Here is a 72,089-nt window from a genome sequence, read left to right on the forward strand (position 1 = left end):
TTGAGTCGAGCACTCGAGTTCATTGCATAAAAGGCATTCCTCTATCTAATATTAAAGGAATAAAAGTTTCTTGGTCCATCATCGCCTCATAAGTTAGAGTAGCGTGTTTCAAATATGGGTGTAGTCTGATTCTAAGAATTGCAATATGAAGGGGCCCGTTTGTAGCAACACTGTAGCAAAAATCCGGTTTTCTCTCTCCTGCTTTTTTGTCTCACTGTAGCACGTGTACTGTAGCAAGCGGGGGGAGCCAGAAAAACCGGCTTCTCCGGCTTCAATGAACAGTGCCGATGTCAGTGAGAGGGGAGGGGAGGAGAGAGAAAACCGGCTTTTTACTACAGTGTTGCTACAGTGTTTTCGCCAGATAAGCCGGAGCCCGTATAAGCTTGTGCCAAACGGGCCCGAAGTGTCCTGCCATTTTCTCCCTCGCTCGTATGAGTTAGACCACAAATGTTCTGGTACGGTGTGGAGTCTGACCACAAAACAAACCGGGACACTTCATGTGTCATTGATAAATCTCTAAGGACGTGATTGGTTCCCATCCCAGCAAGACTGACCTATAGTAGCGGTGCATGTTGTCTTTTGCCAGGCTTTTCAGCCGCAACTACATGTTGTTTGGTTTCCGTTTGTATGAAGCTTGGCCTCGGAAATAACTCTTGTTTGGTTGCATGTGTCGTGCAACTTTCACTTTTTCAAACACTTGTTCGCGTGTTTGCCCACGGACCAAGCTTCGTAGGAACGAGAAATTTTTTGTATCCCATGAGCTTGGCTCGGAGGAAGGTTTTGCATCGCTCGGGACAGGCTGAACCAGTATTCCAGGCAACCAATTCAGTTGTGAGTTGCATCTAGACGCCTTGGATGGGTAAAATCCAGGAAACTAATAACTAAGCCTCTTGTACCCATACGAGTTACAGAGTTAGAGCATCATTTGTTCAGGTATAGTATGGAGTTTGATTGTAAGACAAATTAAAACACATGACGTGATGATTAAATGAATCTCCGAGCCGCAAGTTATCCAAGTAACCATATAATAATTGTACGTTCCATTACAACACATCGACATATTTGCTAGTTTATATAAAAGGCGTACTATGCCAAAATAAATAATTGTATCACCAAATTTTTGATAAATTTACAAAAGAACAAGACGGTCATGAATACATTGAAACAAAATTATGCTCATCATTAAATCAACTGGCTCAACATAACAAGAAAACAAACGCCCTGTTCGCTTGGGCTTGTTTTTCGGTCATGGCTTTTCAGCCAAACAAGTCCAAGCGAATATGGCGTAAAACTTTTACTAGTACTTTAAATTTTCAAGCGTCTATACTGCTGTCAGCCATTGGCCTGCTGTAAACCGTGCGCCATAATGTAACGGCTCGTTCACAAGAAAAGGAAATGTGTACCCATTGCATCACTCACTTGAGCATCCATGCACCACATGATGGATAGGCCGCCCGGCAAAACAGCTCTATATAAACCCCGTAACCTTTCTCCGTGCCATCACCTCATCATAACTCCCTCCCCGGAAGGAACCTTTGCTATCCAAGGCCAAAGAGAAAGCCAGAGCTAGCCGGCGACCGGCATCTCGTCCGATCCCCTTGTCGGCACGACACGAGTCCACGACGCACCAAGTAGCAGCCGGCGCCGGGAAGGAGAAGGAAGTTAGTATGGGGAACAGCCTCCGGTGCTGCCTGGCGTGCATGCTCCCCTGCGGCGCGCTGGACGTGGTCCGCGTGGTGCACCTCAGCGGGCACGTCGACGAGTTCAGCTGCCCGCTCGCCGCGGCCGACGTCCTCGCCGCGCACCCGAACCACGCGCTCACCGACGCGTGGTCCGCCGGCGCGTCCCGGAAGATCGTCATCCTGTCGCCCGACTCCGAGCTCAAGCGCGGGCGCATCTACTTCCTCATCCCCTCCCCCGCGTGCTCCGCGCCCGCCGCCGCCGAGATGAAGAAGAAGCGCAGCAAGAGCCGCGCCAGCAACAACAAGAAGAAGGCGCACGGCCACCGGAAGTGCGGCGGTGCCTCTGTGGCGGCGTCGCTGAGCACGGCGGAGCAGGACAACTACCTGCGGGAACTCCTGTCGGAGAAGCGGGAGGTGAGCCTGAGCCACCACCGGCGGCGGCGGAGTGGCGCCCGCCCCGGCGTGTGGCGGCCGCGGCTGGAGAGCATAGCGGAGGAGCCGTCGTCAGAGTAGCTCTGATCCACGAGTTCTCGCCATTTCTTTGTCCTTTCTCGATCTTCCCATGTGAATACCAAGAATCAGCGGCCGGTGAGGAAGCGTTTTGGGTTCTCTGTTCTCTCTCGCGGCGCGTTCGATCGATGGTCTCCCTGTGTGTGTGTGTAAGCATCTTCAGGGCAGGGCTGCTTCAGCGCTCTTTGCCTCGGAAGTCGAGTGGAAACTGGAGGGAGAACAAAACACAGAGCGATTGTAAGATCCAAGCCAATCTGTACAGACAGAATTAGTTTGAGTTCATCTGGCTTTTGTTTATCTTCAAGTTGCTTGGCATTGTTGGGTTGTTGTGCGCTTCTGCTCTGAATTCTTGTTTTTCGCTGGGATTGTGGGAGGCCAGGAGTGCCGCACTACTGCTCACCGCCGTGACGCCGTGGATGGTGACTTCCGGTCAAACCTAAGGGCTAAGGCCCCCATGCCATGCTGTCCTGATGCACTCGCCTGGCGAAAGCCTCATCAAACCGTGCATCTGCTTCTGGCCTTCTGCACTGCACTGTTACCGGCGGCGACGTGTTGACGGCAGCACCGCAGCAGCGATGGATCCGAAATCTGCGACCGGTTTGTCCAGCAGCTGCCCGACCAGCTTTATGCCCGGCCAGCTGTGAAGAATCATCACTCGCCTTCAGTATTTCTTCTGACTTCATGAGCACGTGTTAACCCAGGATGGTCGCAAGTAAATTTTGACTCTCTTGTAGAACGAAGATGCATGAACCGAACACTTTATCTGTTTACGATCTGAGCACTTACAACAATTTTCTTTTGAAAAAAAAACAATTGTAGCCAAACTGTTATGCCATGGCCTTGCTTTTAGAGGCAAGCGTCCTCACGAGATGCGTTAAACCATATTCCAGAAGAGAAATGCTAATGGTCAACGATTTATCACTCAACCGTTTTTTTTTTTCGCCATCGGAAGGCGTCTGATCCGGCTTGCCCTCGTGTCCATAGTTGAGTTGCTGCCCTCCTGTCCGTAGTTGAGTTGCTACCAGCGCATATGTTGCCTTCAATCTCGGTTGTAAACTGGTTTTTAGTCCGAGAGCTAACCGGGACTACGGATCTATGACTAAAGGCTGTGATCTTTAATCTCGAATCATGGAACCTAGACTAAAGCCTATATTTAGAACTAGAAAATAGTTTAAATCTTGGAAAACCTCTCTTGTGGCGCGTGAGATTCAAACACAAGACCTCTTTCCTCACACGTAACCAACTCAACTGCACACCACATATGATAGAGTCCTAGGCACTCTCCTTTTGAATTAACCCGTGTGGGACCTTTAGTCCTAGGTGGAAGACCTTTAGTCAGGGTTAGTAATACCAACCGAGACTAAAAAGTGTTACCAAACAGAACTAAAGGTTTGAGGACTTTTAGTCTAAGTTGATAACACCAACCGACACTAAAAAGTCACCATTTAATCCTAGTTGATGTTATCAATTGGGATAAAAGAATCTTCAGTGTCTGTAAAATTTAGACCCAAAACTAATGCTCATATTAATACTAAACCTCAGTATAACCGAGACTAAAGCTGAGAGCCGACAGTCGTTTATCTGGTCCTCAACAGTTGGCGATTTTGCTAGCTAGATGTCGACGTGGAGGTGAGAGAATGCAGAAGACCAACTCACTAGTGAGCTACGAAGCGCTAGGCTCGCACACGTCTCGAGGTATATTAACCGTGCTTTCTTTCTTTTTTTATTCTTCTCTCGTCCACGTATGCTGGCGACTTGACAACACCGTTGCCGCCCGTCTGTGTGTTCGCTTGCTGTCCTTGTGGCAGCGCTGCTGACACGGGCGACAGAGTGGGCGGGCTAGCTGTTTGGCCCCCCGTCTCGTCTCAAGCGTACACGGTGCGTGGGTGCCGAATTTTTTATAATTTGACCCCCTTTTTTAAGTTTCTCGTAAATAGACCTCTGACAAAAAGAATTCAGGAAATAAACCCTTAACTCGGCGCCATTGATGCTGGTGCCGAGCTTGGCGCCACCGTCTCTGGCGCCGAGCTCCTGGGCACGGTCGGTGATCTGTCAGGAGGCTCGGCGTCAGAGTAACTGGCGCCGAGTTAGGCGCCGTAGATCTTGGCGCCGAGCTCGGAAATATCTACCGAGCCCGTGCCGGTCCTCTCTCTTCTTCCTCTCGCGCCCTAGCCCTGACGACGCCACCGCCCTTGCCGCGCCACCGCCGCGCCCGCTCCGCGCCTCGCCGCGCCGCGCCGAACCAGCGCCGAGCGCGCGCCGCCGCTACGCGCCGCGCCCGCGCCTCGTTGCGCCGACCCCGCGCCGCGTCCCTCGCCGCTCCGAGGCCGCGTCTGCTCCCGCGCCCGCTAATGAGGTCGTGCCTCCGCGGCCCTCCACCGCCGTCCTCGCCTTGCCCTCCACCGTTGGCCCTAGGCCGCGCCCGTCGAGCTGTACTCACCGCACGTAGCCCCGGGCATCCCGCGCTCGCCGCGCGCCACCGCTGTCGTCTGCCGCGCCACCGCCGGCCTAGATCTTCGGCCTGACCCACGCCCATCATCCGCCGGCCCGGACAGGTAAAAATTATGAATATGCAATGTACCTACTTAGTTGGTATTTGTTATTTATTAGTTAATGTGATGACTCAGGTAGTTGATTTAGTTAGTGATCTAGTGAGATATATATGTAGATAGATAGAAACATAGACACATAGGCACATAGATATAGTTAAATAGCTACTTAGATATATAGTTACATTTTTAGTTATCTACATATGATCTAGCTATTTAGTGAGTACATTGTAAATATATTCATAGTTATTATCTTGATTACTTAGTTTGTAGTTATATAGTACTTGTTAGGTATTATCTATCGTCTAATTTGGACTAAAGGACATATGTTTTGTTACTTGTTTGAAATAGATGGACAACCTAGTGATCATATATCATGGAGGCACCGTTGAAAGCGATCGCTATGGATATATTGAGTTTCTTGACATGCAAAGCGTGCCTGTGCTATTCAATGATAGGCCTTATTTAGTGACACGGTTGCAAGGGCTCGGGAGGAGCTGCATTGCCTTCGAGATGATGGCATTGCAGTTGATGGTGTACTGCACCTAGGTTGTCCTCCAAACATCTTCAGGCGAATGATCTCAATTGGTTGTGCGGATCAGTGGGAGAACTATGCAAGATCGGCTATGAAGAGTCAGCTGTAATGTTTGGACGTGGTTGTGCGTCGGGTGTTAGTTGATCCCATCCCTCATGGGTTTACCCCAACAATGGATCATCAGGCATACATCGACCCTCCCATTCTGGAACCTTACCTGCATGTGTAGATTGCACCTACGGTTCCCGATGCTTAATCTGCCCCTAATGCGGTATTTGGAGATGGTTGTCAGACTCATTTTTCCGTGGCAGATCCTCCTTATGAGATCCCTTTGACACAGAATCATCCGAGTAAGTGTCTTAACCGCATGGTTTTTGGGAGCTTACCCCGTTCCTTACATCTATTTCTTTTATTCTTTTCTCATTTATGTAATGATGTTGTAGGAGACATTCCTGAGAAGGTGGATGTTCCCCCTGTTGCTGCGCAAGTGCAGTTTGGAGATGGATTCCGTGGGTCAAATAGTGTTGAAATTATGCATGATTCGGAGACATATGAGATGGCTAGGGCTCTTGATTCTGATGATGATCGCCCTGTTGGAGAGCTGACGAAGAGTGACGTTTAGATGATGAGGCGTATCTTTCTCGGCCGCCGTGATCCTAGAGTTCACGAGTTCAGCGATCTTGCTCATTCTGACTAGGCGTTTGTAGAAGGACGTGATGATGAGCTCCTAGAAGCTCCTGAGGCCGGTCCTAACACGGTAATTGAGAATGGGAGGGTGTTCAATGACCTCCCTACTTTGAAGAGGTGGTTGCAGGCTTTTGGAGTGATACGAAAGAGGCCTTACATGGTATTGCATTCATATATGGAGCGTCGTTACACAGTTGTGTGTGAAAAGGAACGCTGCCCCTGGAGGGTTTGTGCAAGCAAGCAACAGGTAACCGAAAAATGGAAGATCACAAAAGTTGTCAGGCCACACAATTGTGCTGACCATGAGCTGACACTGAGGCATCGACAGTTGACATCTACCCTCATTGCCAAGTGGTTGATGGGAATTTTGCAGGGAGAACCCAACATGAAGGTGAGGACAATTATCAGGACCGTTGAAGTGTTGTATGGAGGATATGTGATAACTTATGATAAAGCATGAAGTGCTAAGCAGCGAGCGTGGAAGATGATATATGGGGACTGGGAGGATGGGTATGAGCAGCTGCCAGTTCTTTTCAATGCAATCAAAGCGGTGAATCCAGGCATGCATTATGAGTACATCCTAAAACCTAATGCATGAAAGGATGGGAGACATATATTCTTCCGTGCCTTCTGGTGCTTCCCTCAGTGTGTCGAGGCCTTTAGGCACTGTTGTCCCGTCTTCTCCATTGATGGTATGTTCTTGATTGGCAAATACCAGGACACACTTCTTATAGCCATATCCTGTGACGCGAACAACAAGTTGGTTTCTTTGGCATTTGCCTTGGTTGAGAAGGAGAACAATGATAGTTGGGGATGGTTCTTGAGGCTAGTCCAGATACACATGGTTGGTCTTGGCAGGGAGGTTGGCATCATATCTAATAGGCATCAGGGCATACTTAATGCCGCGCGAGAGCAGATAGAGGGGTATGCACCATTGCACCATCGTTGGTGTACTCGGCACCTTGTTGAGAATCTACTCTAGAAGGATGGTGTTAAGGGTAACTTTGATCTGTTCCAGGAGGCTACTCGATAGCTTGAGGACAAGTACTTTAAGGAAAAGTTGGAGCAGGTCAGAACCGCATCAAATGTAGAAGGTAGACAATGACTCACAGGTTTGATGAGGGATTTGGAGAAATGGACGAGAGCTCACGACGCCGGTGGCTGGAGATATGAGTTTTAGTGCAGCAACATGGTAGAGTCATTCAATAAGTTGCTATTGGGGATACATGGTATGCCCGTGAATGCAATCGTTCAATTCACCTTCTATAAGCTTGTTGCCTGGTTCAACGATAGACATGCCTATGCATTGCAGTTGCAGAGTGATGGAGAGATATGGGCTCTGAAACCAAAGGCACACCTAGAGAAGGCAAGAGAAAGGGCTAGCACACATGAGGTTGCATGCTTTGACCACGCCACAGGGACTTATCAGGTCAAGCATAGGGGCAGTACAACGTCCGACGGCGAGGTCCGAGAGTCAAGGATACATGTGGTTGTCCTCCAAGATTTCAAGTGCACTTGTGGTAAACCAAGGCAATACCACTTTGTATGTTCTCATTTGGTGGCAGCAGCTAGGCATCGCAACTATAATATCGAGAGGAGGATACCACATGAGTTAAGTGTCGACACGCTTGTGAACACATGGAGCCCCCGCTTCGTGCCTTTCTGGGACCCTGGAGAGTGGCCTCCATATGATGGGACCGAAGTACATTGCGGATCCAGCTTACCGTTGGAACAAGCGTGGATCAAGGCAGAGGACGAGGCACATGATGGTTATGGATCAGATACCCAGAAGAACTAGGCGTGGGAGAGGAACTCCATTTGTTACTGATCCCGAGCAGTACGAGTGCGACAAGTGCGGTAGACTTGGCCACAACTCATGAAGTTGCCATTGGCAGATTAGTGAGGTAGGACTATTGGTTTATATTATTATTTTATATTTGTCTTATTCATATATTTAATTATGCATGTCTCAATTTATGCTTGTATTTGTGTCAATTACTTATACATTTCTAAGTTCATGTTTCATTGTATATTGGAATTCTAATTCATTAACTTTTTTGTAGGATGGAGCAATTCCACCTGCTCGACCCGACGTACGAGGCGACCCACCGAGGACGTCTCGTTGCGCTAGGGCAGGTAATAATCTATAAGTTTTATTCGTACATATGTTCGTGAAGTAACAGGTGACTATGTTTTATTCGATGCAGGACCTTCCACACCTTCGTTCTAAGACCAACAGTGGGTTCTTGGACATTCGGTACGACGACAGGTACACTCCTTTCCTATAAAGAGCTGGCCTAGATGTCATCTCTTTTTAGGTTCATTGTGGGTTGCCCAAGTTCAACTCAGCGGTGATAACTGTGTTGGTAGACAGGTATTAAAGTGAATCATTGCCTCCATTCATGGCCATTTGTTCATGCGATTGACTTTTTGACAAGTAATCTTGCTTTGTCTTAAATATAGGTGGCAGCTGGAGACTCACAGCTTCCACCTACCTTTCGAGGAGATGACAGTCTCGCTCTAGGACTGTCAGAAGATGCTAGGCCTAAGGATTCATGGGAACCCAGTCACCGGGCAGTGCAGGTCAGAGGGCTGGAGAGCACGAGTGGAGGCCTTCCTTAGGCGTGAGCTTGGCGAGCAAGGGGCTCGCACTTCTGGAGTTCCCATCTCCTGGCTACGTGCAGAGTTCACACAGTGCCTCGAGGAGGTAGATGAGGAGACGGTTGGGTACTACTGCCGGGCGTGGATCCTACACCTTTTTGCCTGTGTTCTCTTTCCCAATGCCATGGGTGACAGTGCGTCCTGGATGTGGATCCACTGCCTTAGTGACTAGGACCAGGCGGGTCAGTACAGCTAGGGCTCTACAGTCTTGTGTTTTCTATATCGGTAGCTGTGTGAGGGGTGTCGTCGGTCTACGTCCAACCTATCACTTGGTGGATGCGTGTACCTGTTATAGCTGTGGATGTGGACTCGTCTTCTAGTTGGTCATCCAGAGGTTCTGGCTCGTCGTGAGTGGTTCCAAGGTCAGCCTCCAAGTCGCCAGCCGACATGGGCGTACCTTTGGGACCAGGTCAGGGTTTCGCACACGAGGATAGACCGGGCGTACATTGAGTACACGAACGAGCTAGATACGCTGACGGCGTCTAGTGTAAGTAAATTTTATTTTCCATGCTGCTTTGAAAATGATTAGTATACCATCTAACATCTTATTTGGACATGTTGCAGGTGGAGTGGGAGCTGTATGGTGGAGAGGACACACTTCCTTTTCAGCTGAGCAACGTCTGTGGGGTCGATGATGACTTCTATAGGATGAGGTGCCCTCTAATCTGCTTCTATGTTGTTGAGTACCACCTGCCAGATAGGGTTGCACGCTAATTTAGAGTGAGACAGCTTTGGCCTATGGCTCTGTTCTCGACTGGCGTTGACTTACACAAGTAAGTGTTTTGATATTTCAAATGTCTCATGATGATGGTCCATTTCTATTAATATGGTGACACGTACGTGGATTCATGTAACGATGACATACGTGCAGATTGGATCGTCAGAGGAACAAGAAATTTTTTTACTGAGAGAGGCACCACCAGTCCTACATTACATTAAGGAATGGGAGGAGATGCACGACAATGTGGATGACAACAACGAGCCGCACATGAACCATGAGTTTAGGCGGTACCAAGCTTGGTACCAGCGTGCGACACGGTGCAGGCTGAGGCTATAGTGGACCGAAGCTAACTACGCCGACATCGAGTCCTCCGGCGATGAAGACACGGCGTACGACTAGTCGATTCATGTAGGAAGGCAGGTGCAGGCAAGACCGATCTTGGACAGAGTGGTAAGCCAATCGTCTTATTTTTGTATGTTAAGTTACATAACAATACATTCGGCGTTCTTGGACCGACATTAGGAGTTATCTATTGTAGTTAGTGCAACCTTCGAGACGTATAACCCTTATAATAAGTTAGATTCTTGTACAAAAGAAAACAAAACTAAATGCTATCTGTTTAGAAGTATTATTATTGAGAACTTTGTTGTAGGGCAATACACTAAAATGCTCAGTTGAAGAGATCGAGCGCGTTCGGCCGAGAGTCAATGACGACTACATACTTGGCTTCCTAGACGTAAGATTAAAAATATTCTTTCAAACATATCATTAATACGTTATATTCTTTCAGTTAACATAGTTTTGTACAACAGAGGCTGTCATGTCGTCTATGCCGTGCGGTTGGTTGTTGTGGTTGCAGGACAGACACGACGCAAGACGTGTACGTTCCTTCTGCAGAAAGAGGAGGCTTGGGTTCCTCTAGTCAAGCAGCTACAGGGGACGGGGATGAGGACGAGGAAGACGATGATGATGATGACGTGGACAAGAGGCACGATGAGCTTGGCCCCTCTCAGCTCCATGACGCTCCCTCGACTCATCCTACACCGCCTCTAGGCACTAGGCGATGCCGTCCGCGTGACCCTTACACTTCAGGCACCAGCGCTCTGGGTCACAAGGGTAAGGGCAACAGTAGGAGGCAGTAAGGGATGTGGTAGGTGTTAGTATGAACTATTATGGATTTTGTATTTACTTTTCTATAACTATTCGGGACTGTATGGACATTGTGGACTATTTGGACTTTGCATGACATATTATGTTGGTTGTGATATTCGTTGTGGTTGCATTATGCTCCTTGGATGATTAAATGTTTGGAATATATATTGATGTCTCTGTTTGTAACTGTGGATGCTCCTAAAACAAGACCGTATCTTGCGAATTTTTTCCGTGAACCTTTAATCATACTACACTTCTACAAAGGCACAAATGTAGTACATAGATTAACTATAAATTTATTAGAACATGTATAATCCAGGAAATATTATACATACGCTTTGTAGATGAATCTAGGATTACCAAGCAACAGTGAACGAATCTATGCTTTTCAGACAATAAACATAGACTTTTCAGATACACGGACAACATCGAATTATCACATCACTGATATAGTACTGGCATGCAAGGAAGCACAACTCCACTCTATCTCCACCATCCATCTTATGACTGTTTGATCCAAGGGCTGAGGTGAAGAGGCATACGGATCGCTGACATGGCACATTGAGAGGCCTCCATTCCTCCTCTCAACCTATAAATAACCACTCACTCTCTCTCATTCACACACACAACAAGGAAGAAGAACACTCCTCAGTATTTGCTTTCGTTGCAGTACCAATGTCTGGAGGGTCATCCAGAGGGAGAGGAAAGGGGAAGGAGACTACCTGGGGGTGGGAGGGTCCTCTTGGTTCCGATTTCTTTGAGGAAGCTCTTTATGAGAGATTTCCAGTTGAGAGCAAAAGTGATTTCACTAAAGAGACACCGCTGAGAGGATACGATGAAAGGAAAGAAGAGTGGCCAAAATGCATGCATGGTGAGGACTGCCTAGTGCAGATGTTCACCGAGGGAATAGATGGAGGTCGTCGTTTCTTCAAATGCCCGCGAGCATGGGTAATTGCTATTACTATTTGTTTCTTCAATATGTTTGTCTTGTATATCACTTACACGACATACTTATTGTAGTCTTCCTTGGCCGAAGAAAACTATGGGTTCAGTAGGTGGGTTGATCCTCGACCTATGTATCCACATGCGGAGTACATCTACTACCTACAGGACCATATCTTCGATCTAGAAAGGGAAGTTAGCAGCGGTTACAAGGACGACGGACAGGACGACAACAACAATGGCGCCGATTCATAGGAGGCACTCTGCAATGATCCATATTGCACCTGCCCTAACCACACGAACAAGGGGCCTCCTCCGCCACCCCCGCCATCACCACCACCAACAACGGGAGGCTACTATGGAGAAGGTGCAACACAATTTGCTATGTGGCCACACTACTAGGATGACTTTATCTTTTTCACATGTACCCAGGTTTAATTACCTAAGGCATGTTAGGTTTAATTACCTAAGGCATGGTTTAATTATCTAAGGCATGTTAGGTTTAGTCGAAGGAAACTCTGTACCCAGGTTCGGTACATGTAGTCACATGCCATTTAATGTGTTTCGTGTGTTGATTTATATAATGCCATACGTCGTTAAGTTTTTTTGCAGCACGTGTTCAAATTTCAATACGTCCATATCATTAAGCGGAATATTAAGACCATAGATAATGAAAACAACCACATAATGAAAAGTTCGATACTATGCCACATTACACAACATATTAATACTACAACTACGTGATGACAGTAGACATAGGGGCAAATGCACTTCCAAATCCTTAGTCTGAAACGTACTGAGTAAGCAACTCATCATCCGAGTACCAGTCATCTACTACAACCCTATTGCTATGGCTAGGCTCAACTATGTTGCTCTGACCAGCCTATCGCTTGTAGTAAGCGGCCTCCGCTTTATCTGCGGCCGCTGTGGCTTGAGTGAAGAACGCGTCGTCATCCTCCCCTGCCTGTAAGCCAGCCTCTGCTAGAGCGATGAGCTCGCTCAGTCTGCCAGTGTCATCCTCAGCCTCCTGCGCCTAAATGCCCACCTCTGCTAGAGCGATGAGCTCGCTAAGTCTGCCAGTGTCATCCTCAGCCTCCTACGCCTGTGTGCCCGCCTCTGCTAGAGCAATGAGCTCACTCAGTCTTGCAGTGTCATCCGCATCCTCGTCTCCCTCATCAGACAACACAATTGGTGATTAAACGGTACGACCAGCTCGTGATCTATGGTCATCTAACTTCTTCTCCTCATACCTTGCATGAGCCACCTCTATGGTATGTTCCCCGCTACAACCAATCCCTTCATATATAAAATGCAATCAGTTAGCAACGCGATTATATTACATTTAAAACCAGGCAACGAAAAAAAGGTTTTCAAGCACTCACTGGCACATAATGTAGCAACATGCTCGTTCAAGACTTGCATATGTACTCTTGTCTCCTCCCTTGCCTCATTCCTTGCCCTCTCCTTCTCTAACATCATCCGCCTCTCCAATCCCCATTTGTTAAGCCCAACATCGATCGGGTTACAAATACCGCGTTGTCTAGCAAACTCACGCATCTTTTTTTTGTGATGTTTAATGAATAGGTTGACGTAGTCAGGTCCATATCCCATCTTCCGTGCAATTAGTTGCCTCTTCTTCAGTTCATCCAAGAACTTAGCTTGACCATCATAACATTCCCAACTGCATTTCCTAGTGCTCTGTTCAAAAGAAATATTATATCATATATGTCTTAGCAAAACAAACAAAATACGATTTCATGTTTACCAGAAAAATAACAAACCTCATCATACTCAATCATATGGCCACAATAATGGCATATTCCAAGCTCCGAAGGGACTAGGCCATAGTTGGATTTTACACCACATTCGCACATGACAGGAGGTGCTTTGTAGATTACCCTTTCTTTCTTCTTTTCCTTAACCCTCTGTGGTTCTTCTGGCCATTGGTTCTTAGGACCATACAACCACTCCTTGAAATGACACTTCACCTAAATAATGAGACATTAGTACATGAACACATATAGCTCAAGATTTTAACATATACACTTTGCACTTACTTCATGCTTGTTTGGACACACAAACTCTAACGTATTCTCAGGGTTTATCACCGCTCGATCTCCGTAATCGCATAGAGGAGGTTCCTTGAGTCGTCTAACTGTGGTTAGGTGCTTCTCCTTAGCCATCATTGCCGGAGGGTTAGGGGGGTGGAACCCACCGCTTGAAGTGCCCACGTGGATGTCTCCCTCTAAACCAATCATCGAAAAAGAGGTACCTAGGATCAAACTTGTCTGCACCATCGATCCACTAAAAGAAAAAGCACCTCTCATAGTCCTACACAATGAGATTCCAATAAAATATTAGTACCATACTTACACAAATAAAGAAAAAGGATAGTGCAAACAATTTCTTACATTAAACCGACTACATGTGTAAAAGCAACACGCGGCTGTGTTCGGATGTTTCGATTGAAAAACATGGGCTGGGAAACCACAGTCACAGTTAGGAATAGGAAGGTCAGGAGGGATGGGGCATCTTTGCTAGATGCGTTGGGGTATAACTCTCGAGGACGACCCCGTTTTCGCCAAAACTCCTGTCGACAGAATATGCTCGGCAGTCCACCGAGGGGTATCCCACGATGGTAGATTTGTCGGTGGGGGTGCACGTAATTAGGAACCAGATGGTGACACAAGGCGCAGAGACAGCGATTTAGACAGGTTCGGGCCGTCTAATCAACGTAATACCCTACGTCCTGTGTCTTTGGTGTATTGTATTGATCTGTATGTAGATCCGATCTGATAGATCCTATACACTAGGGGACCCCTACCTCTCCTTATATACTCTGGAGGAGGTAGGGTTATAAGTAAAGTAGCCTATTTGGTACTATACAATGTCTTGCGGTGCACGCCGAGCAGCGCCGTGCATGCCTTAACCTTGTGGGCCGGGCCACCCTTGGGGGCTCAGCCCATGTCTTGGGGGCCATACCCCCACAGCTAGTCCCCGAGCCTAACAGTAGGTGACGTAGTCATGTGGTGCCAGGGTTAGAAAGTAGAAGACCAGCCGAGCAGGCAGCCAGTCCCCGGGCGTAGCCTCAAGATGAGAACAAGCATAATCACCGCAAGGTGAAGTGTGCCCACTTAGTCCCCGAGCCTACTAAAAGATGAAGAATAAATCTTGTTGTAGGGTCAAAGAAAAAGAAGTCTGAAAGCTTGCCGACGCTGTCCGACATGTGCGTATCAAGACCCCAGACGTGCTGCCCAAGATCAGCACCCTGATCTGAACAGCATGGAGCAGCTTGATAGCACAACGACGAGACGTAACAAGATCTGAGCACCGAGGAGTCCCCGGCGTAGCCGAGGATGTCCGACCAACCAGGGAGTTCCTAGCGTCGCTGGCGATAACCGAGAACCGAGGAGCGAGGAGTCCTCGGCATAGGCAGCGATGACCGAGCATCGAGGAGCGAGGAGTCCCCGGCGTAGGCGGTGATGACCGAGCACCGAGGAGCGAGGAGTCTTCGGCATCGCTGGCGATGACCGAGCACCGAGGAGTCCTTGACGTAGGCGGCAATGACCGAGCACCGAGGAGCGAGGAGTCTCCGGCGTCGCCAGCGATGACCGAGCACCGAGCAGTCCCTGGCGTAGGCGGCGATGATCGAGCACCGAGGAGCGAGGAGTCCTCGGCGTCGGCGTTGATGACCGGGCACCGAGGAGCGGGGAGCGAGGAGTCCCCGGCATAGGTGGCGATGACCGAGCACCGAGGAGCGAGTAGTCCCCAGCGTTGGTGGCGATGACCGAGCACCGAGGAGCGGGGAGCGAGGAGTCCCCGACGTAGGCGGCGATGACTGAGCACCGAGGAGCGAGGAGTCCCCGGCGTCGCTGGCGATGTTTGAGCACCGAGGAGCGAGGAGTCTCCGACGTCGCTGGCGATGATCGAGCACTAAGGAGCGAGGAGTCCCCGGCGTTGCTGGCGATGACCGAGCACCGAGGAGCGAGAAGTCCCCGGCGTCGCTGGCGATGTCCGAGCACCGAGGAGTGAGGAGTCCCCGGCGTAGGCGGCGAGGTCCGAGCACCAAGGAGTCCTTGGCGTAGGCGGCGAGGTCCGAGCACCGAGGAGTGCCCGGTGTAGGCGGTGAGGTCTGAGCACCGACGTAGCTAACGATGTTCGTGCGGTGAAGTGTGCCCACTTAGTCCTCGAGCACGAAGAATCCGAGGGCCGAGGAGTAACCGGCGTCGCTGGCGATGAAGCACGTGCGACGAACAATCTAGTCGACTGGTCGGCGGCGAAGTGAACATTGAGTAGAAACGACCGGCAAATAGTCCGATCAACTGGTCGGCGATGGAGTCCATGAACCAAGCGGGCCGACCAGTTGATCGGTGGAGAAGTCCGAGCACCAGGTGGTCCGATCACCTAGACGATGATCCTGCAATATAAACATGTAGAACGGGTAGTACATGATGTAAAAATAAATGAGCTCTGGAGAAAAATCAGCAATGGTGATGAAATGGCATATACAGTTCGGTGATCAGTTGGTGTGAAAATATATTTATGTTTAATATAAACCGCCCGAACAGTTAGTGTGTAGCTGAGTCTCCAGCCCTAGCTAGCCCGTTAACCATAACGCGGAGCGCGGAGCTCATGCACATGTAGGAGGAACAGGCGTGACCAAGGAGCCGCTGCCGACCACCCATAACGCAGAGCGCGGAGCCTGTAGCACGTGTAGGGAGGAACCGGAGACAGGGTCGTCTCTAGAGGCGTCTGAGCATCAATAGGACTGTTCGAGGGTTCAAAAAATCATTTGGAGAGAAAATATGGAGAAAACAGTTCAGAGAAACATTATGGCAATATACGAAGATCGGAGAATATTTGGAAGAATATTAAAGCATGACTTAGCTGTGGACGGAGCGTCTGGTCGGCGGCGTATGGCGTTGTCTGGTCGGCGTTGATGGCGAGCACCTGGCGGGCGGTGAGTTGTTGGTGAAGACGACCTCGGAGGTGGTTCCGAGATCGGATCTGCTGCCGCAGGGGCTGGTGTAGTAGCGATGACTCGTCGTCGTGGACCGACACGGATCTCCACGAGATTGACGACGAGAACGCGTTGTTGATTTGAGGTCCATCTGGCTCGCCATGGATCACGCGCACACCCCTACCTGGCGCGTCAACTGTCGATAGAATATGCTCGGCAGTCCACCGAGGGGTATCCCACGATGGTAGATTTGTCGGTGGGGGTGCGCGTAATCAGAAACCAGATGGTGACACAAGGCGCAGAGACAGCGATTTAGACAGGTTTAGGTTGTCTGATCGACGTAATACCCTACGTCCTGTGTCTTTGGTGTATTGTATTGATCTGTATGTAGATCCGCTCTGATAGATCCTATACTCTAGGGGACCCCTACCTCTCCTTATATACTCTAGAGGAGGTAGGGTTACAAGTAAAGTAGCATATTTGGTACTATACAATGTCTTGCGGTGCACGCCGAGCAGCGCCGTGCACGCCTTAACCTTGTGGTCCGGGCCACCCTTGGGGGCGCAGCCCATGTCTTGGGGGCCATACCCCCACAACTCCTCCCGAAACATTTCTTGCATCTAACAAAACGGATGTAATTTAACAAACATAAATCAAAACATCACAAATAAATATCAATGAGAACCATAACTACAATACAACCAATTTTGTTCTAAGAACCGAAAGCAGTTAACATTAAACCCTAAACCTAGGGTTTCACATTTGATCCACAACAATGAACCCATAACATAACTACATGCGCCTAGGTTTGCTAGCTTTTTCCACGTCTTAGAATCAACCTATGGTTGTATAATACATATATTGAGGGATACAATGAAACCCTAAGTGATGATGATTCTTAGGTTCAAAAATCTGACTAATATATACCGAATCGATGCGAAAAAACAAGGAGGTGAGTGAGGATACCTTGCTCTCGAAGATCTACGGATCAAATCAAGGTTTTCAAGGTCCAATATATCGATTCGTGAGGTAGGATGAAGTGGGGAGAGAAAAACCCGAGAGGGAGGAGGAAGAACGCTCGGGCAAGAAGATTGGGCCGGGGTTAAATGCAGGGAGCTCGGCGCCAGTCACTCTGGCACCGAGCCCCCTGGCAGGTCGCCGACCATGCCCAGGAGCTCGGCGCCAGAGACGGTGGTGCCGAGCTCGGCGCCAGCATCAATGGCACCGAGCTAAGGGTCCATTTCCTGAATTCTTTCCGCCAGGGGTCTATTTGTGAGAAACTTTCAAAAAAAGGCCAAATTGTAAAAAATTCGGGTGTGGGTGTCCCTGGTGCCGGCACGGGCGCCGCCCCTCCCGGTCGCAGCAAATTTATGTGGATTTGTAAATTTTTCAAAAAATTTTGAAGAATTTGTGAATAATTTAACATAGATTTCTCTGATGTCTGGAATTCATAGAAATAATTTGTAATTTTTTTGAAAAATTTTGGCATATATTTGTGTTATTCCCAAATTACATCACTTTATCCAATAAATTGCACTGAAAAAATCATTGTAAATATAGTAATAAGGCGGTGTAAATATAGCTATAAGACATTGTAAGTGCATGAACAAAAATTTGGTTGATGGGAGGGGCTAAAACAACCGGTTGTTGGCTAGCAAAAAAAAAAATACGTTAAACCATAAACGTTCTTTAGTTACCTACTCATGTCCTAAATGTACATATAAATTACTCACTTGTGCCATTACAAGACATTGGGACATAATTTAAATCATCCCATCAGTTTACATTTATAAATTACCCAAAGTTACCATTATGATAGATAATCTAATTAAACCCTTAAATTTACATTTAAATTCCAGCTTCTACAAATATTTGAATAATCTAACCCTCAATTCAGCATCTAAAATTACCAATATCTTCTATTATAAAAAAATCTTTATATAATAAACTAATTTATTTTTCTAAATTACCAACTTTTACTACTAGTAATATATAAAAAAGTAACCAATGTAAACAAACTTGTTGTACCATTATGTAAACCAAGTATACATTCATGTATATGTGATAAATATTTATATTTTTATATTTCACCAATCATAAAATGTACTCTTAACAGCTCATATATGTAAGGTGTGACTTTAGATAAGTTTATACATTTTAATCAAAACATTATGACATAGCAATGTGGGAGGTTAACACAGATTAAGGTGGTTATGGTCCCCCAAGTAGTTGAGATTCTTTTAGAGTAAATACAACAATTATTAGGCTTAAATATAATCTTTTGAGGTAAGTATTGTTGGTCTTTTCAAGATCTTACTTCAAGTTGTATTGGAAATCATAAGTGATGTGGTGTAGGCTTAGATGTCTATTTATGCTATTTTGGTAATTTAAAGTCTAATCTATGATTAAAATCCATATTTTTAATGATATTTAAAAGGGACAATTGTCCTGTTGAACATCTAAAGTGATTGTCCTTTGCTGGCGGACATCTACTTTGGAGCATTTTGCCATAAAACACTCTGGATTCAGTGAAATTAGACCCCATGACACCGCGGACCAGGTGTAGCCGGTTGAGGAGAGAAAATAGCGGTGAAATAATATTCTTACCCCTACCGTTTTCTTCTTCCTCTCTCCCTCTTTCTCTTTTTTATGTTTCCTATACCGGCAGCCCAGCCGGCGTTGGCACCGGCATCGGCTGCTTGGGCTCCTCGGCAGCCGATGAGCCGGTCGCCGAGCACAGCCACTCTGGCTCTGCTTCCGCCGCAGGGCCTTCAACGCGCGCACCACCGTCGGGAGGCCTCCATCGACGCCCCCGTACCCTCTGACGCCGTGACTGCCGAGGGCCTCGCCAAGAGCCTGCGTGTGAAGAGGACTCCGAGGCGTTCCTGGGCTTCGTGGAGGCCCACGGCAAGGATGCGAACGCGCTGTGGGCCAAGATGCTTCCGACGCTCAAGCTCTGCGTGGATCCGACAGAGATGCGCTGGCCTCGCCCCGTCGCTATCCTCCGTGCGAGCGAATCAGGCTGGCTCTCAGACTCGCACGGCCGCGACGTTGCCCTCGGCGCGATGTCGCAGTGGCTGCCGCTGTTGCCAAGGAACTCCCAAGAGCAGCAGCTTGACGGAGAACGGACCACAAAGCCACATACATTAAAGCCACTAAAGCGGAGCTAGCGTCTTTGACTTGTGGTACCGGCGTGCACCCTGTGGAACGACGGGACGGGGCCAGCGCGGCCGCTCACGTGGGGCGGCACGACTAGCGCGAGCCGTGCGCGTTGGGGACGACGGGCCGGGGCCAGCGTGGGGCGGCGCTGCGGGGCCAGCGCGAGCGGCGTGATGGGGCCGGCGTGGGCCAGCGCGGCGTGCCCAACGTATCTGCTCGACGACGAGAAGTGGAAGGAGGCCGGCCCGAGCGACGGCACCGCGGCGCTGTGACCCCTCCGGAACGAGGCCACCCAGACCTTGCTCGTCGTCGATGACCTCGTCACCAGCGGCGCCTCCATGGTCGAGGCCGTCGCCATGCTCCGCATGCGTTCCGTCTGGCTCGGCACGTTCGCGAACGAGGCGGCACTCCACGCGCCACTCATGCACCACCCCTCGCTGCCATCGGCACCCGGCGACACTGCACACACCACCCCTCGCCGCCACCGACACTGCCGCCGTGCCGTGCAAAGAAGACGCCCTCCGCCGCGACACGAAACAGAAATAAAAAGAGAAAGGGAGAGAAAGCGGCAGGGGCAAGAATGCTATTTCACCGCTGTTCTCTCTCTTCAACTGACTGCAGCCGATTCGCAGTGTTATGTGGCCTAATTTTACCGAACCAGAGTGTCTTCTGGTAAAATACTCCAAAATAGATGTCCGCCAGCAAAGGACCATCACTTTGGATGTCCAACAGACAATTGTCCCTATTTAAAATGAGAGTTTTGCATAAAAAAGTACAATAAGAACAAGAGTTTTAGCTTAACTTTGGAAGAAAAAATGTAGAACTAATCAGATTGAAATTTGAATGACCAGACTTATAGTCATGACATGATAAGACATGTGCTACAATATGACCACCATAACTCAAATTTAGACGGTGAAGAAAAAAATACGAAATAATTGATAAGTTTATCACAACCAAATAAACATTACAGAGTATCTATACAAGTATTGTGTTAGAAAATGAAAACACACAGAGCAATGATAATAACTTTTATTAGTGTAGATATTACAAGAGCTTCATTGCTCCTAGTCTATGCAGAAACATGGTTTGATTTACTAGTAACACTAGAAATAAAAAAAATGTACACAAAATAATGATGAAAAAACATAATGTATTTTTCAAAATATAAATTATGATGTCGCTATCACTCAAAAAACTTAGAACTTTTTTCTAGAGAAAAACAAGAAAAATCTTATTAAGGGGAAGGCTAGAAATGAAACATCGAACCAAAAAATAGTTAGATAGTTATCGAGACACTGGTCAAACTTGGAGTAATTTTGACTGTACTAAGATACATGAACTGAACACATTATTTATTAAGATCTAAGCACTTACAACAATTTTCTTTTGAAAAAAAAATGCAGTCAAACTGCTGAAAAATCATTTGCCATGGCCTTGCTTCCGACGCGGGCACACGGCTACAGCAATAATGTGATGTCCTACGTTTCTTGTACATGTTACAGAAGGCTACCCCTGCAGTCTACAGATGATGCCCGCAAAGTTGGGGCCTCCAAACAAATCAGCAAAACCGCTATAGATTGTGTACATAATCTGTGTCGAGTCAAAAAGAATCACAAATGGTGCGAGCATGTCTTTATCTTGCCAATCGATGTGGCAGAGTGGTTCAACCGGTCAGAACAGGAGCGGCTGCTCGAAAAACGACATGTCGTCTCGTGGCTCGTCCTTGGCGTAGTACATCGCCTCGTTCGTCTGCTGGTGCTGATGCTGGTGGTGGCTCCTGTAAGAGTACGCCGTGCCCACCGCCGCGTCGCCGAACCCGGACAAGGCGAAGCCGCTCTCGGCGGCCTGCATCGGCGCGCCGTGGCCGCCGCCTGCCCCGAAGCCGAACCCATCGGCGGTCCGGACGAGGCTGCCCTGCTGGTAGCTCCCGGCCTGCTGCTGCATCTGCTGCGCCGCCAGCGCGGCGCGGTGGTAGAGCGAGGCGCTGCCGCGCGCCGGGGGCACGTCGTGGTTGTGCTTGCCCTCGTAGGTGGTGACCACCGCACGCGTGTCGTGGCACGCGCGCTCCACGTGCTTCCGCACCGGGCACCGGGCCGTCGTGCACTTGTAGTAGCTCCTGCGCGACACAAGACGTGCATGCATGTAAGCTCACGCGCGTCGAACGCTTCCGTCGTCGAAGCAGTAGCATATCATTGTGACGCGTAATAAACAGCGTAGTACGCACCTCGGGTTCGTGTTGCCCTTCACGACCTTCTGCCCGTACTTGCGCCACCGGTAGCCGTCGTCCAGGACGTCGATGTCACTCATCGTTCGCACGACGACCCTCGGCTCCCGCACCGTCCGGTTGTTGCCGGCCACCGAGACCCCTGCGTCGCCGTCGCCACCATCTTTCCTCCTGGAAGGAAGCGTAGCACGTTAACACCCATATATAGCCCCTCTGCTCTGATCAGTCACTTCGTTCGAAAAGTTTGGTCACTCACCATCTCTTGGAGTCGGGTTCATCGTCGTCGAGATCGTCCGTGCCGAAGTTACCGGCCAACCGCGAGCTGACGCCGTTGATCTCGTCGTCGCCGCCGAATGAACCCGACGAGTTCTCGGGCGTGGCCACGGGTGTGCCGGACAGCGCGACGAAGGAATGCTCGGGCACCGCGTCGCCGGCGCTCTGCAGCACGTACGACGCCGCCGGCGCCGAGCTGGCGCTCCGGCCGCGGGTGCTCTGCGGCTTCGGGTGGTTGTGCGTGCCCTTGTACACGATCTCCGTGACCTGCCCGTCCGGCGACCGCTCCACCTTCTTCTTGGTGGGGCAGCCCGGGAAGCTGCACTTGTAGTAGCTGCGCGGGTTCTCGCTCCCCTTCATCTGCTTCTGCCCGTACTTGCGCCAGTTGTACCCGTCGTCCGACGAAGGCCGGTGGCTCTGGCTCTGCTCGCGGAAGCCGGATACCGCCACGGGAGCCGCGCTGTAGCCGCCGTTGCCGAGCATGTTGTCAGGCTGCGCCGCCGGCGCCTCGAATTGCGCAGTCGTTTCCTGGTAGGTCCATGGCTGCTGCTGCTGCATCTCGCCGCCGTTGTACGAGTCTCCTACTCGTCCCTATAACAGTAGCAACGCTATTATTAAACATCAAATACTTTACTCTTGAGAATTGCTCGACATTGACTATAGTATATTTGTGATCAGGAAGGAGATCGAATGCAACAGTTGGGCCATGCATCTGTCGTCATGAGAGATGTCCAAGTTTCCAAATAAAGTTTAAAAAAAACATGTCAGCATCTTAAAACAGGACACACGTTAGTACGACTACAGTATTACAGGGGCTACCAGCTACAGGCAACTGCTAGAGACGAATTCGTGGACTTTCTTTTTAAAAAAAAATAATTCGTGGACTTTCTTGATTGGAGCTTGCTGCCTGCCTCTATATTCAGATATTCTACCGTGAAGTACTAGTTCATGTTAATCGCTTACCAATGGTGCCATCAGCACGGATGACTGTGGAAAGGACGCCGTGTGCGCGGCACCGGTCATCGTCGACGTCGCCGGTGCGGACGCCGCCGTCTGGAACGTGAAGTCGGTGTACTGCCAGTGCTCGGTCTTTACGCTGCTGCTTAGGCTCTCCGACGTCCCCATCCAGTTGAAGGGCTCTGACGGGATCGCGCCCGTCGTCGGCGACGGGAACAACTGAAAGAACAGGAAAATTAACCAACGGACAGGTAGCAAACACATGCTCAGCGCAATATATAAACGGAATGTTCATGCATGCACGCCGGCGGCTCCGTGCTTACGCTGGGAGTGAGGAGGATCGGCGAGTCGAGGATGCCGGAGAACGCGTGGAGGTAGGACGACGGCGACGCCGGCGGGTGCGACAGCGGGAGGGAAGGCGGGGTCATGGCCTTGAACTTGGACAGCCCGACTCCCCCGTTGTCCGCTCCGCCTGAAGCTGCACCACCGCCGCCCAGGAAGTTGGCGAAGGTGGTGGTCGGGAACGAGAGCGCGACCGGTCCAGAGTTAGCCAGCGTTCCGCCGAAGCTCCCCGGTGTCGAGGTCATCGCAGGCGAGGAGGGTCGGAGGCTGCCGGAGAGGGAGACGAGACGAAGGGAACGAGAAGCAGCCGGAACCAGGCGCAGGATGCCAGGATGGTGGTGATCTCGAGACCGACCGGCTGCGACCTGCCTATATAGACGTTTGAAAGTTTGACCGTTGACTGGTCAGCGGCCGGGAGGCGTCTCTGACTGGCGGCTGCGCGGCCACACTTCCCCGCTCGAAGATCCTCACCCACCAATGGGGGGACGGGAGCGCGTGCTGCCGCCTACGTGGCGGCCCCGCGGGCCCCCGTGGCTGGCCAGTGCGGGTCGGCGTGCGCCAGCGGGAGCGGCGGTCGTGGATGGTTTCGTTGACCTGCTCAAGGTCCGGGGCAGCGATGGGGGTTAGGGGCTTAATCGCAGCGTGCTGATCGGATTAGTTTACGCGAGGGAAAATCAACGCCATGTTCGTTGAGGCTGATTTAGCTTATAAGCCATGGCTGAAAGTACTGTTTACTAGTTTGGTGTAAGAAAAATACTATTCATTAACTGATAAGCCATGGCTTACAAGATAAGCAAACGAACAGGCAGCCGGGCGTATCTATGCAGCGGGTGAGCGCGGCGAATGGGAGGACTGCCCTGCGTAGCAAAACGTCGTAGATAAAGTGAGCTCGGTGTGTTTTTAAATTCGGTTTATTTCCAGCTGAAATTTCCACTGCTCTGCTTTGTCAAAATGGGTCGTGATCGATCTTGGAATCGGTTGAACGGTTCTGCAGCTGAATTTTTTGTTGCTCCGTTTATCTGGTAGGGTTGCAACCTCAGCTAGCTGCAGTTGGAGGAGTCAGATGACTCGGAAACGGCGATTATCCTGGATTACTCTATTGTATTGCTGGTAGAGGTGGAGCTATGGATGATCGAATTGGTATGGTAGCAGGTAGCTTGACCTGTTCTTTGATCATTCATTCAGGTACTAGCGTACTGCCAAGAAAGAAGCTTGTAGCGGCTCGCTTGGCTTGGCCGAATTTTTTATTTTTAGCTTTTTTTTAAAAAAAATTCATAAATATGCTCTAGAGGTAAGATTTCAAAATCTGGACCCTTAGCTCGGCGCCATCATTGCTGGCGTCGAGCTTACACTGCTCGGCGCCATTGTTGTTGGCGCCGATCTCGGGGCCATATTGGCGGCATGGACGCTGACATGGCAGCCATCTCAGCGTCGAGCTTGGCGCCGAGCTCGGCGCCAACAATCCTGGCGCCAAGCCCTCTGTTACGTATGGGCACTCTCTTCTTTTCTCTCTTTCTCTCTACCGCCCGTCCCCGCTGCCGCACCGTCCCCGCCCGCGTCCTCGCCCTCGACGGCCGTCACCGCCCGCGCCGGCCCCGCGTCCACGGCCGCGCCGGCCGTCCCCGCTCGCGCTCGTGACCGCGCCATCCCCGGGCCCTGCAGCGCCCGGCTACGCCAGGTAAAAATTGTGAATATGCAACGTAGGTGCTTGGTTAGCTTTGATTGTAATGTAGTAGTTCGATTATTTGTTATTTACTAGTTAATGTGATGACTCCGGTAGTTGATTTAGTTAGTGATCTAGTGAGATAGATATGTAGATAGATAGGAACATAGATACATAGGTACATAGATATAGTTAGATATGTAGATAGATAGAAACATAGATACATAGACATAGCTATTTTGTGAGTACACTGTATATATATATATATATATATATATATATATATATATATATATATATATATATACACACACACACACGTAGTTATTATCTTATTTACTTCGCTTGTAGTTAGAAAATACTTGTTAGGTACTATCTATCATCTAATTTGGACTAAAGGACATGTGTTTCGTTATGTGTTTGAACTAGATGGACAACCTGGTGACCATATTCATGGAGGCACCGTTGAATGCGATCGCTATGGATATGTTGAGTTTATTGACATGCAAAGCGTGCCTGTACCATTTAATGATAGGTCTTCATTTAGTGAGATGGTTGCAAGGGCTCAGGAGAAGTTGCAAGGGCTCAGGAGGAACTGCATTGCCTAGGTTACAGCGGACGTATATTGAGTTCACGAACGAGCTAGACACGCTCACAGCGTCTAGTGTAAGTAAATTTTATTTTCCATGCTGGTTTGAAAATGGTTTAGTATACCATCTAACATCTTGTTTGGACATGTTGCAGGTGTTGTGGGAGCCGTACGATGGAGAGGGGGCACTTCCTTTTCATTTGAGCAACATGTGTGGGTGCGACGACGACTTCTATAGGATGAGGTGCCCTCCAATCTGCTTCCATGCTGTCGAGTTCCACCTGCCAAATAGAGTTGCACGTCAATTTAGAGTGAGACAGCTTTGGCCAACGGCTCCGTTCTCGACTGGCGTTGACTTACACAAGTAAGTGTTTTGCTATTTCAAATGTCTCATGATGTTCTATTTCCATTAATATGATGACATGTACATAGATTCAAGTAACGATGACATACGTGAATGTTAGATCGTCAGAAGAACAGAAAGATTTTTTACTGGGAGAAGCACCACTAGTACTACATTAAGCAATGGGAGGAGATGCACGACAACGTGGATAAGAACAACGAGCCACACACGAACCGTGAGTTCAGAAGGTACCAAGCTTGGTACCAATATGCGACACGTTGCAGGCTAAGGCTACAATGGACAGAAGATGACTACGCCGATATCGAGTCCTTTGACGATGAAGTTACAGCGTAGGACCAATCTACTCGTGCAAGAAGGCAGGTGGAGGCAGGACCAATCTTGGACAGAGTGGTAAGTCAATTGCCTTTTTTCTACGTTAAGTTGCATAACAATACATTATGCGTTAGAGGTATCTATTTTAGTTACTGTCACCTTCGAGTCGTAGCATCCTTATAATACGTTAGATTGTTGTACAAAAGAAAATAAAACATGTTGCTATCTGTTTAGAAGTATTATCACTTAGCTTTGTTGTAGGAAAATACCCTCAAATGCTCCGTTGAAGACATTGAGCGCTTTCGTCCGAGAGTTAGGGACAACGACACGCGTAGCTTCCTAGACGTAAGATTCAAAATATTCTTTCAAACATATTATTAATACGTTAGATTCTTTCAGTTAACATAATTTTGTACAACAGAGGCTGTAATGTCGGCTACGCCGTGCGGCTGCTCGTTGTGATTGTAGGACAGACACGACGCAAGATGTGTACGTTCCTTCCGTAGGCAGAGGAGGCTTAGGTTCCTCTAGCTAAGCACCTACAGGGGACGAGGATGACGACGACGACGACGACGACGACATGAACCAGAGGCACGAGGAGCTTGGCCCATCTCAGCTCCAGGACACTCCCTCGACTCAGCCTACACAGCCTCCCACCGCAACAGTTTCTGCATCCATTCCTTATCTTCAGGCTTGATCTTAGTGTCGATGCACTGCTCAAAATTATAGAGCGGTGGAGGGGTCTACAAAAAATACAATTGTTACAAAACAAAAAAATCATGCAAGATATCATATGACACAAATATCAATTCCTCACCATCTTGTTAATGCGGCGCTGACAAAGTGTAGGCTTAAACGCAAAATTGGAACACATCCAATACCTCTGTCTATACGTGTCATTTTCATCAGACTTGGCTACCTTGCAAGGATCGCCGCAAAAGCACATGAGCACTAGAACACCACTAGACAGAGGCAATGGGTCGAAGACATTTTCGGTCAAACGGCCATAACTACAGTACAACCAATTTCGTTCTAAGAACCGAAAGCAATTAACATTAAACCATAAACCTAGGGTTTTCTATTTGATGCACAACAATGAACCCATAACATAACAACATGCGCTACGTTTACCTTGATTTGCTAGCTTTTCCACGCATTGGTATTCTACGGTTGTATAATACAAATATTAAAAATTGCATGAAACCCTAAGTAATGACGATTCTTAGGTTGAAAAATCCTACTAATATATACCGAATCGATGCGAAAAAAACTAGGAGGAGAGCGATGATACCTTGCTCTCGAAGATCTACGGATCAAATTAAAGTTTCCAAGGTCCAATATGCCGATTCGTGAGGTATGACGAAGTGGGGAGAGAGAAAACCCGAGAGGGAGGAGAAAGAAGAGGAAGAAGGCTCAGGTAGGAAGGTTGGGGGTAGGGTTAAAACACTACTTCGGCGCCATAGATCCTAGCACCAAGCTCGGTGCCAAGATCTACGCCCCCATTCGGCTTACCTTAAAAGCCGGCTTATTCGGCTTCTTTTTTTTCAGCCGGAACAGTGTTTTTCTCTCACGACAATTCAGCCGGAACGATGTTTTTCAGCCAAGCGAACGGGGCCTACGGTGCCAAGCTCGACGTCAGGATCTATGGCGTCAAGCTCGGCGTCAGGATCTACGGTGCTGTGCTATCTGCCAAGTCACCGCCACGTCTGCGTCGAGCCCAAGACCTCGACGCCAGCAACGATGGCACCGAGAAGTGTAAGCTCGGCGCCAGCAACGATGGCGCCGAGCTAAGGGTCTAGATTTTAAAATCTTACCTCTAGGGATATATTTGTGATTTTTTTTTTAAAAAAAGCTAAAAAATAAAAAATTCGGCTTGGCTTGGCTTAAATAACCTTATTAGCACTACGTGACTTCGTAAGTTTTGACGAGCACCGGCGCAGAAGCCATGCGTGCAGACAAAATTAGCTTCAAACGCACCAGATCTTGGCAAACAGATCTCAGGCTGATGTCGTCGTAGCTGAGGACAAAAAAAAAAAAAAAACGATCGAGTCCATGGTCTCCATCACGAGAGATCAGTTAAAGCCCCGAAGGACGGACAGCAGAAGGGCGTTAATAACTGAAGTAGGGACGGGACGAGACCCCGACACTTCGCAGCAGCGCTACGAAAAGAAACGTGACTGGCTGACTGCCTGCCGTGCTCGAAGCGTTTCGACAAAACGGACGGACCGCCCGTCGTCGCCGCGCGCGAGGCACGTGCGAGACCGACCTGCGCGGCGCCGTGGCAAGTCGCACGCACGGGCACGGGCACGGACGCGGACGCGGCTTCGTTTACGTTTACTCGCGCCAGTGAGTCGAGTCGAGTCGGTTCAGACCCGAACGGCAGGCAGGCAGCTCGGCACGGAACGGAACGCATGTGGTTCTCTCTTCTCGAGTCGACGCCTCGCACGGTACGCTCGCCTCGCCTGGGCCATGATGATTCTCCGAAGACGGCTGGCCGGCCGCGGCCGGGACGGTCAAGGCGTAGCGGGAGGTGCTGGAGTAGGCGTTCCGTTCGTGCCACCACCACCAAAGCTTTCTGAGAAACTGCCAGCCTCTCAAGTGGAGGCAGGCAACGCGTAACGTAATAATATAAGAGCTGTTCTCTCCATGCATGGCTCTTGCTTGGGAGGAACAGGGAAATGGAAGAGGAGAAGCTGTGCTTACTTGAACGGAGAACCGGTCGTCATGGATCCATCGTAGTATATGATCTTCTGCTGGTCATGATGCACTCTGAAAACCATGTTCTACCACAAACATACCTTTCATTGACTTAGGTACGGGGATGAGAGTTATTTATAACTCAGTTATTTTCCCTCTCAAAGGGGGAAAAAATGCAGCACATCAGATGACGGCATGGGACTATCGGTGCGGAACGCTTCAAGCATACTCTGTTCATCCCAGATCAGAAAATTTGCCATTGAGCAAGAGATTTCTCAGGCAAGTCATGCTAGTAAAATAGAGAACATTTTAAAGTTCTCGCAAGAAAACAAAACATTCGATCATCGATTAGTAGACTAATTCATCATTAACAACGACAGCTATTGATCTAATCTGCTATAAAGCAAACAACTTTGCAATTAAAAAAATGTAAAGCCCCCCCCAAAGACCATATACCAGATTCCAGGTGACGATTTTGCTAGGAATCAAATACTTCCCTTCGGAACTAAAATGAAAACAGATGATGATGAAACGGGTGGTGGTGTTGAACTCGTCAAGATATATATCCTGGCAATCTCCTGTGCATATCCCCTAGACGAATACTTTGCTACTGAACCAGGAACTGAAACTGTCATGCTGAGAACAAATAGGTATAACAGGACAGGAGAGAAGAGAGACCACTTGAGCGCTACAATAAAGGGAGATACCGTGATCACTGAAGAAGGCTTATCCCAGAATCTATAAAGTTTCACGATGAGAGTATGGTGGAATGAATGTGCATGTAAACAAAGGCCGAGACAACAAGCATTGCTGGAATTGCTGCCGACAAATGGACAGACTATCAGCAGCAGCACACTCCTGTTATCATGAACACATCAACAGATATTGAACAGCAAATGAGAGATCTATACAACAATTGCACCTCACATCAAAAGCAACCGTGCATGACGGAGCTGAAATGCAGAACAGAACTGGACAGTCTATACATTTCTTAAGAATAACAGCACAGGAATTTTCTGCCGAGGATGTATTTCCTTTACAAAAAAATATACATATCTCATAGGACCGGTAACTGCTTCACTGGATCACCCCCGTGCCATGATCTGGTCCACCTTCTCTCTGAAGAACAGATGGAGCTGGTGCCTTCATCACCCTATCACCCATTGTCGGTGAACCACCCTGAGGCGAGGAACCAGATGACCTGCGTGGGGCTGACAGGCTCTCCAGGATAAAGATCGATGGACTAGCATTGCCGCTCCTGTATGGCGAACTTGGACTCGACTTGAAAAGGGCCAAACCATCTTCACGCTGCAATGGGGACATCATTACGCGGGGGGTTTCGCCAGTTACTTGCCCTGTGTGTGACTTGTCCTCTGTGATATCGTAGTAATCTGCGGTCCTGACTTCCTGAGCAAGTGAGCATGAGCAGCAGAACAACCACTGGAAACAATCCGATGCATCTGGGTTGTGGCAGCAGAAGTTGTTTTCAGGCAGGTTGAACCTCTTCCTCATCTGAATTCTCCAGAAGCCACCATACAGTAAACCAAAAAAGCACAGGAAAAGTCCAGTGAGCACCAATGCCACTTGAAGGGATCCATTGTCAACATTGCCAGCTGCAAGGACGAAGATAAAAAATGGAGCCAGGCAAAAGAGCAGAAACGTTGCAATGTGGACATACATGTTACCAAATCCAAGCCTCTGCATATTCCAGCCAAAGACACAGCAACTGCAGAAAAGTGTCAAATACGCAATAGATATCTGGTCCCAGAAATCCATTAGTCCGCCAACCCACTGAGGCCTTCTCTCCACAAAACGGCGTTCATCACTCTGGATGAAAGAGTATCTCCTCTCAAATGACTTAATCCGTGAAGTTGGCCTGCCGCTCTCAGTTGAGGTGACATCGATTTGTGCTTCTTGATCGATAGCGGCATGTTCTGTATCATAGTCCTTCCCAAGAGGGCTGATGATATTGTACAGACCAGCGAATGCTGCAGCCCCAATTGCAACAGAAATAGTGAGGCCAACACCGATAGGAGGCCGTTGAGATCTGCGGTACCCTAGGTTTAGACCACACAGGGCATACTGAGCAAAGCAGTTCAAATTAAGAAGGATTACAACCACCATCATGTGCATCCACTCATTAGGTTTATATGTTCCATTTTTGCAATATATCTTCCTAAGCCTTAAAATGTCCTTCGGCTCCCATCGACAAAGAAGCACAAAGTTGTAGATCCGTTGTGGGTGTTGATAAAGGCACATGAGCGTGAATAATGCATTCAGGATTTGGTTGTTCACTTCAAACCAGGTGTCCCTTTGTGATTTGCTAGGCAAAACATGATTCAGCATTCCAGTCATAACAAGGAAGAGAATTGCACCAGATACAGCAACACAAGCAATCCAAACAAAAAGGGCCATGTTCATAGGCTCTTTTATCCAATTCTTGGCCATCACCCACAGGTGTTCCCAATTAATCCTCCTGATAAACTGGAAATGCTCATGGCTAACATGGTTGTCCGAATGGATCGAACGTGAGAACTCATCCCGTTGAAGTGCGATCTGTTGAAACTTGAACGAAGGGGAGGGACCAAATTTCTTTAACTGGGGGCCAGTACAAAGGCGATTCCAAAAATTCCTAAACCCACTCCACCGCTTGCCACTTTGCGAAACACCCTGAGTGGCAAGAGTGTTGACGTCTGTTGCGCCTGGAACATTGTCCGAAGCTGTTGACTCTACTGGTTGAATGTCAGCTTTGAGATTTCCATTACCATTGGAGGCCATTTTGTTCAGCTGGAGATGTTGAGTGTCAGGTTACAAATACAATTCGCCCCCTTTCCACAGGGTAAGGCACCCTATTTAACACTCAGACTGGAAGTGCCATTTTCCACAGAAATGATTGCTCTCTTGTATATATACAGAATGCACATACATACTACTGGCTAACCATTTCTGCAAAAACAAGAACCAGTCCAAAAGAAAGGAAATGACAGTTACTAAAAGCCGTTTAATACGAACTCATAACTTGCTCATACAGAAACAATTTTTCGAAGCAAGTGTTCATTTTAGTGAAATGTCACGGCTAAGGAAGAATGAAAGAAATTGAAGTTTCTGAGGGGGAAAAGATCAGGTATGCCATATCATAAATGAAACCTTGTACTCCCCTCCATTCCAAATTATACGACGTTTTGGCTTTTCCAAATGCATTACTTTTACTATGTATGTAGACATAGTGTATATCTAAGTGCATGACAAAAACTATGTACCTAGAAAAGCCAAAATGTCTTATAATTTGGGATGGAGGGAGTAGAAAGAACTAATGAAACAATGCAAAAGTTTACGACAAACTTTAACAATTAGAAAACACATCTCCAAAGTATTATGTAAAACAATTCTGATTCCAGAGTTGTACAATCCATGTTTGTTGATTAGTAACTCGTTATCCCAGTAAAAGCAGTCACGCTAATTAATTTCACAAAATGTCCTGCTATTCCTACCCAGTTCCAATATTTTCAGCGATCCCAACAATTATGCTCTTGATACCTTGGGTCCATGCTTCTTAACAAACATTATCAGGCTGCTCGAACTGAGTTATATCGATCAAACACAGGTGTACAGAACTGAAAATGTGTACAGATATAGCTCTAGAGAAAGAAATAGAGGATGCCCTAGGACCAACTACATCTTAATCACTACGTGCTCGATGCTCTACCATTTATGAAGTCAGTCAGTATTGAACTTGGTTGACTTGAATCTGCTGCGAAGCCGACACCAAAGGATCCCATGAAATCCAAACTGATTTCTAGACAGATTTATGTACTACCAGTACTAGTACTAATGTAAAATGGTGTTTGGAAACAGCACACGCAAAAGAGGAGGTATCTACTAAATCGACCGATTGCCATCTATACCTTAACAAGGAATCCATGAAATTCCTGCGGGGATGAAGCAGGCACCAAGCCAAGAGCTCGCTATATTGTTGAGTAAGCGATCCATCGATTATCCAACAGGAGCAGCGCTCAAGGAGGTAAGTAAGGAGGAGGAGGGACCGAGGGAGCGCTCACCTGCGAGCAGCAGCCGGTGCCCGGAGTGGCGCGCAAGCAAAGGCCGGGATTCCTGCCTTCCCCAGCCGCCGCCGCCGCCAGCGAAGCCCAAGGGCGGATTGGCCGATTGGGGGAGGAAAGGAGATGCTCCAGCAGCCGCGAGGCATCTGTTGGGGGCGCCGCCGTTTGCGAACAGCGTGGGAGCGCGACGAGTCAACGTGGCCGCGGGGAAAGTCACATTCCGCGTTGCGTTCCGCCAACCCCCGCAGGCCAACAACAGGGCTAACGTCTTAGGGCCCTTTTGGAATTTGGAATAGAATAGAGTATTTTTCACAGGCCAAAGAAATCTCCTTCCTCTGTGTTTTTACTGATGAGTGATGACATATAGCGTTTTTTCAATAGAAAAAAAAATCAATTTCGATAATTCCTACATTTTGAACACCTGTTCTCATGTATTCCTACGTTTTCCCACCATATCTATTCTTTTTTGTGTGTTTTTTGTTTCTTTATTTACTTTATTATCTTCCTCCGAAACACACGCGGTTCCACTCGGTCGCTGGCCTACCGGGCTATATCGGCCATTCCGCCACGTTGAGGGCAGGCGGGTAGCGTGCGGGGTAACGGGCTAACGGTGAAAAAGCCTGCTTATCTATCTTCCGTGCCATCGCCGTCTCACTCAGTCACTATCTCTCTCACCCCTTGCCTAGGCGCGGCTGGTGGCAACGGTTGCAGCCTTGCAGGGACAGAGCGTCGCCGCGGTTCCCAGGTTCCCACCAGGACAGAGCCACAAATTTCTTCTGATTTTCTGAAGACCTTGGGGATGGGATCATCAGATCATGGGAGTCAGAGCCTTAGAGGTCACAGGCGAGGCAAAATTGCTGATTTGCTGTGCTCGTCTAGATCCCTTCAGTTCTTTGTCTTGTTTGACGAATGCGGTGTTCTGGCTCGTGTTTTCGACGACGACAACAACAAAAATACGCTCGCTTTCCGTCGTTTTCCGCGGTTCCCTCAAGGGTGGCCTAACTTCCGCTTTGCGGGTGCGCGGTTTCTTTTTCTACTCGATATTTTGGACAAGCAATTATTCTGGTATTAATGGTGATTGCTCTAGACGACTAATGGCAGGTTAATCACCTTTAATGTTTTAACTGCATGGCTATTTACTCACCATAGTTGCGACACGTGTATATATTGGGACGAGACGTTGTCCTCGGTACAGACAATTCATCTCCGCCGCCGCCATCTTCCCCATCCCGTCGCCGACGTGTCATCGGCGTCGGGAGAGCAAATCTCCGAAGCCTACGTCCACTTGTGTCCTTGCACGGGGTAGGGGCTATATCAGTTTTTTTGGGAAGCGTCACGGTGACTGCTCGTCGAATGTCTTCTTCCCTCTATGTCAGTGTTCGTGGATCTCCATCGAAGATCTGCTTTCGTCTACTTTTGCGCTATCTCTAGGGCCGACAACCCTACTTGAAAGAATGCCTATACTTTCTCTGTCGTTTGTTCTTGCGTTCCTTCTGATACTAGCCCCAGAGAATTTGAGTTTTATTTAGATCGTAGTGCCAGTGTTAAATTACACACCTATATTATATGTTATTATTATTGTTCTTTTCTTCAATATCAAAATTAATTTATGCGTCACTAAATTGCTATCTTGGTTCGCCACGGCGTGGCTGCTACCGGTATGATCCTGCTAGGTTCAGAATATCGTGCGCCATTCTACGTAGTGTGGGCCAGTGGAAAAGGCTGCTTTGTTATTATTTTTGGGTGAGTTTAAGTGTACCTTTTGCCTGTACTCCAAAGCAGAAGGGTTCCAATTTCCAAAAGCTGGTGATGACTGATGAGTGGAGTTGAGCCGGTGCGCGACAAAATGGTCCAGCAAGGTTTTGTACCCGAAGCAGTCCTGGCAAGCACTGCCGCCGTGCGCACCGCACCAAACGAGTCCTCGACTCGTATCCATGGATGGATGGACGTGCGTGCATGTGCCGTGCATGGAGGGAGGACCTGATTGGGCCTCGCTAATACCTGGACCACACCACCCGTGCCCACTAATGGGCCTGTTCTCCGAGAAATGGGACTGTACGGCCCGGCGTGCCTTTCCGATCCTCTCGCTTTTGCCGTGTGGCCCAGGTTAGTTCTGAGTTCTGACCTCGGAACAGTCTTACTAGCACTAGTACTACTACCACGTAACAGAACATTCTTACCACATCAAATCAAAGTTTGTCTAGGGGAGATAGAGACGATTTGTCGTTGCTCTCGTATGTTTGTTCTTCTTCGATTCAAGTAACTATCAACGACGTACATAACCATGATATTTCTAATATTCATGGATCTGATTTCCATTTGAGCATGGAAAGTCGTCCAAGGGCCCAAGTGAAGAGAAAAAGGGAAAACAATGGCACCCATTTTTTTTTCGAGATGACAAAAAGTTAGTACACAATTGGAATACAGAGAAAGCGACCGAACCGAACCACGTTGTTGGTCCCAAGCGTAGGGTGGAACGTGCCGGCTAGGCTAGCCTAATACATTACTGCCAACATGTATTCCGATCGGTCGATGGCGTGTCAACTATTTGCTACAGCCTCAGGTACACGTGCATTCCTAGTGACGTGTCATTTTTTTTCTGTCCATGGCGGTTCGACACGTGTGCCCGTTTCATGGGTAACATGGAGGAAGATCTGCTTAGTTAATTGCTCTCGCTGACTGGTACAATTAAGCACCGGCCGGATGATAGACAAACACCGCACATGCTTTATCTTCTTTGTACTCTTCTTCTAGAGTTTAGGTTGCCTGCATCCGAAGAAACCAGCTGGCCAGCTGCGCGAGTCTAGCTTTCGCTATGAACCTCACTGAAAAAAATCGTGACCCCCCTATCACAGTTGATATTTGACGAGACATCACCCAGACTTTCTTTCAAGGAAAAAACAAGACACCATCACAATCTCGTGTCAATCTCGTGTCAATAGAACGAAACAAGGCACACGTACCTGTTGTTGGAACATTAGAACATGACCCTTGACGTTGTGCACAACTACGCGCTAGACGCCTAGACACACATAGGTAGGGCCGTCCACCTGCAATGTAACTAATCACCTTCTCTCAACGGAGACTGCGACGTATCGAGTGATGTATAATAATTGTGTGCCAAGTACGTCCCAATCAGACCATCAAATGGCAAAGCGATGATGTATAGCGTGGGAACATTTCTTTTACCAAACATACATGTATGTGGTGTATATGTTAGGGTGCATGGTTAGACTAATAACCGAAGAACATGGAAGCATAAATATCATATAAAATACACAAGCGAGAATATATGACATCGAAGCATGATGTTTTTTTAACGAGATTCGGCGATGTGCCTATATCCTCGAGGCATGACTATGAACGCTCATCTCTATAAAATAATGGTCGACATCGATCTGGACACTCCTGCGGTCTCATCACCACCCAAATCAATCATCAAGTCGTCTCATGGTTACAATATGGGTGTTAGAGTTGGGTCCGTTATATGTACGGAGAAATTGATAGGCTTAGTCTATATCAAAAATTGATGGTGGAGGGCACAACATATAAGGTGGGGGCAAGCACTCACCCAGTCGAGCTAGTCTTTTGGATTTAGTTACGGCCCGACACTATTAGGTTGTGGAAAATACTTGATAGCCAAAAACCATCATGAATAGGCTAAAAACAAGCTGACAAGACGTCTCGATAGGAAAATACAGTATTTCCTGATGATCGCCCGTGAACATATATTGGACAAACATACAACTAGAGTTTCCTAGCTAACCCTATACATGAAAGTATAGAACCATATATTTCACAATGCACATGAATGCTTCAGGCACCATGAAAAAAATGTGAGGGGACTGGATTAATTGCCTCTTAAGAGTTTAAGCGAACTCCTTCCTTTGCATGTCTTGTTCTTCCCTTTCACCTCTTGCGGCAGGATATTCTCCTCCACCCTCTTGTGGCAGCAAACCTCCTGCTCCTCTTCCAATCGACAGTGGATCTATTCTTGTGGCCTCCGAGTTGCTACTTGCCGGCGACGGGCATGTGCAGGTGGAGAGGGCGTGCTGCTGCATCGCGTGAAGTGGAGGGGCCGACGGTGTATGCCAGCGGAGGGGACAATGGCAACGGGTGGAGGCAGATTGGGCGCCAACGTTGGATGCAGGCCGAGGGGGTGGCGTCGGGCGTCGAGCGCGGGGGAGGGTAAGGCAGCGGGATGGTGTCGGGGACCTAATACCGGGGTACCCAATGAGATAGAACTAATAACCATCGAACGTTGATGCTTCCGGTCAGACAAAACGCTACTATGCTTCTTGCCCGAACGACGGAAGATTGGTTCCGCCTCGCCCGACCCCCGAGGGCTAGACTCCGCCTCGCCCGACGGCTGAGGGCTGGCTCCACCTCGCCCGATGGCTATGGGCTGGCTCCGCCCCGCCCGACGTCTGAGGGCTGGCTCCGCCCCGCCCGACGTCCGAGGGCTGGCTCCGCCTCGCCCGACGGTTGAGGGCTGGCTCCGTCCCGCCCGACGGTTGAGGGCTGGCTCCGTCCCACCCGACGTCCGAGGGCAGGCTTGGGCCTCGTCCGACGACTGCACCCTGCTCCTTCATGATAACGAGCACAGGGTACGATAGGACATTCGAGTCAACCATAGTACCGAGGACCATGCCCTGCACGCCTGCAGGAAGATACCGTCATGATACGATGGGACGGGTGCTTTAAGCCCTTTCTGACCTAACAGGGCTCGAATAGTATTGTAAGCGTCGACTTTTGTCCTACAATGTTGTAGGCGCCGCCATTGGTCCTCGGGCGTGGATCTTGACACAAGCATACGACAACCACTATAATTCAAGAAAGAACTCACATCATCTACAGTAACAGTCGTATAGTCATTTCCCCGTATACTCCCCGCAGAGTTATGGCTCGGCGCCCTGACACACCGCATCGTCCGCCGGGGGAGGGTGGGACGTGACCACTCGCTGAAATGAAGCCAGAGTCCGGCCCTATCAGGATCAGCGAGACATGCTATCCCTGGCGTGGTCTGCCATGTCAGCAGGGCAGGCTCAAGGGAAAAGTAAGACCCGACATCCTCGAAGGACCTTCTCTACCTTTGGTTTTTTTTTCCTTTTTCTTCCATCTGTAACCCTTGCTCCCCCCTTGGTCTATAAAAGGGAGGGCAGGGCACCCCACTAAGGGGACGGATCAATTCTACACACAACACACAGTCAAGCAGCAACTGAGCTCTTGGCGTCCTTTCGACCTTTCCATCAGAGACTTGTGACCTGTTTCTCTCTCGACCGTTTGTACCCCCTACTACGAACCTTTTCTGTACTAATAACACGAGCATCAGCAAACTGGACGCAGGGACATTCTGCCCGAACCAGTATAAACCTTGTGTCCTTTAGTACACCATCCGAGCCTAACGCGCAACAATTATAAATTTACTAGTTGGTGTTTGTTCGAAATACCGACAGATGGGCTCTCGCGCGGTCGCCTGAAGTGGGCGGTGGCGAGGAAATGGGCCTAGGGTTGTTTGGGGTTTCTGCCATAAACTATGCCAATCTTGTGAATGGACAACCCACTAAAGACAACACAAGATTTCTAAGCACCAAGTCATCTCATGGCGCAAGAACAAAGAGCTGGCAGTGACCTTGGCTATTTTTTGGATGCTGCGGATAGGACAGGGAGCCTCCCGTTGGGCCATTAGCCGATAGAAAATAATTCCTGTCGTTTTTTTAACGTCAAGAATAAAATATTCTTTTTCTGATGGTTACATCAGTTTTTGGAGTGTTTTATATCGTCGACAAGAGTTCTACAGGTGTGTTTTGTCTGACGGGTTTTTAAAACCGACAGGAGTTCTCGTTATTCCTGTCGGCTTTTTAGAAACCTAACACGGAGGCCAATTCTCGCTGTTGCCACCCGCACGCAGCGGATCCGTGTCCCCACTGGAGCAACTCAAGAAACGAACTGATCACCCTATCCCTCCGTTTCATCCTTATCATAATGGTCTAGCCACCGAGAAAGGGAAGTGGCCAACATGATTTGAAGGCGCGAGTCATGAAAGGGCCATCCCTGCTCCTAGTAGCTCAGTAGCTCACTCATCCATCCATCCCGCGCTACGATAGCGAAGGCCGAATGGGTAGCCGGGGCGCACCTCACTGCAGAAGCGGAACCACTGCGATCGATCGATAACCTCAGAAGCCTCGGAAGAATTCCGAGTGGCCCTGCGCCGCCCGTCGCTATAAAAATGGAGCGGAAGGCGAGAGGCGCGCATAAATGGTTCCGGGCCGGGGTGCGTCTGTTGCGTTGCGTCGTGGTTCCGGCTCCGGCCGGTGATTGATCAGACTCCAGACTGTAGCAGATCTGAGTTGGCCCCGTCCTGTTTATTTCTCCTGTAGCCCACCGGTCACATGCATTCAACTGCAGTAGATACAAGCTTTAATCGATCTGGAAGCCAATTTGCTGCGTTTTTTCACACTTTTTAGTAGAGGGCGACCGATCTTGTTGACAATTATCCAGTAGCAGTACTTTTTCTTTATTTCTTCAGTGAAGATCTCAACCTTTGAAAAGTAAATCACACTACTAGTACGCGCTGATTGAAATTGTAGATGCACCCATCTCTTTTTATCCTTTACAGCTGTGTCACCATATATCGAGAGAGCATCTCTGTCCTTGACTAATATACACTCGAACTCCACTGGGGGAAAAAATCCCGCGTACATGCGTGTCGGTACGTGTGGCCGTGCGTACGTGTGTATGGGCAATGGAAGTGCGGGGCTAACGAACGAACGCTTTGTAAACATGGGGTTGTCCGAACGTGAAAGTTGTGTGCGGCACATCCGGAAGGTCCGCCAGCAGGCACGTCCCTTGCGGAGGAAAGCCAGCATGGACACCCGGCTCATCCGTCCTGCCCGGCGGCCGCACTGGCACCGTCCGCGCCCGGCCATCCGTCGGTGGTCGATCGACCCGGTGATCCGCGGCCTATTTGTTGGGTCGTAAACGATCGTAAATTTCTAGCCAGAATAATATTTTTCTCTCACACCAAATCAACTAGCAGTAATAATCCACGATCTTATACGATCGTATCAGCATCAGCCGAACATGCTACCGATCAGAAGATTACCGTACGTACCGTTGCTATGTGTATAGACAGCGGCTGGATGGCAGAGAAATTAATGAGCCGTACGCACGCTACAAACTTGGTCGACCCCTCGCTCGTCGTAACCAGTTGGGGACCTGCCCGTCTAGATTTGAGTAATCGTTGATGGTTTAATTCGATTTTTGCGTGGCAACAGTAACAATAGTAAAGAAAAATTGTAAGGATCACAAACTTAGGAAATTGAAGTTGAAGCGAACACGTGAATCGCTCAACCCTACTTTGGGATACTGTAGGTGGCAATCGATTTCCTAGGAAAAATGAATCTATTCGGATCCATGGTTTTAGTTTCCTTCACGGTTCGGAAGCCTGAGGCAAGACCTGTGAGCAGGAGTGAGTGAAAACGGCCAGCTACAGCGCGAAGAACTTGATCTGCTTCGGCAATCACCGCCGCGGCGCCGTGTCTCTCCACACTCTCCCGTTGACCTCCCATCATAGATCCTCGCTGATGCTCTACTTCTCTGCGAGTGCGAGTGCGAGTGCGATGGATGGAGGGACACACCGCCCTACCTACACATCCGCCGCGTGCCTACGCCTCCGCGTCCTAGCTACCATCACCTGCTGACATTTGCTGCGAGCAGCCGAGCACCGTGAGAAAGACACGACTGGGGGATGGGAACGACGAGGAGAAAGGAACGAGGACTCGATACGAACGAGAGATAATGGGAGAAGGACTGTATGGCAACAATTGAGAGAGAGCTCACTGTGGGATTCACAAGTTAGGGTGTCATCGTGTCGTTTCTAAAGAGAGAGCTAATGGTGCTCCCTTCGGTCACAAAAGAATACATGCAATTCTTACTTAAAAAAAAAGTGACGGAGACACGGATGACTTCCCGATTAGGATAGGATTGCATCAAGGGTCAGCTTTGAGCTCTTATTTGTTTGCTTTAGTGATGGATGAGGTCACAAGGGACATACAATGGGACATCCCTTGGTGTATGCTTTTCGTGGACGATGTAGTGCTAGTTGATGAAAGCCGGATAGGAGTGAATCAGAAACTGGAGTTATGGCGGGAGACTTTGGAGTCCAAATGTTTTAGACTCAGTAGAACTAAAACTGAGTATATGAGATGTGACTTCAGCACTACTACTCGGGAGGAGGAAGATGTTAGTTTGGAAGATCAAGTAGTGCATAGGAAGGATACCTTTCGATATTTATGATCAATGCTACAGAGGGACGGGAATATTGATGAAGATATTAGCCATAGAATCAAAGCAGGGTGGATGAAGTGGCGGCAAGCGTCTGGTGTCCTATGTGACAAAAGGGTACCACAGAAGCTAAAAGGCAAGTTTTATAGGATGGCGATTAGACCTGCTATGTTGTATGGTGCAGAATGTTGGCCTACGAAAAGACGACATGTTCAACAGCTAAGTGTCGCGGAAATACGTATGTTGCGTTGGATTTGCGGCCATACAAGAAGGGATCGAGTTCGGAACGATGATATACGTGAGAGATTAGGGGTAGCGCCAATTGAAGAAAAGCTTGTCTAACACCGGTTGAGATGGTTTGGACATGTGCAACGGAGACCTCCAGATGCACCGGTGCATAGTAGAATCCTAAGTCAGGATAATAACGTGAAGAGAGGCAGAGGAAGACCGAAGTTGACTTGGGTAGAGGCAATAAAATGAGACCTGAAAGGATGGAATATACCCAAAGACTTAGCCTTAGATAGGAGTGCTTGAAAGACAGCTATTCACGTGCCTGAACCTTGATTACTTCTGATGGGTTTCAACTCTAGCCTACCTCAACTTGTTTGGGACTTAAATGCTTTGTTGTTGTAAAAGAGTCAAACAATTTAAACTTTGATTAAATTTTTATAAAAAAATACTAACATTCATGATAAAAATAAGTACCGTTAGATTAGTCATGAAACATATTTTCATAATAAATTTATTTGGAGACAAAAATACTAATATTATTTTTCTATAAATTTGGTCAAACTTAACTTAGTTTGAACCGCAAGGTTTCCATGATTATATTTTTTTTGGACGGATGGATTACACGATAAATGGTTGAGTGCGCCGTCATCTCTAATCGTTTGCTCTTCTTAATCTATCGTCACTGAAATACAGTTAGTAGTTCTTGTATTGTACTATTTGCCTAACATCCTATAATAACTGTATTATATTATGGATTCCCGTTCCAAACGGATAAACTTTTCATCTCCACTTTTTAAATCCTACAGTTCTCTTTTTACTTTTTGGTTTGTTCCTACACTGTGTTTTTTTCAATTTCTCTGTTTTTAGATTCTTTTGCTCTATTTTTAGATTCCATTCCAAAGAAAGGCTGGCGAGGGGTAGATCCATTTTTTCGTTTTTTTCTTGCCCTTTTTTTTTGGAAGTTTTTAACAAATCTGCCTCTAGAGGCATACTTTAAAATCTAGATCCTCAGTTCGGCGCCAAGGTAATTGGCGCCGAGCTAACACGTCTCAGCGCCAGCATATTTGGCACCTAGCTGTTGGTGCCACGTCGGCATCGGCGCAGACGTGGCGGTGACATGACAGCCAACACGGTGTCGTAGAGCTTGGCACCGTCGTCTTTGGCGCCGAGCACGACACGCAGATCTACGGCGCCATTGTGCTGTTTAAAATCAGCGCCCCCTTTCCTTGTTGAGGCTTCTTCCTTTTCTTCCTCCTCCATCTCGGGTTTTTTCTGTCCCCACTTCGCCCTACCTCAAGAATCGTCATATTGGACCTTAGAAACTTGGATTTGATCCATAGATCTTCGAGAGCAAGGTATCCTCGCTCCCCTCCTAATTTTTTCACATCGATTCGGTATATATTAGTTGTATTTTGCAACCGAAGATTCGTCATTACTTAGGGTTTTATGCAATTTTTAATATTTCTATTATTCAACCGTAGGATGCCAAGGCGTGGAAAATCTAGCAAGACAAGGTAACCTCAGCGCATCTTGTTATATTATGGGTTCATTGTTGTCCGGAAAACCCTAGGTTTAGGTTTTAGTGTTTATTGCTTTCGGTTCTTACAACGAAATTGGTTGAATTGTAGTTATGGCTGGATGATCGGAAATCCTTCGACCCATTGCCTCTGCCTAGTGGTGTTTCAGTGCCCATGTGCTTTTGCGGTGATCTTTGCAAGGTAGCCAAGTCCGATGAAGAGGACACATACATGCAGAGGTATTGGATGTGTGTCCAATTTTGTGTTTGAGCCTACACTTCGTCGGCGCCGCATTAACAAGATGATGAGAAATTGATGTTGTGTAATAATTATTTAGTGTCATATGAAGTCATGCATAGTTTATTTGGTGTGTAACATTTGAATGTATCACTGTCCTGCTGCAGCGTTCCTTGTATCACTGTCCTCCGTCAGCGGCGTAGTAACATTTGAATGTATCACTGTCCTTCTGCCACTTTCCAGTGACCTTTTGCTTCCTTGCACAAACCCTCCATTGGCAAGCGTTCCTTGTCACAAACAACTGTATAACGCCGCTCCACATATGAATGCAGGACCTTATAAGGTCTTTTGCGTATCACTGCAAACTACGACAACCACTTCTTCAATGCAGGGAGGTCCTTGAAAACCCTCCCCTTCTTAATTACCATGCTAGGGCTGGCCTCAGGAGCTTCTAGCAGCTCATCATCCCGTCCTTCTGCAAATGCCTGATTGGAATGAGCAAGATCACTGAACTCATGAACTCTTGGATCACGACGGTTCGGGAAAGATACGCCTCAACATCACGATCAACATCACTCCCCGTCAGCTCTCCAACAGGACGATCATCATCAGAATCAATAGCCCTTACGATCTCATGTGGCTCAGAATCATTCATAATTTCAACACTATTGGAGGCACGGAAATCCATCTCCACAATGCACCTGCGCAGCAACAGGAGGCACATCCACATTGTCGGGAATGTCTCTTGCAACATAAATAGAAATACAAGGAAAGAATAAGAAAATTGGATGAAAGGAAGGGGGTAAGCTCCAAAGAAGATGCGGATAAGACACTTACTCGAATGATTCTATGTCAAAGGGATCTCCTAAGGAGGATCTTGAAAGCTCTAGTTTGGTTTTGGTAAATTGATGAAACCCTAAGTGCTAACCTAGTTTATTAAAGTAATTATGAGATAGGTAGCACTACTCCAAGTGTTTAAGCAAATAAAGATTATGACATGATGATGATGGTGATGGCATGGTGATGATCAAATACTGGGACTTGGAAAAGAAGAAAGAAAAACAAAAAGCCCAAGGCAAAGGTGAAACTTGATAGGAGCTTTTTCGTTTTGGTGATCGAGACACTTAGTGAGTGCGATCACATTTAGGATCGATAGCCGTACTATTAAGAAGAGTGAAACTCGTATCGAAATACGGTTATTAAAATGCCACTAGACGCTCTAACTCATTGCATATGCATTTTGGATCTAGTGGAGTGCTAACACCCTTGAAAACATTTGTGAAAATATGCTAACACATGTGCACAAGGTGATACACTTGGTGGTTGGCACATTTGAGCAAGGGTAAAGAAGATAGAGTTGAAAATGAGTTAGTCGCGCTGGTCACAGAGTGACCGGACGCGTCCGGTGTGCCTATCGGACGCGTCCGGTATTTTATCTAGACTTCAGGCAGTCAGACTGGAGTGACCGAATGTGTCCGGTGTGGCTATTGGACGTGTTCGATATTTGGACCCGAGGTGAAGTGACTAAGTGAAAGTGACCGGACTCTGGCTCAGTGGAGTGACCGGACGCTGACGAGTTACTGTTCAGCGTCAGGTCAAAGTGATGTAGGTTGATACTGGATTGCTGAGAGTGACTGGGCGCGTCCGGTCGTCACACAGGACGCGTCCGGTGTGAACCAGCAAATTCTGGGTTTTTAGCGTAATAATTGATCGAACCCTAGGAGCATCCGGTCTGGTGTGACCGAACGTGTCCGGTCAGCCCAGAGCGGCTCTGGAAGCTCTCTGGACTTGACCGGACGTTGTGTCTCCCACGTCCGGTCCGATGTGACCGGACACATTCGGTCGGCCCAGAGCGGCTCTGGGAGCTCTCTGGACTCGATCGTACGCTACGTCTCCTGCGTCCGGTCAGCCACGCCGGACGCGTTCGATCATAGTTGGGTGACAACGGCTACTTTGTTTGAATGGGACACGTGGTGATCTATCAGTGACTGGACACAGCAATCGGACGTGTCTGGTGCACACGACCTGCGCGTTCAGTCGTCCCGTAGTCAACCCAATAATTGAGCTAATGGCTCTATTGTTGGGGGTGTCTATAAATATCGTTTGGCCGGCTCTAGCTCACTCTTTTGGCCATTTGCATTGACATAGCAATCTTGTGAGCTTAGCCAAAGCCCTCCCACTCATCTCCATCATTGATTCAACATCTTTGTGAGATTGGGAGAGAATCCGAGTGCGTTGCTTGAGTGATTGCATCTAGAGGCACTTGGTGTTCGTGTTTCGCTGCGGGATTCACTTGTTACTCTTGTTGGTTGTCTCCACCTAGATGGCTTGGAGCAGTGAGGATCATCGAGCGGAGGTCGGTGATTGTCTCTAGCTCTGATCGCGATGATTGTGAGGGGTCTTGTGCCTTCTCCGGTGGAGCGCCGAAAGGTAACTGTAGTGGAGTGCTCGTGTCATTGAGTCACCTCACTTGTGAGTAGGTTCTTGTGGTGTCCAATTGTGTGGACAAGGTTCATGCAACACCTCTTAGCCGCCGAACCACCAAGTGTTGGTCAACACAACGGGGACTAGTGTGCCGACAAGCACGTGAACCTCAAGAGAAAATTTGGTTGTCTCTTGCCCATTGGTATTCTCCCGATGATTGATTTAGTATTCATCTTGTGATTGGTTCAGTCCTCTATACGGTGGTATAATCACCTTACTTACTCATTTACATATCCACGAACTAGTTGTAGTAAGCTCTTTAGTGTAGCTAGAATTGAGAGCTTGCTTTGTAGCTTAAGTTCATCTAGTGGAGCTCTTTAGTGTAGCAAGTGTGAGAGCTCTTAGTGAGTAGTGACTTAGTAAATTATGTGTCTAGTGATCATAGTAACTAGAATTGTTGGATAGGTGGCTTGCAACCCTTGTAGAGCTAAAGCAAGTTTGCATTTCGCTATTTGTCATACTAATCAAATTGCTCTAGTTGATTTGTAAATTTTTAAATAGGCTATTCACCCCTCTCTAGCCATATTAGGACCTTTCAAGTGGTATTGGAGCCGTGGTCACCATTCGATTGAAGGCTTAACAACCTCGGTGTCAAACTATGGCTCAAGTTGTGTTCAACCGTGTGGGGGGCAAACCGTCGTTCTTTGATGGCATATGCTATGATTATTGGAAAAGAAATATGAGGATGTATCTTGGTTCAATCAATGATCAAGTATGGGATGTGACCGAGAATGACTATGCTATCATTGATCCCAATAATCTCACCAACCAAGATAAGACCAACAAGCAATGCAATATAATGACTATCAACACCATATACAATGCCATTGATTCCAAGGTGTTCGAGCAAATCAAGGATTGTGAGAGAGCTAATGAGGTGTGGAAGAGATTGGAGGAAACATATGAGGGCACACCGGCGGTGAAGAGTGCCAAGTTATATATTCTCAAGGACAAGTTGACAAGCTTCAAGATGAAGGAAGATGAGAGCATTCCGGAGATGTTCTATCGATTGCAAGTGATTGCCAATGATTTGAAGGCATTGGGAGAGAAGATCAAGGATGATGATGTCCCTTATCGGTTCTTGATGTGCCTACCTCCTGGATTTAAGATGTTGAGATTGCTTATCATAAGAGGAGGATTGAAGGAGATTACCCCTAACCAAGTACTAGATGATGTCATGACACAAGAGTCATACCATGTGGAAAGGGAAGGAGTTGACAAGGATGACAAGAAGGAAGACGGAGACAAGAAGAAGAAGAGCGTAGCATTCAAGGCTAGCTCATCATCCAAGAACAAGGGCAAGTCCAAGAAAAAATCAAGTGATGATGAGGATCTTAGTGACATTGATGATGAGGCCTATGGCTCTATTTGTGTGTAAGATGTGCAAATTCATGAAGAAGAAGGGCTATGGTGCAAGAAAGAGAAGAGATCACACCAAAAGCAAATAATATATGAGAAGATGCTACAATTGCAAGAGCCCCGATCACGTTGTAGCGGATTGTCCCTATAATAGTGACAATGGTGAGGATAAGAAGAAGAAGCACAAGAAGGAGGAGAAGAAGAAAAAGATGACCTTCCAAAAGAAGAAGGGTGGAGGCTATGTGGTCACTTGGGATAGTGATGACTCTTCGGATAGTGATGGCTCTAGTGATGATAGTAAGAAATCTATCAAGAAAGCACGAGCAAGCATCACCATCAACAACAAGCCCTCCATCTTCGACACTCCATCGATATGCCTCATGGCAAAGCCTACCAAGGTAAAATATGATGTGAGTGATGATGATGAATGTGAAAGTTATGCTTGTAGGAGTGATGATGCTGATGATGAGTACACAAAGGAGGAGCTCATGGACATGTGTGAGCAAGTGCACACTTGCTTTGAGATGAAGAGAAAAGAGTGCAAAGAATTGAGCAAGAAAGTCAAATTTCTTGAGCAATCCAATGATGAGCTAAGTGCCACTCATGAGAGGCTAATAGAAGCCCATGAGAAGCTTGGTAAAGCTCACTCTAAGCATGAAAAGGCTCACTCCTCTCTCATCGAGCAAGTCAAGAAGGAGCAAGTGATTGTGTCTTGTGATGTGGGACTAACATGTGATATTATTGATGAATCTTTTTATAAGCCCATTGTAGTTGCTTTCACTAACCCTTCTTGTAGCACTTCTAATTTAACTTCACCTTTGAGTGATGGTTTCACTTGTGATACCTCACTAATGATGGAAAATGAGACCCTCAAGAAGGAGGTGAATGAGCTCACTCGTGCCTTAGGCAATGCCTATGGTGGACATGCCCGCTTGCTAAAGTGCTTGGGTAGCCAAAGGTTTTGTCTCAACAAAGAGGGATTAGGCTATACCCCCAAGAAAGGCAAGGCGGCCTTTGTCACTCCCAAAACTAGCTTTGTGAAGGGCAATGGTGTTACAATAGATGCAAGCAAGTTGGGCATATAGAGTAATATTGCAAGACTAACAAGAACAAGCTACCTAATGTATCCTCAATTAGATTTGATTCTTGTTACATGCTTATTAAGGGTGCAAATGGTGTGAAGGCTAAGTTCATTGGTACACCAATTGTGGGCCCAAAGAAGAAGGCCATTTGGGTACCAAAGACCTTGGTAACTAACCTTCAAGGATCCAAGCAAGTTTGGGTACCTAAAAAGAATTGATATTTTTTTGTAGGTCAATTATAAAGCTGGAGGAAGGCATTGGGTGCTTGATAGTAGGTGCACACAACACATGATCGGTGATCCAAGAATGTTCAATTCAATCAATGAAAATAAAAGCAATGAGATTGATAGTATTACATTTGGTGACAATGACAAAGGCAAGGTCAAAGGTCTTGGTAAGATTGCAATATCCAATGACTTGAGCATTTCCAATATGCTACTAGTAGAGAGCTTGAACTTTAACCTATTGTCGGTAGCTCAATTATGTGATCTTGGTTTCAAGTGCATATTTGGTGTGGATGATGTAGAGATCATAAGTGTAGATGGCTCTAACTTGATATTCAAAGGATTTAGATATGAGAATCTATACTTGGTTGATTTCAATGCTAGAGAAGCTCAATTGTCTACATGTTTGCTCACTAAGTCTAGCATGGGTTAGTTATGGCATAGAATGCTTGGTCATGTTGGAATGAAACAATTGAACAAGTTGATCAAGCATGACTTAGTTAGAGGCTTGAAAGATGTCATATTTGAGAAGGATAAGCTATATAGTGCATGTCAAGCCAGAAAGCAAGTTGGTAACACACATCCTAAGAAGAGCATGATGAGCACATCTAAGGCATTTGAATTGGTGCACATAGACTTGTTTGGACCAACTACATACACTAGCATTGGTGGAAACAAATATGGATTTGTGATTGTGGATGATTTCACTAGATACACATGGGTGTTCTTTCTTATTGACAAGAGTGATGTGTTTGCAATCTTCAAGACATTCATCAAGAGAATTCATAATGAGTTTGAAACAACCATCAAGAAAGTGAGAAGTGACAATGGAAGTGAGTTCAAGAATACATAAGTGGATGATTTGTGTGATGAGTTTGGAATTAGGCATCAATTTTCGACCAAGTACACTCCACAATCAAATGGCCTAGTTGAAAGAAAGAATAGAACTTTGATTGACATGGCAAGATCAATGTTGAGTGAGTACAATGTGAGTCATTCATTTTGGGCCGAAGCAATCAACATGGCTTGCTACTATAGCAACCGACTCTGTTGTCACCCCATTATGGAGATGACACCTTATGAGCTATTGAATGGAAGAAAGCCTAACATAGCATACATTCGGGTTTTTTGTTGTAAATGCTACATATTGAAGAAAGGCACTAGATTAAGTAAGTTTGATAAGAAATGCGTTGAAGGTTTCTTGCTTTATTACTCCACTACTAGCAAGGCATATAAAGTTTAGAATTTGGCTAGTGGTACTCTTGAGGAGGTTCATGATGTGGAATTTGATGAAACAAATGGTTCCCAAGAGGAAGATGAGAATCTAGATGATGTGAGAGGCACTCAATTAGTTAATGCAATGAAGAATATGGACATTGGTGATATAAGACCTAGAGAGGTGATTGATGTTGAAGATGACAAGAATCAAGTGCTCTCTAACTCAAATGTACAAGCTAGTGGTTCTCAAGATCAAAGTCAAGCAAGTGCTAGTGTTGACAAAGTGCAAGATCAACAACAAGTGGGTAGTTCATCATCCCAACCAAATGATCAATCAAATACAAGCAATCAAGTGCAAGTGCTCCAACCAACCAATGTTGCTAGAGATCATCCTTTGGATTCTATAATTGGTGATATTTCTAGAGGTGTACAAACAAGATCTAGATTGACACCATTTTGTGAATATTTCTTATTTGTGTCATCCATTGAACCTAAGAAGATAGATGAAGCTTTGAAAGATGTTGATTGGGTCAATGCTATGCATGAAGAGCTAAACAACTTCAAGAGAAATCAAGTATGGGAGTTAGTTGATAGGCCTATGGATCATAGTGTAATTGGAACCAAGTGGGTCTTTCGGAACAAGCAAGATCAAGATGGGATAGTAATAAGGAACAAAGCAAGATTAGTGGTTCAAGGTTACACTCAAGTTGAAGGTCTTGACTTTGGAGAAACATATGCCCAGGTTGCAAGATTGGAAGCAATTAGGATCTTGTTAGCCTATGCTTGTGCCCACAACATCAAGTTATATCCAATGGATATGAAGAGTGCATTTCTTAATGGGTACATCAATGAGCTTGTATATGTTGAGCAACCTCCTGGTTTTGAAGATGAAAAGAAACTCAATCATGTTTACAAGTTGAGAAAGACTTGTATGGATTGAAACAAGCACCAAGAGCATGGTGTGAGAGATTGAGGGATTTTCTGCTTTCTAAGGGATTTAAGATGAGAAAAGTTGACACCACTCTCTTTACCAAGAAGCTTGGAAATAACTTGTTTATATTGCAAATCTATGTTGATGATATCATATTTGGGTCAACAAACCAAGATTTTTATGAGGAGTTTGGAAAGATGATGGTAAGTGAGTTTGAGATGTCTATGATTGGAGAGCTTAGTTACTTTCTTGGTCTTCTAATCAAGCAAATGAAGAATGGCACATTTGTGAGTCAAGGCAAGTACATCAAAGACATGCTCAAGAAGTTTGAAATGGATGATGGTAAAGCTATTAGTACACCAATGGGGATAAATAGAAGCTTGGATAGTGATGCTAGTGGCAACATGGTGGATCAAAAGATATATCGGTCTATGATTGGAAGCCTACTCTATGTGACCGCATCAAGGCCAGATGTGATGTTTAGTGTATGCATGTGTGCTAGATTTTAAGCCTCACCAAGTGAAAGTCATTTGAAGGCAACAAAGAAATATTGAGGTACTTGAAGCATACATAAAATATTGGATTGCGGTATCCCAAAGGAGCAAGATTTGAGTTGACTATATATTCGGACTCCGATTATGCGGGATGCAAAGTTGAGAGAAAGAGCACATCGGGCACATGTCAAATATTGGGAAGATCACTTGTGTCTTGGTCATCAAAGAAGCAAAATAGTGTAGCACTTTCAACTGCCAAAGCGGAGTATACTTCGGCCGATAGTTGTTGTGCTCAATTACTTTGGATGAAAGCCACTTTGAATGACTTTGGAATCAAGTTCAAGAAAGTGCCATTGCTATGTGACAATGAGAGTGTAATTAAGTTAACTAACAATCTGGTTCAACATGCAAGAACAAAGCACATTGATGTCCGCCACCATTTCATAAGAGATCACCAAGAAAAAGGGGACATTTGCATTGAAAGTGTGGGCACCGAAGATCAACTTGCCGATATATTCACCAAGCCATGTGATGAGAAAAGATTTTGTAAGCTAAGGAATGAGTTGAACATATTGGATTTCTCAAATATGTGTTGATGCACCCCCATTATATGACATGCCTCTCCTTCGAGCAAAGCAAGGTAAAATTGATTGACATGTCATTCATCCATTGCTAAGGACTTATTTAGTGCATCTAGTCATTCCTATCATGTCCAAGGCTCATTCATGAAAATCAAATGAATTTGATGCTTGTATGGTACCACTATTGCTTGGATGCTTGAAATGATCTAGTCATAGCATATGACATGTTTGTGGGTTTATAAACCTAGTGTTTAATCTAGAAAATGAGCTATAAGTGTTTAACTCAACATGGTGCATGATAACCCTCTTTTGGAGGTGTGAAAAAGCTTGTCCTTGGATCAAACCGAGTTAATTATTCTTTTGCAAGTGATCTAGATTGAACCAAATTGAGAAAATGATCCTCACTTCACATGGTTTCACCCCAACCTATCTAAAATTTGCGCTCGCCTTTTTGTGCTAATTGTTGACCAAGGGGGAGAGAAATTCACAAAGATAGTAAAATAGGGAAGATAGTAAGATAGGGGGAGCAAACAAATGAAATGACATTGTAAGGGGATCAATAAAAATTATACACAAGTAGGGGGAGCAAGCTCATAAACTTGTATATTGCATTTGAATGTGCATTTCATATATTTGCTTGCATGTCACTAGTTTTAAATTTCAATATCCATGCTTGTGTGGTGTATGCTAGTTATAGGTTTGAATGATGAAATAAAAAACTAGCATGCGTAGGTTAAGTAACTAGACTCATGCTCACATTATGAAAACTAGACCCTTACTTCTAATGTTGATCTCATGGGGGTATTCTAGTTTCTATGTATGTCTACTTACTAATGGTGCTAAGGATGGTATATTGGTGCACTCCGATTGGTATCACGCTTCAAAGGTCCATCTCTTATACCTTAGCATCATTTGGTAGACATTGTCTCCTATATTTCCTATCTAAGCATATGTGCAAGCTACAATCCAAACTCTTAGTACATATATACGGGGAGCAATTGCTACCATATGGGATTAATGAAACTTGTCCATATCCCTTTACATATGGTAAATATGTTTGGGCAAGCAACATGGATTCAATTAAATTTTAATTCATATCTTTGTGAAAGGGTTGTCATCAATTACCAAAAAGGGGGAGATTGAAAGCTCTAGTTTGGTTTTGGTAAATTGATGAAACCCTAAGTGCTAACCTAGTTTATTAAAGTGATTATGAGATAGGTAGCACTACTCCAAGTGTTTAAGCAAATGAAGATCATGACATGATGATGATGGTGATGGCATGGTGATGATCAAATGCTTAGACTTGGAAAAGAAGAAAGAAAAACAAAAAGCCCAAGGCAAAGGTGAAACTTGATAGGAGCTTTTTTGTTTTGGTGATCGAGACACTTTGTGAGTGTGATCACATTTAGGATTGATAGCCGTACTATTAAGAGGAGTGAAACTCGTATCGAAATATGGTTATTAAAATGCCACTAGATGCTCTAACTCATTGCATATGCATTTTGGATCTAGTGGAGTGCCAACACCCTTGAAAACATTTGTAAAAATATGCTAACACATGTGCATAGGGTGATACACTTGGTGGTTGGCACATTTGAGTAAGGATAAAGAAGATAGAGTTGAAAATGAGTTAGTCGCGCTAGTCATAGAGTGACCGGACGCGTCCGGTGTGTCTACCGGACGCATCCGGTATTTTATCGAGACTTCAGGTAGTCAGACTATAGTGACCGGACGTGTCCGATATTTGGACCTGAGGTGAAGCGACTAAGTGAAAGTAACTGAGCTCTGGCTCAGTGGAGTGACCGGATGCTGACGAGTTACTGTTCAACATCAGGTCAAAGTGATGTAGGTTGATACTGGATTGCTGAGAGCGACCGGACGCGTCTGGTTGCCACACGGGACGCGTCCGGTCCGGTGTGACTAAACATGTCCAGTTGGCCCAGAGCGGCTCTGGGAGCTCTCTGGACTCAACCGAACGCTGCGTCTCCTGCGTCCGGTCGGCCACACCGGACGCGTCCGATCGCAGTTGGACGGTAACGGCTATTTTATTTGAATGGGACACATGGCGGTCTATTAGTGACCGGACACAGTGACCGGATGCGTCCGGTCGCCACACACACGACCTGCGTGTCCATTGCACATGACCTGCGTGAACGGTCGTCCCGCAGTCAGCCCAATAATTGAGCCAACGGCTCTATTGTTTGGGGGTGTCTATAAATATCGTTTGACCAGCTCTAGCTCACTCTCTTGGCCATTTGCATTGACATAGCAACCTTGTGAGCTTAGCCAAAGCCCTCCCACTCATCTCTGTCATTGATTCAACATCTTTGTGAGATTGGGAGAGAATCCAAGTGCATTTCTTGAGTGATTGCATCTAGAGGCACTTGGTGTTCATGTTTCGCTGCGGGGTTCACTTGTTAGTCTTGGTGGTTGCCGCCACCTAGATGGCTTGGAGCAGCGAGGATCATTGAGCAGAGGTTGGTGATTGTCTCCAGCTCCGACCATGGTGATTGTGAGGGGTCTTGTGCCTTCCCCGATAGAGTGGCGAAAGGTAACTCTAGTGGAGTGCTCATGTCATTGAGTTACCTCACTTGTGGGTAGGTTCTTGCGGTGTCCAATTGTGTGGACGAGGTTTGTGCAACACCTCTTAGCTGCCGAATCACCAAGTGTTGGTCGACACAATGGGGACTAGTGTGCCGACAAGCACGTGAACCTTAGGAGAAAAATTGGTTGTCTCTTGCCCGTTGGTATTCTCTCGGTGATTAATTTAGTATTCATCTTGTGATTGGTTCACTCCTCTACATGGCGGTATAATCACATTACTCATTTACATATCCACAAACTAGTTGTAGTAAGCTCTTTAGTGTAGCTAGAATTGAGAGCTTGCTTTGTAGCTTAAGTTCATCTAGTGGAGCTCTGTAGTGTAGCAAGTGTGAGAGCTCTTAGTGAGTAGTGACTTAGTAAATTGTGTGTCTAGTGATCATAGTAACTAAAATTGTTGGATAGGTGGCTTGCAACCCTTTTAGAGCTAAAGCAAGTTTGCATTTTGCTATTTGTCATACTAATCAAATTGCTCTAGTTGGTTTGAAGATTTTTAAATAGGCTATTCACCCCCCTCTAGCCATATTAGGACCTTTTAGATCTGCCATAACATCATGAGACCGACAATCATCTCCAACTGCCTTAGAAATATGGGCCTCATTGGGGGCAGATTGGGCATCTAGAACATTAGGTTTAACCTCCGCATCCATATCAGGTTCTAGGACGGGAGGGTCAAAGTGTGCCTGCTGACCCATTTCTAGGGAAAACCCATGAGGGATGCGATAAAGTGCCACCCAACGCACAAGCACATCCAAACTTTGGAACTAGCTCTTCATAGCCGATGTCACATAGGTCTCCACTGATCCGCACACCCAATTGTGATCATCTTCCTTAGGATGTTGGGAGGGAAATCTTGGTGAAGTACACCCTCAACTGCGATGCCATCATCATCATCATCTCCATGGCAATGTAGCTCCTCTCGAGCCCTTGCAACCAACTCACTAAATGAAGGCTTCTCATTGAATAACATAGGCATGCTTTGCATGTCAACAAACTCAACATATCCATAGCGATCTTTTTCCACGGTGCCTCCATGATATATGCTCACTAGGTTGTCCATCTAGTTCATACACAAAACGAAGCACATTTCCTTTAGTCCAAAATATATGTAAGATGCATAATAGAAGGTCTCTAGTGGGAAAATAATTAACTAAATACATACTATCAAGTAACTAACGACTATTACTAAATACTACAAATTACATATGTAACTAAGTATCTATGTGTTAGGTTCATAAACCCGGGGTCCCTCGGGGACCGGCTTCCATGCCAAGGCTTGGCCCAAGCAGACAACACACAACTCATGGGCCGGCCTAAGAGTCTAAAACAACAGGCCGAAAGGGCGGTCCAGTCACCGACCGGAAGGTCTGGCCAAAGAGGAACAACGCCCGCTCGTTGACTACTTCGACCCACCTCTCCGACCGGAGCGCTCACTTCGGACTCCAACCGCCTCTGAACAACCTCTCTGATCAGAAGGCCTGGCCCAAGCACTACTTCCGACCTCTGACCCCACGTCTCCAACTGGGGTTCGCAGAAACCCTGCTCGCCGCTCTTCTCCGACCGGCGCAACCAGAGCCAACTGGAGCCATCTGACCAGGGACGCCTGCTCAGAAAGGACCAGGGGACAAATAGAGAAAGCAAGACAGGGCGCACAAGTCAAACCACTGTACCAGGGACCATACCCTATATGCCTGCAGGAACAGTACTCTACAACCGCCCTAACACAAACAGTATTGTAGGCACCGACATTTCCCTCTACAGTGTTATGGGCGCCATTGTCTCCCATACGGTAAGGCCCCCCACATGCCCCTAGGCATCGACAGTGTTGTGGACGCCGGAATTACCATACCGAGTAAACATGGTGAAAACCCCTCACATGCCTCTAGGCATCAACAGTATAGCAGATACCGATATCTGCCATACCCGAACAAGATGACGTAACCTCCCACATGCATCAATAGTGTTGTGGGCGCCTACCATTATCCTGCACCCATCAGCATGGGCAACAAGGCTTAGAAGCATTCATACTCTCTCCCTCTCACTTGTAAGGCCATCCCCTTCATCTATAAAAGGGGATGCGCTATCTCCCAATAGACCAAGTTAACCCAAGTTGATTAAAGCTCAGTCCCTTCAAATTCATTAGATCAACCAAGTTCACTAGCTCACAACCATAGAACCACCAGGTTCGGACCTCAAGCACACGCTTGAACACTTAGCTCATAGCGGAGCTCCTGTCGCTCTTGGCCCTTCCGATTGGAGCCGACCGGACCTCTCATATACCCCATCTTTCTCCTTCTCGCTTGTAACCCCACTGCAGACTTTGAGCACCTAGGCTCAAGAATAAAGTCACCGACCGACTCAAACTGGACATAGGGCATGTTGCCTAAATCAGTATAAACCCTGTGTTATTGAGTGCTAGACCACCTCCGATCACAACGTGCGGCAAAACTACAAATATTCACTAGTTGGTCACTTTCTGTACCGACAGTTTGCGCCGTCTATGGGGAAGACGATGTACGTTCAACACTTTTTGGTCATCGGATGGCCCACTTTTTCGCCACCCTCGCCGTGGCAGGCTTGGGCGATACAATTCACTTCGGCTCGTTGGAGTTTCCCGCACTCTCACCTATTGAGATGTGGGTTCCACCCGTCTTTGAGCCATCCCAGGCCTTCCTCTTTAGAAGCCTAGACTTTGATGCCGACCGACTCGGCGTACTACACCTCCGTGAGGAGGCTCACGTCTCGGCACCCGTCGAAGGGGCGCCCTCCATCGACTCCGGGACGCATGACTTCGATGACGTAGCATCTGCGCTCCTTTTCGAGCAAACTCTCTGCTCAAACCCCGCTGTGAGTAATATACATGCTGTTATTTACTTACTATTTACTATCTCCCACCGATCATCCTAAGGGACCATATCACCCATGCCACAAACCCCGTACAATCGGTTCCCCTATGGCCTCGCATCCTCCATGGATGCATACGCTCGGGGGCTCCGAAGGATGCTGGCGCCATCCCCCTTGCATCCAAATTCGTGGGAATGGTAGGCTATGCTCCTCCCGGATGACGAGGGTGAGAGCGACGATTCTAGCATCAGCGACGTGGCACCCTACCACTGTCCATCCTGGGAGTGTGCTATGGTGGACGTTCTGAGACAGCCACCGATGGTTGTGGAGTCTGCGCAGACTCACACCCCTCTAGACCCACATGCGGGGGCCCTTGTGTCTACGTAAGCGCATGCCAAGGAATTACAACAACGGCGGCAGAACCAACCGCCGCCTGCGCCGGCGCATTCGGTACAGCCCGTTGCGCCCCATGCGCATGGCCCGGTGGGTGGCGCCCGGGGTCGCGCCTGTCAAGTCCATCACGACATCATGAATGAGGGGAATGATCTCCCACAGTTCACTCAGGCTGGCCAAAATATTGCTGCTGCGGCAATGCTTCTACGCGACGTTCCCGAGCCTGTCGACCCACAGAAGTGGGCAGTCTACCGGAACCTCTGGGTTCTAGTAGAAGCCGCCACCATTCAACAGGTGGAAAGCTCCACATCACGACTCTGACTCACGCCCTCTCTCCCCACCTAGGGAACAGGGATGTGCTAGATGGATCTCTCAATTCGCTCACCGCTACAGCCGTCAGACATGGCTCGGGGGGCGGCAGCCATGCCACGGTCCGACCTGGCGCCCGCTCCACACCGACCGCCGATACATGAGCGGCCCAATCCACACCAGAACACTCGTAGCATCATCAGCAACCGGCGTTGGGCCTGACACGATGATAATGTCCACCGTGCGACGGCAGGAGCAGGTGACACGGATCTCGACCGAACCATCGAAGGGAGCGATGAAACGTGCCCTAAGCGTGGTCACTGGCCAGATGACTAGAGTCCTAGCCCTGAGGGCCTAGGACCATGGGCCTTCAGCCAGCGTATCCGGAGAGCACCGTTCCCATAGCATTTCCGACCACCCTCCAACATCACCAAATACACTAGGGAGACAAACCCACATTTGGCTCGAAGTCTTCTGGCTCGCCTGCTGGGCCAGAGGAGTGGATGATGACTTTTTCATCATTCAATATCTTCCCATTTGCGTGGGGGAACATGTTTGGGCATGGGTTGAATTCCTCCTGCACGACAGCATCCGCAACTGGGCGGACCTCAAGAGGGTCTTCATCGGAAATTTCCAGGGGACGTATGTCCACCTTGGAAACTCCTAGGACCTCAAGAGCTGCCAATAGGAGCCTAGCGAGTCCCTATAAGATTACATCCGTAGGTTGTCCCAATGATGCAACTCCCTCCCTGATGTCGTCGACGCAGACGTCATCAGCGCATTCCTCTCCAGGATGAACTACGAGTCCCTAATCCACAAGCTTGGCTGCCTGAAACCCTGTACCACCCGCGACCTACTCGACATCGCCACTAACCACGCCTCTAGTGAGGAGGTGGTCAGAGTGGTCTTTAGCGGAGGCCAGGACAAAGGCAGGGCCAAGCACGTGGACCAAGACAAGGGCCCCTCCACACAGAGGGGTAAGAAGAACAAAAAGGATCAGCGCCGATCTAACAACACCACGATGGCCGCCGTGGCTGATCGCACGGGCAAGCTGCCCCAATAGGGGCTGCCTGACCACTTCAACAAACTCATGGACAGTCCATGCACCAACCATGCCTACCCCATCAAACACCTCTACAAGGACTGCAAGCTCCTCAAATGTTTCCTCCGATAGGCCGACAGGCCAAAGGAGGGAGATGGCAAAGAAGCGGCAGCCAAGAAAGGAGGCGTGGCAGGCAAGGACGGAGATGGCTTCCCCAAACTTGAGGAGTGCATCATGATCTTCGGTGGGTCCGACGCCATCTGGATGAAACGCCAGCACAAGGTGCGCTACAGGGAGGCATACACCACCGAGATGGCCGTCTCCTCCTTCCTCAGCTGGTCGGAATATCCGATCACCTTCGATCAGAGGGACCATCCCTCCCATGTCACAAGACCGAGATGCTACCCGCTTGTCGTCGACCCTATCATCCGCGAGAAGCGCCTCACCAAGGTGCTGATGGACGGAGGCAGTGGCTTCAACATCCTCTACGTCGACACCCTCGATGTCATGCGCATTCCCTGGTCAGAACTCCACCTAGCAGGTTCTCCCTTCCATGGGGTGATCCCTGGGGCACAGGCATACCCACTCGGGCAGATTGATCTGCCCGTCACGTTTGGCAAACGAGCCAACTTTCGCTCGGAGGTCCTCACCTTCGAAGTGGTGGACTTTCTAGGGTCCTACCATGCTATCTTGGGGCGTCCATGCTATGCCAAATTCATGGCGATCCCCAACTACACCTACCTCAAGCTGAAGATGCCAGGACCAAACAACGTCATCACTGTGAGTAGTGCCTTCTCGCATGCCTTCACGTGCGACCGCGAGCATTTCGAGCTCGCCACCGTGGTCGTCAACCCCAGCAGTCCTAGACTACAACAAACCAACCTCCTCGATGGCCTTCCGCCTGCTCGAGGAAACCAAAGCAGTGGGTATCGACCCCACCGACCCAACCAAGACGGTGTGGATCGGGACCCAGCTTCTGGACAAATAGGAAAGCGAGCTCGTCGACTTTCTGTGCGCCAATCACGATGTCTTCGCATGGCAGCCTTCTGACATGCCAGGCATACCGCGAGAGGTCATCGAGCATGCACTACGCCTCATCCTAGGCTCGAAGCCCACCAAGCAGCACCTGCATCGTTTCGATGATGAGAGACACAGGGCAATAGGTGAAGAGATCGCCAAACTCTGGGCAGCCGAATTCGTCAGAGATGTATTCCACTCTGACTGGCTTGCCAATCTCGTTCTTATTAAAAAGAAGACCGAGAAGTGGAGAATGTGCATTGATTACACTAGCCTCAACAAAGCGTGTCCAAAGGATCACTTTCCTTTGCCCCTCATAGACCAGATAGTCGACTGCACCTCAGGTTGCGAGATCCTCTCCTTTTTGGATGCCTACTCAGACTATCACTAGATCATGATGAAAGAATCCGATCAGCTCGCAACCTCGTTCATCACCCCATATGGTTCATACTGCTACGTAACCATGCCTTTCGGCCTAAAGAACGCTGGTGCCACCTACCAAAGGTGCATGCAGCAATGCTTCGCCGACCAAATCGACCTGCTCGATCAGCCTAATCAAGCCGAATGGCCAAAACCAACAATCGCCGTCTATGTTGATGACATAGTGGTCAAAATAGCTCAAGCTTGCAACCTGATTGCAAACTTGGTCGTGACATTCGTGAACCTCCGAAGGTTCAACATCAAACTAAATCCCAAAAAAATGTGTTTTCGGGGTTCCGAAGGGAAAGCTGCTTGGATACATCATGTCCGAGCATGGCATCGAGGCCAACCCCAAAAAGATCATGACCATCTTCAACATGGGCCCCATATGCAACGTCAAGGTTGTACAAAGGCTCACCACCTGTCTAGCTGCCCTGAGCTGCTTCATCTCCTGGCTCGGTGAACGGGGGATGCCACTCTACAAGCTCCTCAAAAAGACGGACACCTTTGTTTGGACTGAGGAAGCCCAGCAGGCTCTAGAAAGCCTCAAAGCATCCCTAACGTCACCCCCGATCCTTGTCGCTCTTGAACGGGGAGAACCCCTCCTCCTTTACGTCGTGGCAAGCAACCATGTGGTTAGTGCTGCCCTGGTCGTCGAAAGGGAGGAGCCAGGACACCAGCTCAAGGTACAGCGACCCATATACTTCATCAGGGAGGTACTTATAGACCCCAAGGTCTAGTACCCCTAGGTGCAAAAACTCCTATACGCCATGCTAACGGCGACCAAGATGCTCCTGTACTACTTCACCGACCACAAAGTTGCGGTCATCACTTCATACCTACTCGGAGACATCATCCGCAACCGCAACATCGTGGGGTGGATCTCCAAGTGGGCACTCGAACTCATGGGCCATGACATTAGGTATACCCCTCATACCGCTATTAAGTCTTAGGCTATCGTAGATTTTGTCGCCGAATGGACGGAGGTCCAACTATCGACCCCGGACGTCACCCATGAGTACTGGACAATATCTCCCTAGATAGGAGTAGACTCCGCTACACCATCCGCCTACATTTTTTGGCCTTAAACAACACCGCAGAATATGAGGCCCTCATCAACGGATTGCGCATCGCCATCGAGCTCGGTGCTACGTGACTCTACGTTCGCGGCAACTCAGAGTTGGTCGTTGATCAAGTCATGAAGGAATCCTCCTACAAAAGCCCCCTCATGGCAGCGTACTGCCAGGAGGTGCGCAAGCTCAAGGACAAATTCTAGGGGATCGAGCTGCACCATATCCCCCAAAAGGACAACGATGCCGCCAATTTTCTCGCAAAATTGGCCGCCAAGAGAGACCCGTCCCCAAGCAGGATCTTCATCAACGACCTCCATGAGCCATCCGCCGGTGTCCTAGAAGGTCCTACCTAGACTCACCCTGACGCCAGGCCAGCACCCGAGGGCTCCGACCCCGACACCAAGCCAGCGCTCGGGGGCTCCAATCCCAATACCTCCATGATGGTGTCACCCACCGACATCGCTGTATTAGCACTCAATCAAACTGACTGGCGAGTGCCGCTACTCACCTACCTCCTCGAGGAGGTTCTCCCGCCCAAAAGGTCCAAAGCCTGACAAATCACTCGATGCGCCAAGACCTTCGTCGCGCTCGGTGACGAGCTCTACAAACAGAATCCGTCAAGAGTGCTCATGAAGTGCGTCCCCACCAACCAGGGGAAGCAGCTCCTCCTCGAGGCCCATGCTGGGATTTGCGGACATCACACGGCCCCAAGGTCGCTAGTCGGAAAAGCCTTTCGTCAAGGTTTTTACTGGCCCACTGTGCTACGAGATGCAGATGACATCGTCCACATATGTGAAGGATGGTAGTTCTACGCTCGGCAAACACATTTGCCAGCACAGGAGCTCCAAACCATCCCCATCACCTGGTCATTCGCGGTCTAGGGCCTCGATATGGTGGGACCCCTCAAAAAGGGCCTAGGCGGTTTCACTCACCTACTCGTAGTAGTCGACAAGTTCACCAAGTGGATAGAGACCAAGCCCATCACCAACATCCGCTCGGAAGAGGCGGTCAAATTCTTCCTCGACATTATCTATCGGTTCAACGTTACTAACTATATCATCACTAACCATGGAACCAACTTCACCGAAAAGAAGTTCCTAGACTTCAGTGATGGATACGGCATCAGGATCGACTGGGCCTCGGTCGAACATCCATGAACCAATGGTCAGGTCGAGCGCGCCAATGGCATGGTCCTCCAAGGACTCAAGTCATGCATCTTCGACAGACTCAACAAATACGCCGGACGATGGGTGGTAGAGGTCCCAGCAATCCTCTGGAGCCTGAGAATGACCCCAAACCGATCCACAGGGTTCACACCTTTCTTCCTGGCTTACGGAGCTGAGGCAGTGCTGCCCTCCAACCTCGACCATGGCGCCCCAAGAGTGAAGGCTTTCGACCGCGACCGAGCCACGGAGGCTCAGCAAGACGCAGTCGACTTGCTCGAGGAAGCCCGTGAGACGACCGTCATCCGCTCTGCTCGCTATCAGCAAACTCTCCACAGGTATCACGAAAGAAAGATCAGGGGGAGAATCCTTGAAGTCGGTGACCTCGTACACCAGAAGGCCCAATCAACAAGGGAAAAACACAAACCCTCTCCACCATGGGAAGGACCCTATACGGTGACTGAAGTAATCTGACCGGGCACCTACCGACTGGAGGACGACAACGGCAACACTCTCACCAACAGTTGGAACATTGAACAGCTACGTCGTTTTCCCCCTAAAATTTGGTCTTACCGCTTTTTTACTCAACACTTGCTCCTGTAAAGCACCTCGGCCCAAACAGTTTCAGCCCAGGTCGCTCAGGGGCAACATAAGGGTATAATACCAAATATTACCTCTCTTTTTATTGTCACGTGGTAAACAAATTTGTCCCCGAATGGAAGCGCATTCCTTTTCCTTTGGCTGTCCTACGTAACTTTGTTCTCACTCCTAACCGAACGCACCCCGCCACGACCTACGGTTATGAGCAGCCGAGCCCCGCGGGCCATGCCTAGGTTCTTAAAAAAGTTGCAGCCTACGGAACTAACGGGCAGGTGCAAAAAAGAAAGGACAAAAACAATAGCTACGCCAGGATAAAAAAGGAACAGATAGTGATTCTATCACAAAGAGCAGGACTGATGTGTTCATTGATACAAAAACTGTTCACACAGGGGCTCACCCATGAACTCAACTATTACATTTTTTGCTAAAAACTACTTCCATTCCAAATACTACTACGACCACTGCCCCGTTCCACTCTTGACTTCGGCGAGCGCAATGGGTACCTCAAAGGCGCCGCACCCATAGATGCTCAGCAAAAGAGCATGGGGCTCCGGACCTTCTCATGCAGTCAAGGCAGATCCTAGTCAAGGACGCTGCCACCGAAGTATGGCTACCATGGCTGGAAGAGATCTCATCAAAACTTTATGAACTGGCCAACCTGAGCAGCTGTAGGCACGGAACCCTCCACCAGCATGACCCTAGGCAACTTCCCCTCCTCATACGGCTCCATCCCGAAGAAGGCCTCATAGACGAATCCAGCATGCCACCCCCTTCGGCGGAAGCCGCCCCTTCTTAGGCAATGACGGCCAGCACCACCCCGGGCAGCCTCCAGCTCGACATCGCGCTCTGAATTCACAAAAGGATCTATAAGTCCTCCCCCTCGCCTACCATCTCTCTCACTTAGGAACAATCGTGGCATACAGGCACTCTCGGTGAGGAGGAAGAAGGAGGAGAGACAATAGTGGGTGAACAGGCAAAGGACTACGACGGAGAGCCCTCTCCCTCCCCCTATTTAAGGAAGAAACATGGTAGTCAAAGAGGGGCAAAAAGATCGGAGCGAAAAACTCTCTCCCTTCCCCCATTCAATGCGGATGGGAAACAATGGGACACACCCTGACCGATGGGATGCACGCTGGCCGACGGAACGACGCTGGGTCAGACGGAACGCGGCCTAGTGAGACAAAACATGGCCTGGGTACGGCCCACCACTATCACATGACCAGGCGCAAAAACTGAAACGTCACCACACGCAGACAGCTCTCCGCACGCCCAGGCGGGACTTGGAAAACCCAAAACGGGATCTCCACCGGGTGAAACCATCAGGCTTCCTAAGTCGATCGAATGGCTTAGAAAGACACACCGAGACACAAGTAGGAAGCGAAGGGACGCCCCATGTAGGCCATGCCGACTCCGTCACGAACGACGAGCATGGGTCCCAATCGGACGTTTCCGACTGAAGCTCTCCAAACCCCGTCACTCAAGTCATCAAGGTAAAAACTACCAACCCCTCTATTTCTTTATAAATCATTTCATACATCCATACGCACATTCATTCCATACGCCCGTGCCCCTCGAATGATTCGGGCCCTGAACCGCCCAGGGGCTCGGGAACTAAGCATCGCACATGCAGCGAAATGCATCACAACGCTCCGTGTTGCGTCACAAAGCGGCGGTTGCCTCATTCGACATGAGCAACCAATAGAGTCAGGGAAGAAAAATGCAGATGAGCCCCGTGTGGTCCTCGCCCAGTCTGGTAGATCGGGTCATCTCAACCTTCTTGTTCGATCCTATATCTCTCACCAAGCCCATAGAATCTCCATCAAGGGGAGGCCGTTAGGCCACCCGGGTCGGTCTTCAGAATGACCCAGGCATCTGCCGGGTTACAGGTAAAGAGTAGTGGAATGTCACAAGAGGGCTATGCTGACCCCATCATGAACGACGGACCTAGATTCCGCTCGATCATACCCATTAGCAAACTCACCGAGCGCGTCACTAGAGCCCGAGCGATCGAGACAAGCGACAAAACTCAGCCCCTCCGGTTGTGAGGAACCGAGGATGGGGTAACGCACGCAACTCACACCGACCCCTACTAAGGCCCCACAAGGCTCGGGGGCTCAAGACACAAAAAGCCTAGGTCTATGACCCCGAACTCGCCACTTCCGACTGTGCTCTAAACAACCCGGGTCTGCGACCCTGATCTCGCCCTATCCGGCTACGCTCCGACTGCGCTCCAAACAACCCGGGTCTACGACCCCGATCTCACCCCATCTGACTACGCTCCGACTGCGCTCCAAACAACCTGGGTCTACGACCCCGATCTTGCCCCATCCGGCTACACTTCTGACTGCGCTCCAAACACCTGGGTCTACGACCCCGATCTCGCCCCATCCGGCTACACTTCCGATTGCGCTCCAAAAACAAACTTGGGTCTACGACCCCGATCTCGCCCCATCAGCATCTATGAGCTCCGGCTCGCCCGATCCCAAACTAACTAAACTAACTGTCTCACCTGATCCCGTGGCGCGCATCGATGCCAGGATCCGCAAACTCCATCTCACCCAAATCTCTAAAATGACTAAACGCCACGGCTGCGCAACGACGCCCTGGTTGACAACTCTGTCTCAACTAAAAACACGCACACACGCCCGCTAACAAACATCCCCCAGACGGTACCGCTCGAACCACCCGGGGGCTACACCCGCAGGTGCGCTCGCGCGCACCCACCGACAAAACAGAAACCTCCCTCACTAACAACACAGAGAACCCCCCAGACGGTTCTGCCTAAACCGCCCAAGGGCTCAGGGGCTATACCCGCGGGTGCGCTCGCGTGCACCCGCCGTCAAGATAAAAATCCCCTGAACGATTCTGCCCGAATCGCTCGGGGGCTCGAGGGCTCCTGTCGGGTTCATAAACCCGTGGTCCCTCGGGGACCGGCTTCCATTCCAAGGCTCGGCCCAAGCAGACAGCACGCAACTCATGGGCTGGCCCAAGAGTCTAAAACAACAGGCCGAAAGGGCGGTGCAGTCACCGACTGGAAGGTCTAGCCAAAGAGGAACAACACCCTTTCGTTGACTACTTTGGCCCACCTCTTTGACCGGAGCGCTCACTTCGGACTCCAGCCGCCTCCGAACGGCCTCTCCGATCGGAAGGCCTAGCCCAAGCACTACTTCCGACCTCTGACCCCGCGTCTCCGACCGGGGTTCGCAGAAACCCTGTTCGTCGCTCTTCTCCGACCGGCGCAACCAGAGCCGACTGGAGCCATCCGACCGGAGACACCCGCTCAGAAAGGACCAGGGGACAAACGGAGAAAGCAAGTCAGGGCGCACAAGTCAAACCACTGTATCAGGGACCATACCTTGTACGCCTGCAGGAATAGTACTCTACAACCACCCTAACACAAACAGTATTGTAGATGCCGACATTTCCCTCTATAGTGTTGTGGGCGCCATTGACTCCTATACAGTAAGGCCCCCCCACATGCCCCTAGGCATCGACAGTGTTGTGGGCGCCGGAATTACCGTACCGAGTAAACCTGGTGAAAACCCCTCACTTGCCTTTGGGCATCAACAGTATAGCAGATACCGATATCTACCATACCCGAACAAGACGACGTAACCTCCCACATGCATCAATAGTGTTGTGGGCGCCTACCATTATCATGCACCCGTCGGCGTGGGCAACAAGGCTTAGAAGCATCCGTACTATCTTCCTCTCACTTGTAAGGCCATCCCCTTCATCTATAAAAGGGGATGCGCTCTCTCCCAATAGACCAAGTTAACCCAAGTTGATTCAAGCTCAGTCCCTTCAGATTCATTAGATCAATCAAGTTCACTAGCTGACAACCACAGAACCGCCAGGTTCGGACCTCAAGCACACGCTTGAACACTTAGCTCATAGCAGAGCTCCTGTCGCTCTTGGCCCTTCTGACCAGAGCCGACCGGACCTCTCGTACACCCCATCTTTCTCCTTCTCGTTTGTAACCCCACTGCAGACTTCGAGCACCTGGGCTCAGGAATAAAGTCACCGACCGACTCAAACTGGACGTAGGGCACGTTGCCTGAATCAGTATAAACCCTGCGTCATTGAGTGTTAGGCCACCTCCGATCACAACGTACGGCAAAACTACAAATATTCACTAGTTGGTCACTTTCTGTACCGACACTATGTATCTAACTACATAAATATCTAACTACACAAGGTATTTAACTAACTACCTAACTTAACAATCACCCTAATTATCCCTCTATCTACCTATCTAAATATGTATCTACCTATCTAAATCAAGAACTAACACACCATTGAACAAAATTATCCAACTAATTGTACCTTGCTCGAGTGGAGAGGAGATGTAGCCGGTGCAGTGGACTCGCAGCCAGCCGTCGGAGCGCCCACACGTGCCCCAGGCAGGCACCGGCGCGGCGACAGGCCGCTCCCCGCCTCGGCGCCCCGCGCCCCGGCCCCGACACCCCGAGCCCCGGCCCGGCCTCAAGGCCGCGAGGAAGGGCGGCGCTGGCCGGCAGGGCAAGCGGGTGGGGCGTGGCGGGCGGGTCGGCGTGGCAGTCAGGGAGGAGGTGGGCGGGTCAGCGTGGCGGGCAAGGAGGAGGCGTGCGGGACGAGTGACCGGGGTGGGGCGGGGCGGGGAGGAGGCGCCTCGCCTGCGGCGGGCGGGCGAGCGTGGTGGCTGGCGGGCAGGCGCGGCGGCTGGCGTTCGGGACGAACGAAATGAGAAAGGGAAAGAGAGAGAGGAGGAAAGAAAGGAAATTGGGCCCATATATCAGCCGACCAAGGCGCCGTGATCTGTGGCGCTGGACACTCTGCCACATCTCTGCCACGTCTACGCCAAGTCCCACGATCTAGGCCCCAATTACACCGGCACTGAGACGTGTTAGCTCGGCGTCATTTACCCTGGCGTCGAGCTGCGTGTCTAGATTTTAAAAGCATACTTTCCGGGGTAGATTTATGAAAAACTTTAAAAAAAAATAAAAAAAACGAAAAATTCGGAGGGGTAGATCCCTTCCTCAGGTATGGTGGCCAGAGGGCCGCGTGAGCCCGGCCGTGAGCTACCATGTGACCGTACAGATCCTGTGCCCGGCACTGCGCACGCGCCAGTGGCAGCATGCTCCAGTACAGTGTCGTTGCCCGGGCCCGGGCGCCTGGGTCGATCGGGGGCCCGCTCGCGCGTAACGGTGCGCGCTGGCAGGCCAAGCTGCTGCCGCATGCGGTGTGGGCGCGTTTCGGCACCTCGCAGTCTCGCACGGCCGGAGGCATAGTGGACGCCCGTGCACGCGCGGTGCCGTGGATTGTAGGCTTGCCATCGTACAGTATAGGCGTTTTGCACGCGCGGTTCGTTTTGCACGTAGTACGAGTACTGACGGTGCACGCATTCAATTGCTCCGTACGAGCCTGTCTGTGCCGCCGGCTCGTCAACCTACCGCTACGGGTTAATGACGCTTGCATGCATTGTTGTTGCTCCTGAGCCACAGCGGAGACGTGCAGTACGTTACTGCAGGTATCGTGCCCGGGAAAAATCACGGGCAGCGAGCGAAAAGTGGGGAGAGAGAGAAACTTGGAAGCCCATGCACACCATACCTTTGGCCGGACGGAGGCAAAAGCGAGAGACAGGGATGGGAAGGCCGGCAACACTCGATTCGGCGGCCGTCCCGTGTCACACGTACCAGTCGCCTGTCAATTCCCCCTCGGTCTGGTCCGCTTCCCCCAGAGCCAGAGGGTTCCTGCCTGCTGCCCTGGACCCTACCGCCGGCCAAAGGTTGTTGGATTGTCAATGACACTCCCGTTACACAAACCATCGTAGTTTTTATAGATATTAAAAGTAGTTACGGGAGGGAGAGCAAAAATCATAGAAATCGAGTCTAAATTAGAAATTATGTCTACAAGATATGAAGGGATGTGATTGGTAGGGAGAATGGAGAGAGAATATATGTGATTGGATAAAAATTTATTCTGTAAAAACTATTTATTGGGACTATGATTTCTGACACCACATTGCCCGTTCGCTTGGATGAATTCTGGAGGAATCTAGATAAATCTGGAAGAATTTGTGAGAGAAAAACACGGTTCCGGATGAAAAAAAAGTGGATCAAGCCGGGTTTAAGGGCACGTGAACGGGGCCACCCGTTCGCGTGCCCTTAAACCCGGCTTGATCCGCTTTTTTTTTTTCATCCGGAACCGTGTTTTTCTCTCACAAATTCCTCTAGATTTATCTAGATTCCTTCAGAATTCATCAAGCGAACGGGGCAATGTAGTGTCCATATAAATTAATAGACATAGAAACTAATCATCGTGACTGCCCTAACCTCGCTTGTTCTTCTCCGATCCACACATGAGTGAGTCATGACCCTACGTCCCTACCTCTACCTGGCCTTGTTGGCTCCGACTGACCTCCGAGCAAGGTCGCTGCACTGTTGGGACGACATGCGTACTGTACGTATTTCTGCCGAGTGGTCGCACCAGTAAACTACCTCAGCTCGCCCTACACCATGCATACGCCTGCAGGTACGGTGGTGGTCTTTATTATTTAACTAAAAAAGCCGCCGTGCTTATATAACAGGCAGAGCAGCAGGAGGAGTAAGTGGTTGGAGGGAGAGCTAGAGAGTGCGGTGCATATGCTCAGCTCAGCTCACCGTCTCCGGCATGCTTAGGCATGGGCGGCATGGCAGCTCCGATGCGGAGGATGGCGAGGTGCGCGAGGTGGAGAAGCAGGGCACGTGCATTTCTTTCGCTCGCCGGTTTGGCAACGGGCCGGGCCGGCTCACGCATCGCCTGCGCGGCGAGCTGAGCGCGCGAGGCGGCAGCAGGTCCGCCGGCGCCTCCGTGGCCGCTGGTCGACCGGCTAACTGTAGCTCCTGAAAGCCAGCCGGGCGATCGATGCGTGCATGTGCCCTTCTTCTCCATCGGGCACGCCTCGCCTGCGCATCTTCTGTGAGTGCATGGAAGTTTTCTGAAAAAGTCGAGGTATTTGGAATTGATAGGTCGTCTTCACCTCGAACGGGGTGCAGCCTCTGGATCCCCAAGGCTCTTGGAAGCGGCTGCAAAGTAGGAGTAAGCATGTGCATGTGAGTGCTATGTTTGGCTTCATCTATCATCATTATTGTTTCTCTTTTGCTAATAAACATCCTCAATAGAAGTAGTAGTAGAGTGAAAAAAGATTTATGGCCGGGTTCACTGCAACATTATTCAACTGTGCAAAGCTTTTTTTGCCTGACATTTTTTACCCTTGTCTAGTACTCGTATATACTCCGTATATGGTTATGGAGGTTTGATGCTCTTTAAGACTACTTAAGTTTGATGAAACTCGATTCTTTGCCTGATTTGCTTTTGCTCCATCGCGGAGGCTTGGGAAAGCACACACACAGTACTGTTCTCTAGGATTAAAAAAAAACCGTGCAGTTCTGCTGGGCTCCAGCTTCTCGATGCTGTTAGTTGTCCACTTTTGTGCCCAATAATACATCAATTAATAGTGAGGTTTTAGACCTATTATATAAGGGATTAAGGGTAATAAGTTAGTAGAGCGTGTTACATATATACCCCCTTTCTTTTTGCGAAAGATCATCCGTCGCCAATCTCGGTGTTGTGGTGTAGTGAGAGTAGCATGTTTTACTTGTTCTAACACCGTAAGCATGAGATGAGGTATCCATGGATCAATACATGCATATGCATATGGTCGTTGATCTTTTAGTATATGTTGTTCAAAAAGAAGAAGAACAAGAAATGGATAATGGGCTGCTTCAAGTGTGTACTTAGAGCTGCATCTGCAATTTCAAGCTTAAATTGGTTTCATCTTGTCTAAAAATATCTTCTGTGAAAAAAATGTTCGAAAAAGTTTTACATATTAATTAATTATGCTAAAAGTGGCTACATGTTTACCAATGGAGGAAAATGCCATTTTTTGTTTGGGGGTTCTTTTCGCGTGATCATTGGATGCTATTCTGCACCTAGCACAGCATGCATTTTCTATAAATTGCTTATGGCAAGCAAGAACTGCTTCACATATATAACATGAAAATGAGAAAAAACAGTTTTACTGGTTCACCAGCATATACCGTACCGTACCATGCAATAATGCTTTGAGCTATAAGTGGTAAGCCTTCTTTTAAATGCTTTCAACTTTGATGAGTGAAGATGTGGAAGCATCATTGCAGTTGCAGACACGCCAAAGTGGTTACCGAGGCCAGAGAGAGCACAGCACATGCAGGAAAGCTACTAAAACAACAGACGACAGGTGATTTGGAAGCACCAAACATAAACTGTGTCTATTATTTGGTGTGGGTCTGGTGGGCTCAAATGCTGCATGCATGTGTGAAGCAACAGGCCATATCACCGCTGCACCATTCGATTTTCTGTCACATTGCATGATGATCTACACTAGTAAAAAAATGGCTTCTATTCCCGGCTACCAACCCCCTTTATTCCTGGTTACGAAGTCGGGAATAGGAGTTTGGGAATAAAGGGTTAGTAGCCGGGAATAGAAGTGGACCTTTAGTCCTGGTTGGTGCCAACCGAGACTAAAAAGGTAGCCACGCCAGCGCCTGGGCTGGCCCCTTTATTCCCGGTTGGTATTACCAACCGGGACTAAAGGGTTTTTTTTTTCTTCTTTTCCTGCTTATTTCAATTGATGATTCTTTTTTGTTTTAATTTGGTTTTCGAAAACGCATTATTCGCTGCAAAGTAATATACGTATACGCGCGCGTACTGTAAAGTTTTCGCTCGATCAATGCACGCAAGCAACACAAGTAAAAGTAAACTAAAACATAATATTACATTTCATCGTCACATGTAAAGTTTGCATTAATTGTACATTTCATCATCACATGTTCTTTGGATCAATATGAAATTTGGCTTTCATCATCATATATTTGGGTCATAGTAAAACTCGCCGCCGGGAGTTAAGACCTGATCATTCAGAAATCCACCTATTGTCTCTTG

General features: G+C 48.4%; 3 protein-coding genes across 3 annotated transcripts; 1 reads left to right on the forward strand and 2 right to left on the reverse strand.

Annotated features, from left to right (window-relative positions):
• The first annotated feature begins 1,529 nt into the window (after window positions 1-1,529).
• LOC136514365 (uncharacterized) lies at window positions 1,530-2,458 on the forward strand. The gene has a single exon (XM_066508335.1). It carries the CDS (start codon window positions 1,668-1,670, stop codon window positions 2,193-2,195), a length of 528 nt encoding a protein of 175 aa, XP_066364432.1. The 5' UTR covers window positions 1,530-1,667; the 3' UTR covers window positions 2,196-2,458.
• An 18,429-nt stretch (window positions 2,459-20,887) lies between these two features.
• On the reverse strand, window positions 20,888-23,690 carry LOC136512877 (WRKY transcription factor WRKY24-like). The gene is made up of 5 exons (XM_066506888.1): window positions 23,339-23,690; window positions 23,022-23,234; window positions 22,042-22,649; window positions 21,786-21,956; window positions 20,888-21,677 (listed from the first exon to the last, which is right to left on the reverse strand). Exons 1-5 carry the CDS (start codon window positions 23,600-23,602, stop codon window positions 21,233-21,235), a joined length of 1,701 nt encoding a protein of 566 aa, XP_066362985.1. The 5' UTR covers window positions 23,603-23,690; the 3' UTR covers window positions 20,888-21,232.
• Window positions 23,691-29,843: 6,153 nt separating this feature from the next.
• Window positions 29,844-33,285, reverse strand: LOC136511637 (uncharacterized). Its single transcript, XM_066505684.1, has 2 exons — window positions 33,041-33,285; window positions 29,844-31,928 (listed from the first exon to the last, which is right to left on the reverse strand). The coding sequence occupies exon 2, from the start codon at window positions 31,758-31,760 to the stop codon at window positions 30,060-30,062; it is 1,701 nt and encodes a 566-aa protein (XP_066361781.1). The 5' UTR covers window positions 31,761-31,928; window positions 33,041-33,285; the 3' UTR covers window positions 29,844-30,059.
• Window positions 33,286-72,089: the final 38,804 nt, after the last annotated feature.

This window comes from Miscanthus floridulus, chromosome 16 (assembly GCF_019320115.1).
Source record: "Miscanthus floridulus cultivar M001 chromosome 16, ASM1932011v1, whole genome shotgun sequence".
Lineage (NCBI taxonomy): Eukaryota > Viridiplantae > Streptophyta > Magnoliopsida > Poales > Poaceae > Miscanthus > Miscanthus floridulus.

Bases quoted from the DNA above. Each gene is read 5' to 3' on its own strand.
- LOC136514365 (XM_066508335.1), top strand. From the start codon at position 1,668: ATGGGGAACAGCCTCCGGTGCTGCCTGGCGTGCATGCTCCCCTGCGGC.
- LOC136512877 (XM_066506888.1), bottom strand. From the start codon at position 23,602: ATGACCTCGACACCGGGGAGCTTCGGCGGAACGCTGGCTAACTCTGGA. The intron at 23,235-23,338 runs GTAAGCACGGAG...CTGTTCTTTCAG, and splicing joins CGATCCTCCTCACTCCCAGC to TTGTTCCCGTCGCCGACGAC. The intron at 22,650-23,021 runs GTAAGCGATTAA...CTACTGTTATAG, and splicing joins CCGTGCTGATGGCACCATTG to GGACGAGTAGGAGACTCGTA.
- LOC136511637 (XM_066505684.1), bottom strand. From the start codon at position 31,760: ATGGCCTCCAATGGTAATGGAAATCTCAAAGCTGACATTCAACCAGTA.